This window comes from Taudactylus pleione, unplaced genomic scaffold (assembly GCF_031769625.1).
Source record: "Taudactylus pleione unplaced genomic scaffold, aTauple2 ptg000541l, whole genome shotgun sequence".
Lineage (NCBI taxonomy): Eukaryota > Metazoa > Chordata > Amphibia > Anura > Myobatrachidae > Taudactylus > Taudactylus pleione.
Window position 1 is genome coordinate 2,945,815 of NW_028284943.1, and position 60,221 is coordinate 3,006,035.

The window sequence follows — 60,221 nt, forward strand, 5'->3', positions numbered from 1 at the left end:
GTAATATGCTGCCAAGTTACAGCTGAAGAAAAACTTAAACAGGGGTCATTGTAAGTGGAAAAATAATTTTATGAATCAAAAATAAAGAGTTTTCCTCCCAACTGTCCCAAGGTCCGTGGATCAGGACTAGTGTCTTTATTCCATTTAGTAGTTATGTCCAAATAGCAGGTATTGAAGTTTTGTTTTTAAGGTGTTTTTAGGGTATGGGCTGGAGGCAGTCCAGCAATTTGGAAAGCAACCATTGTGGTGGTGCCATGGAAAAAGTGAATTTATGTCACCTATTCAGTATTCAAGACGCCCTTTAAATCTTTGGAGTCCAAGATGACCAGCTAGGTTTGCCTAGTGGCATAATCGACCTACCTCAAAGCTCAAACCAGTATTGCAAAATGATTGTACAGTACATTGATCAAGAATTAATCCTGCAAACTTTGCAAAAATGTCAAACAAATTAAATGAAATCATAAAATAAATAAAAATTTAAATATTGACCAGAATAGACAGATTTGAAGTTGCTTATTTACTGATCTGCAGAGACCTTTTAATTACTTCTAAATTATAGATACCTTAAAATGAAACAAAGTTTAAAATATAACATTTAAGTTATCTATATTTTTTTTTTATTCGGTAATTTTTATTATTATTTTTAAACATACAAGAAAAGAAAAAGAAAAATTGCAGATATAGAAAAATTGAATTGAGGCAGATATGGAAAACAAATGTAGCACATGTTGAGCATAGACATATTAGTGTATATAGAAGTATACTATGGCATAGAAATAACAGGATATATTGAGTACTGCCTAACATATATACAGTATTTATAGCAAAAAGGACTCGAAGGCACCATTCGAGCACATGAATCCGGCAATATGAGAAATACAATATACAGAATGAAGTGATACAGACATCCCACCGCAACCAGCTTAGATATAGAAATCACATATCAAAATACCAAAAAGTATCAATAATAAAATATCTGCATCTATCCAAATTATACATATACCCCTAAAATAATAAAAATAAAACAACTCCCCCTGATCCCCACCCTTTATAAACTAACCCCAACTCAGGCATACTTGGATCCCTAAAAGCCCCCCCCCAACCCACTATACTACACTAATCTAACATAAACACCCTCCCCCTCCCCCCATTGAAGGATATCAAAAGAAAAAACACATGACTAACCTAGGCAAGATACTAATGGCCCTAAGCTAGGTTAAACCAACTATCCCACCTTATAAACAGAAAATGGCATTCCTTTACCATACTTGGTATCAAACAATCATATGAGACAAACAGTACTTAGAGAAAGTGACCAAACATTAATATAGAGCGATGGATTTAAAAAATATTAAATATATTAGTCCGGCTAATGTATGGACAGTCCCATCCCGACACCCCAGAAAGTCAGAAAAGAATACACATAAGACATTAACAGTAAATCCTGAAAACTCCCGACCATTCAGTGACACACAATGTACAATGGAACAAATAATTTTGGAATTAATTCTGTAGCTTCAACCCAATTGGACTGATCTTCAGATAAGTCAGAACAGAGTCTTGGTACTCAGGAGCTGAGAGTGTATTTAGCTCAGGAGTAAGCTCAGCCATTGAACAGGATAGATCCAGAGAGTGTTCCTCAATTAAAGGTGTGGATACAGCTGCTGCAGAACACTGGGGTTTATCTATCACGCCATCAATCTTAATAAGAAGCCTCTGAGTAGAGGCATTAATAGACCGGAGAAGTTGTAACAGAGAGGCAGCCATGTTTACAAATTCCCAGCAGGAATAATAACAGGATTATAGGTGCAATGAATGGGGCGTGGCTTAAAAGCTACCAAATGTCAGCATATTGGAAGTCCAACACAATAAGGAGAATGATAGGTGTAAATAATGGAGCGTGATATAAAGGCTAACAACCTTCAAAATGCTGGGAGTCCAGTACAGCAGGGAAAATTAAATACCAGGTCAGAAGGTAACCAGCCGCAAAATGGTGGCAGCTAGCACACCACCAGAGCACATCACAGATAAACCGGAAGCAGCGTGCAGCAGCTATATAGAAACGCACCAGGCAGGATGACCACTGGATCAGGAAACAATGGAGCAGAACAGCCTCAGCATCAGCAATGACAATTAAGCAGAGAGAGTCAAACACGCTGGATCAGAAGCATAGAGCATCAGAAGGATCCGCGCACCAGCCGAGGAGAAGCACCGCAACAAGATGGTGGTGATCAGCAACCAGCACTCCCCGAACGCCACAACAGACGGATGAGATCCGAAGATGAAATGGACATCAGGGATCCACAACAGGATTACAATGGATGCGGCCGGGGAGCAGGACGGAGACTTCAGGTAAGTACCATACACGATGCAGCCTCCGGAGCCGGAATCAAGGACAGCACACGCTGCAGGCAGAGAGAATGGCCTCCGAATCCACCGGTGATATATCACCACAGGCACCCAGCAGGATTCCACCTCCGAGCCCCCGGAATGCAGGAGAAGGTAGCCCACCACTGCTGTCAGCTTGAAAAGGAATAAACCGTAAATAGCAGGTTTTTTAACAGGATATAGGCAGGGAGAGCCAGCCACACACATCCTTCTCCTATCTACTCCAGGCCACGCACCTAAGTTATCTATTTTTTAATACAATCTTGGCACATAAGCAAATTATTTTTCTGCCTGTGGTAAGCAGGACAAGTACCTGTAGACCTGATACAGTGTCCTAGAAATACAAGACATTTAGGGCTCTATTTATTAACATTATTTTAACTAAACTAAAGTGAAAAAGGGTGTTTTCACACCCATTTCACATTATTTTAGTATCACCTATAGTTATTACAGGGCAATTGGAGTAGAATTCGTAAAATTCTACTCCAACCCCTTAGTATCACTTATTTTTAGTAAAGCAGATCGCATTTCCCATAATTGTAATGGGAAATGTGATCTGGCCAAAGTTACTAAAAATAAATTGTAAAAAAATATCGCGGAAAGCCCTGTGATAATAACGCCACCTGGAGGTGGCGTTATTCAGGGTCTCCCCCGGTTACCGGACTCCTGCCCTGCTCTAACGGAGAGCAGAGCCGGGAGTCGGTCCCAGTAATCAGCTGTGTGGTGTAAACAGACCGCAAGCTGATTACTGTAAAAAAAAAAAAAATTGGTAAAAAAAAAAAATGTACTTACCAGACTCCAGGGACTGGTGATCGAGCCTCCGGTGATGACTCCCCTCCGGTCAAATGGTCTCCCATAGCGCACTGCTGCCCGGTCATCAGGTGATCGGGTCCCAGGGCAGTATGGGAGATCACCTGACCGGAGGCATGGAGAACATCACCGGAGGCCCGGATCATGCAGGTAAGTGTAATTAAGGGAGGGGGGTCACGGGGGGTCCGCAATCGCAGGGGCGCGGCTTAGTGCCATGGGGGGTAGCAGCGGCGGTCGGTCAGCGCATTTGCGCGGGCATTTAGTCACAGTATTTTTTGCAAAAATACTGTGATAAAGCTCCAAAGGGGATTCGCAGGAACAGAGCTTTATCGCAAGCTCTGTCCCTGCAAGGGATCCCTGTAATATTGCCTGAATTCGCAATGCGAATTCAGCCGTTAATATCACACTACAATCTGTATTCAATATGCGGATTGTAGTAAATAGAGCCCATAGACTTTTTTTTCTAATTTGACAGACAGCAATTTACAATTTTAACAAGCCTCTTTATATATCTTATGGCTACAGTTTTTAACTGAATTTGAATATTGAGCTGTAAATCTTGATCAAAAGCGACTCGATAAGGCTTTTTGTGCATTAGATGTAGCATCACAATTCCAGAATGGTGATCAATAGCGATTTTTAACTATGTAAATGTTCTAATGGGAATTCATATTTGTTTTGATTGCAATAATTAATTGTTGACTAGTCTGTCTTTTTTGGACGAATGACTGTGATGCCATTCAAAAGTTATTTTTGTATAGTGCTCTCCAAGCTTGTTCATCAAAACACACTAACAGTCTGGGTTTTAAACATATCCATGCTTGAGCATGTGCCTTGCTAATAAAGTTGGCGAATTTAATTGTTTTGTGGGCGCTTCAATTGTTCCACCTATAGGGCGCGAGTGCCACGTGTGTGCGGCCAGAAGCACCTTAAGTACTGCTTTGGGTGCCCCAGTGGCATATGCAGGATTTCTAGAGGGGGGTTTCCAACTGCTTGATTTTAGAGCGAGTGTGGCCAGTCCATGAAGAGGGCAGAATTGGTACTTATCCAGCTTTAATATGCATCATACAATCTGTATTGTGTGTCATAATTCTAGCATATAGAGGATCACAGTAAGTCATTTGATGTGGCAGTAGGGCCATTCTGCCGGAGCTGAATGTTTTTATTTTAGATGTGAGCACTATTCCAGAGCATTGGAGCAAGTCCGGGAGCCTGGAAGAGCAGCAGAAGAACCTAGCACTTCTCTGGACATATATGTACATATATGCTATAGAACACAGGACCCCAAACAGTGCATGTTTTCCAGGTCTCCTTACAGAATCACAAGTGAAATAATTAGCTCCACCAATGGATCTTTTAAAATGTGTCAGTGAGTAATGAATACACCTGTGCACCTGCTGGGTGACCTGCAAAATGTGAACTGTGTGGGGTCCTGAGGACCGAGTTTGAGAACCACTGCTATAGAAGCAGTGCATCCCTAACAGTGCATGTTTTCCAGATCTCCTAGTTGGTGCACAGGTTATTTATTACTGGCTGATACATGTTAAAAGATCCACAGGTGGTGCTAATTATTTCATTTGTGATACTGAGAAGAACATGTAGCACTAGTAAAATTTTATTATATTGCTATTTCTACTGTGGTCATGGTATGTGCTGAGGAGAGGAGTTTCAAGGCAGATGGAAACCCCCCCTGCGTTTGCCTATGCGCCCAAACTCCGGACATTTCTGCTCGCATTTCAGGAGGCTGCGAGCAGAAATGTTCGCGCTGATGACTGTTTGCGTCCAAATAGAGCAACAATTGAATTGCTCATTGCCCCATTAGTCAGACCAGCCGTGGAAAACAATTGAATCACCCCCAAAGTGTCAAACTGTGCTAGATAAATTTGCTCTTTAAATACCCAGTTAGCTAAACCTACTTTGAATTAAAGCATGTTATAATAGTTTAAAATTATTTATATATTTTTAATTTTTGGGGTCCAGTAAATATTGCAGAGATCCTTTACAATATTTCTTGTATCTATTGGGCTCGAGCCTTTTTGTACTATCTGAGCTCCTTCTTGCAGAAGGAAACCCACCTGCTCTTGATGAATGACAGATGCGAAATGAATATAACATAAAGGAAAATACAACCAAGTTTGAATAAAAGACTCTGTAACCTTGTTAACCCTATATTAATATATAATTACAGGTTGAGTCTCCCATAACTAATATTCCGTAAACGATTTTTTTTTTTACCATGACTGTGATAGTAAAACCTTTGCTTTTTTGATGGTTTAATGTACATAAACTTTGTTTAAAGCACAAAATTATTAAAAATATTGCATAAAATCACCCTCAGGCTGTGTGTATAAGGTGTATATGAAACATTAACAAATGTCATGTATGTGCACAAACTTTGTTTGAGACACAAAATTATTGAAAGTATTGTATAAAAGTACCTGCAGGCTGTGTGTATAAAGTGTACTGTATATAAAACATAAATACATTCTGTGTGTATATTTGGGTCCCATTCCCAATATATGTCATTATGATATGCAATTATTCCAAAATACGGAATATTCCGATATCCAAAATACCCCTGGTCCCAAGCATTTTGGATATGGGAGACTCAACCTGTACTTTCTTTTTGGTCAATGTAGTGCAAATTATAGACAGAAACAAACAAGACAGAAAAATCCACATAAAAAGTGACTTTCTATTAATGACTGCTGCAATGTTATAATTATTTTTCTTATGGTCATGGATTTGTAAAGCGTCACAGAGCGGAACAGCACTGAAGATAGAACATACATAAAACAGCAGTATACATAGTAGACAAAAAAAAGCTGTACATATCCATATAAAAGGCAGGAAGAGCCATGCTTGTGGGAGAGTTTATAATTTAATTGGGCACGATCAAACCTGGAATTCCCCAGGACTCTTCTTCAGCAGATTACAAAAGAATTTTGAACTACAATGAATTAAGAATGAAAAACTTTTTTTATTTTTCTATTTGTTTTTAATAAACTGATGAATAAGTTTTGTGAAGTTCTCTATTGTTTTATAATCTTGGGTTCTATATTTTATTTTACTCTTGTCATAATATACAGTATATGGACTAATATTTAGCAAAATGCATGAAAAATTGGAACTGCATAGGTAACTGTAGTTGTTGTGTCTGGAATTGCCAGGCTTTATTTTTTCTATATCTTTTTCTTTCTCTCCCCAGGTCTCCTGTTCCCGGCCTTCTTCTCTTATTCCACGGTGGGGTACTCTGGTTGCTGACAGTCAGGGCTATGGAGAGTACTACATGAGCATGCAGCCTTCATTTATAAATCTCTGCTATAAGAGAATGACAGCACTTCTAAATTAACAGCTTGGAAGAGAGGCTGTGGTGGAGTCAGGCAGCCAGTGAGAGCTGTAAGGGGGGGGCAGGCCATGCGTGCTGCTCTCTACAGATCCTGTGCTAGATTGACACCATAGTTTATATAATACATTATGCTTGGCTCCCTGGGATAGAAAACTAACTATGTCAATGGTCACAATCATGTCAATTTTCTAGTCCCACAGCCCATGTACAGAGTGGGTCTGGAAGCCTCTGAGTGAGCACTTTTTTTTTCCATGTTGTCCCTCCCCTTAGATGCACAAACCCTATGCGGATTAGCCCAGGGCAGACTTTCAGTGCTGGGGCTAGTTTAGGATTTAAGGAAGGGTATGATGTCCTTTCAAAGGGATGTTCCTAAACTATACAATAGGGAGGGCTACAAAGAAACAAATTAAGCCACATATGCTGCATCCCAGGAAGCCAATACCGCCCCAGGGATTCCTGGGATTGAACTGTACAAATATATCCTTCCTGCTTTTATATTCCCAGAAAACACAAATACTTATTGTGAACTCTATTAATATAAATCTGCATAACTCAGAGTGACAAAGCATTTAAGTCTAATGGAGGACTATTTTAAAAAAGCTAGGAACAGCAGTGCCTCCTCGCCCCCCTGGCATCCCTCTCCCTCCTCCCTTTTCACTTATCTTATGCTGCATAACTAGTTGATTGGTTGGAATGAAAATCTGGTAATGTATGGGAGTAACTGATGCTCAGCAATTTGCTCCTAAATGCCAGAAAACAGATGAAAATGGTCGTTCAGACAAGTTTGTTAAATGTTTGATCTAAAAAATTTGTTCAAACAACAGTTTTTGGCCATTTTCTGGCATTTGGGAGAAAATTGCTGATTGTCATTTGGTTTCATACCTTACCAGATTTTCATTCCAACCAATCAACTAGTTGGATTGTTGGACAGAAAATCTTGACATATGTACCCAGCCTTAGTCACACAGTGTGGTCAGAAGGTGCTTCTTTTGTCGGCAGGGATCCTCTCTCAGTATAAGAGCTAGAGTCATGTGATGAGGCTGCTCTTAGTCACTAATTGGCTGGGTGCGTGCTGCACACTGATGATGATGTCTCCCAGTGACTGAGAACCACTGCAACATTGGACTCCCTCTGCCCAATCCACAGTGTATTTTGAATCCTGAAATACCTTTGATTTAATGATTATAATCCCAGGTATTTACTTAACCAGGGGTGTTGGTTTATTTAGAGATAACAGGTACAGCTGTACTCACTGTTACATGTGCACTGGTAATGGAGCAAAGCTTGAGCGGAATGGGGTCCTATATAGCTCACCAGCTGGTGAGTGTATGCTACTTGCAGGTACTGGAAGATACTGAAGCAGCTAACTGCACTACTGAAGCAGCTATACACTGGGGTCTCTCACCATGTCTTTCTCACACAGTACTAAGATGGCTGCACACATGTGCAGGAGCACATCAGGTTGAAGTTTGGTCCTTACTGCAGACTCTGGTCCTAGTGCCCAGCATGTATGAATAGCTACATGCATCTCTATGTTACACAAGCATTTAACTTCAGCTTTTCTGTAGCAACCTGTAAAATAAATTGGCTTACACACATAAAAATACATCAACATATTACGTGACTTCAACTTGGCCTTCTTGGAAGATTCTTTAGTAAAAATAATTTCACTGATAGCATGGGCCTTAACAACAGTCTCTCAACTCACAATCTTGGGACTGCTGCAACTATCATGATTCTTGATGCTTTTTACATATTTGGTTTTTAAATCTTGCCGAGTCTCTTTTCCTATATTGGATTTTCAGCCACACCAATCAGACTTTGATTTTGTCTTCTGGATACCTTGAGGCTCACTGAAAGCAAGATTTGTAAATTCCTCATCATATCTCCTAGGTGGCTTGCTAATATTTGACCTGGCAGAAGATCCTCTCTCTAGTTGAAGTTCCACACTGATAGTCTCTGTCTCAGATATATCTTCAGCTACTGACATGTCCAGTGACACATACTTGTTCTGCATGTTTTGTTGCTTCTTTAATAATCTGTCTGGTATTTGGATTCCACAATCTGTAACCTTTGATCTCATGGTAGTAGCTTAGCATGATGCACTTTACTGACTTTGAATCCAGCTTTTGTCTTTTCTCCTTTGGTATATGCACATAGGCCAAACTTCCAAAAGTTCTTAGATGTCTTACACTTGGTTTTCTCTTTGACCATGCATCAAACAATGCTATGCCTTTATGGGCAACTGTAGGAGAACGGTTCTTTAGATAAACTGCTGTGGATACAGCTTCTGCTCAAAACTGCCTGTCTAAGCCTGCATCCTTTAGCATGCATCTTGCTTTCTCTACTAGTGTATTGTATGCTAGTTCACTCATTTTGTTCAGAACTATAGGCAATGGTCAATTCATGCTCTATTCCATATTTTCTTAAGAATTGCTCCACCCTTATTAAATCTCAGGATCTTGAGTCTGTGACCTCTCTGTTTCTCTACAAGTCTCTTATAATATGCAAACTTTTTCGACACTTCAGAATTTTCTCTGATGAAGTGCACGTGTCATCCTTGTGAAGACATCTATAAAAGTCACAAAGTATCTGTATCCATATCCACTCACAGACTTAACTTCAAATGGACCACCCACATCTGAATGTACTATTTCAAGTGGTTTTGTAGCTCGGCTTGTTGATTTTGGAAACAGTTAACGACTTTGTTTCCCTACAATACAGCTCTCACATACAGGTTTCTGTTAGTCACTAATATTTCTGTTACCATCTTGTTCTGTGGCTTCTGAACACTGTCATAACCACGGTGACCAAATCTATGCCAGAATTTCAGTGACTGTGACTAAGTTGTCATCATTGCGTAACAGTGCTGTGTATCAAGGATGCATATTTGCTGACACCTTGTGCCTGTAGCTAATGTGGTCCCACAATGCACTTCCTTTGGAGAAGGGAACTCGGTTGCCTCTCTGATATAGGACATTGATGGCAATAAGATTTGTTCCCGATTCTGGTACATAAAGCACATCTTGGATCTCTGTGTCATTTCTTCTTGTCCCAATATTTAACCAAGCTTTAATTGTCCCAACATTACATGCTGTAAGGACTTGACTGACAATTCCTTTGATAATAAAATCACATTTGGTGAATCATTCCTCATTGCAGCTGAAATGCATTGTTGCACCTGAATAGATATACCAACAATATTTTCTGAGGCCATCTGTAACACTCAGGGATAATTTATCTCTGCCATTGCATTTCTTGCTTTTTATAGGATTTACATTCTTTCATCTGCACTCAATTGCTTTGTGACCTATCTTGTGACAATTATAACATTTGAATTTACATTTTCAGAATTTTTCACTTTTTGCATGTAATGCTGATGTCTAAGTACTTAAATCACATGGCACATGTTATTGAAACTGTAATAACTTTGCTCTGATTGTGTATGCTGTTAACTTAGCTGTGTTTTCTTCTAATGCCACAACCAAGGAGTCAAACTCAGGCATCAAGCTCTGCAGGTTTGCTGTAGCAATCTCTTCATCATCCACTTGCACTCCAACAGACATTCGTCGCTGAGAGTCAGATATTATTTTGTCTATGTAATCACACATACTGCTGCATTCATTCGATTTGGTGTTATACAATGCACATCTTAAATGTATCCTACTCAAGAGACCTCCATCTTGATACACTGCTTCTAGTGCCGTCCACAAGTATTTTGTTGACTCTTTCCCAAGTATTATAGAGTACACATGTTGCTCTACACTTAAGCCTATGTTCCCCATGGCTCTCTCTATATCATCTGGGCTTGAATCAGCATATGGTTCTACAGTGAACTTCAACAGGCTTTCACTGTTTAATTGCATTTCCATAGCAAACTTCTAGGTTGTATAATTTTCTGCACCTTTTATCTTGATATCCCCATTATGGGTGTAGCTCCTGTATTTATGCTTCTTACAGAGATAACTGTGCAGCTTCTGTACTTTAATCAGTTTCACTGCTGCTATAAAGCTTTGGAAACACTCTATATTGTTCTCACTGTGTCCTTATGTAGTCTGCACTACACATGTGCCTAAGATGACATCTGTCTGCTGCTCTGGACATCTCTAATATTCTGTATGTTTGAGTCTGTGGGTGCCTGGGTACTTTACACCTGTGTGCCTTGGTCCATAACCTGTTGGAAATGTGTGTGTAGATGTTGATACTGCAGAGTTATATAGGCACACACCAGTGGATGTCTCAAACTATGGACAGCCCAGTTACTTAACCAGTGGTGTTGGTTTATTGACAGATAACAGGTACACCCATACTCACTGTGACATGTACACTAGTAATGGAGTGAAGCTTGAACAGAATGGGGTCCTTTACAATGCACCAGCCAGTGTATTCTGCTTGCAGTTAGTAGTGCAAGATGCTGGAACAGCTTTACGCAGATATACATTGTCACATGGATCAAAGCAGGAAACTGCTGCCTATGGATGGCCACTGACCATCAAGGATTCATAATCATCAATGGTTTATGGTCGATGTCGAATGCTTTTTTTTTTACCATCAGTGGGGTAGAACCAGATGGTTTCCCTCCATCGATGACACCGCAAAGCCCCACCCCCAGGTTCTGATTGTCCCTCGGGCCAAAGAAAAGGTATGACCATTGGTTGGTGAAACCACTGATGGTCATCCATTGCATAATTGGTAAACATCGATGACCACTTGCTATATTACCATCAATAGCCATCCCTACTGCTGTCTCCCACTATATTATTCTCACACATTTCTAAGATGGCTGCAGTCACATGTGCAGAAGCACATGAGGTTGAAGGTCAGACCTTCCTGCAGACTCTGGGTCCTAGAGCACAGCATTTATGCACAGCAGGGCTGCCATCAGAAATTGTGGGACCCGGTACTAACAAAATAGGCAGCCCCCCCCCCCTCCCCCACCGGGGGATGGGGCAGAGCTGGGTGGAGCTACATCCACCCACACCCCCAGAAGTACATAGAACATCAAAACAGCAGGATCCACTTAAAAAGTCAGAAGGAAGGGCACTAGGGGGGTGACAGGGAAGGCTGGGTGGCTGGACTGGCTGTAGGGTAGGGAAGGTTGGACTAAGAAGAGCAGGGAAGGCTGGCTGAACTTGTGGGGGAGACAGGGCAGGGAAGACTGGCTGGAAAAGGGGGGCAGTGCAGGGAAGGCTGGCTGGAACAGGGGAGATTGGCTGGAACAAGAGGTGAAAAGGACAGGGAAGGCTGGCTGGAACAGGGGGAGACGGGCTGGAACAAGAGGTGAAAAGGACAGGGAAGGCTGGCTGGAACAGGGGGAGATGGGCTGGAACAAGGGGTGAAAAGGGCAGGGAAGGCTGGCTGGAACAGGGGGGGGAGACTGGCTGGAACAAGGGGTGAAAAGGGCAGGGAAGGCTGGCTGGAACAGGGGGGGAAGGGCAGGAAGGCAGGGACTATGTAGTACCTCTTTTAGTTGTTTCTTCAGCCAGCCAGGTAGAAACAGCGCTGACAGATGCTAACAAGAGGAAGGATCTGTGACCGTTGCAGGTCACGAGGTTTCCTCTTGCCCAGTTCTTAACCATGCCAAATATGACACAGGCTGCAAGCCAATCACAGCTCACAGACCGGCAGCCAATCAGGAGCAGCCGCTCCTGATTGGCTGCTGTTCCACGAGCTCTAAATGGCTCACGGTCGGTGCCGTATGTGTGCAATGCCGCCGGCATTATATCAATAGCAACTTTTCACCCTGCGCTGCTGCTAGGGCCCCCTTCTCTCTCCACTTTCTCCGGGCTCGGGACTCGAGGCCCAGCAGTCCCCCCGATGGTGGCCCTGATGCACAGTGATAAGAGTGCAGGAGCACACTGCTTTCTAATACCACTTTCAGACAGAAAATGGCAAAAAACGCGGCTTTTACCCGGCATTTGCGTGCCAGGTTCTTTTGCCATCCCCTGCCTGTACCCCCTTCAGCCAGAAGAGCAAATTACCGGGTCATACATTTCTACCTGGTACTATGCTAATTAACACAGGTATTTCTTCTGTCTGAAAGGGTCAACCTGGGTCTTTGACCCTGGTAAATTCCTGGTTCGAAGTCCCGGGATTTTTGACCAGGGTTGACCCTTTCAGACAGTAGAGATACCCGTGTTGATAATCATATTACCGGGTTGAAATGAAAGACCCGGCAATTTGGTTTTCTGTCTGAAAGGGGTATAACACATCCAAGTGAGAATGAATAGAAAAGGTATGGATATATATCCATCCTGCTGCCTTGCAAAGTTCTGTGACCAAGCCCTGAGCGGTTTTTGAAGTCACCATATTAGTAATTTCTTGCACTTCATGTTCATATTTCTAATGTCTACATGTTTTTGCTCCATCTAGAAATGTCATGTTTGGAACGGGCCCAAGGTCCTGCTGGAATTAAAAATGTGTTCTTTATTTCTAAGACACTTTATCTTGTATCAAAACAAGAAACTGTACGTGAAATGGCGCTGGACAAAATAAAATATATGAACAACTATAAATAATGCAAATAACCAAACTAGACTGCGCTAATTAATAAATTAAAAAAAACACTACTAGACTGTGAAATGGCAGAAATGTAACCACAGTCAGGGCTCCTTATGAAAAATTAGTAATTTAATCACAGTCAATATGTTAGAACACATATCATATTCATTTAAAAAATAACAATGTTGCTAATACTTTCTGCTGTTATTGAATATTGAATAGCTAAATGTGGATACTTTGTAAGAGCCTTCTGGAACAAACACATGTGTTACTCCAATAAGATGGTATTAATCCAAACAGGAATGAGTCCAAAGACAAGAGGAAATCCGTATGAAATAGAATGCAAATATGAAACATACAGTATAGGGGCATATTCAATTGGGTGCGACAATAGCAAAAAACCCGCACCTGCAAGGTTTTTCCTGCAGGTGCGGGTTTTTTGCTATTCAATTAGGTGCGTGTTTTGGTTTTTTTTGCACGCCGGGAGGTTTTTATTCTCGCACCTCCAGAGCAAGCGTGATTTTTCCTAAAATCGTTCATTTTTGGAAAAATCAGCAGGACTTGCTCTGGCACCCCGGCGGCACCCCCTTTAGGAATAATTAAGCAAGTGGAAGTTTCCAATTAGCTTAATTAGTCCTTAAGTACTCACCTTTCCAAGTGCTGTCTTCTGCATCCAGCGTCGGGAGTCAGCTCTTCTGCAGCAGGGTATGTCAGTGTGTTTGAGTGACTGTGTGTGTGCATGAGTGTGTGTGTGACCCCTGGTGTATGTGTGCCCCCCCCCCCCGGAATGGGTGCTGGGTGAACTACATCTCCCAGCATCCCTTGTCCCTCCCAGGAGCCCCCGGGATTCCCAGCAGCCCACTCTCCAGTAAGAAGAGAGAGGGGAAGCCACCGGGAGCCACAGAGACCACCGGAGACCCTCGGCCAGGTAGGTGAAGATTTTTTAAAATTTTTATTTTTTTTACTCGGTGCGGGGTTTTCAGAGCTGAAAATCCTGTGACCACAATTTTTTTAATTGAATACCGCGGGTAGCAGGAGCATGCATACCCGCGGTATTTCTAAATTGGGCGCAACGTTTTTTCCTCGCTAAACCTTGCGCCCAATTGTATATGCCCAATAGTCTCTTATTGAAACAGGAAGAATGAGCTGGCAAAAGTCTTATCCTAAATCCTGCATATTTACCACTCTGGATCCATTTTTGTATTCCGGTTTTGTATAAGCGTCGTCCTGAGCCGGGGCATGCTGCACCAGCAGACTCTCTGTCTCCCGTACTGAATCAGCTTAGAGACATCTATTGGATCACATCAGACTTTAGTCTTCCCTCCAAGATCGCTCGAGGTGTGTGGACATATGGAAAGTAAAGAGGCAATCTCTTTTAGCTTCCAAAATGTATTCACATTCACAAATAGTACAGAATATAAAATCAAGACAGTATAAACTCCAATGGCATAATGTTAATCATCGGGGAACCCTCCAGGAGTAGATACTGATTAAAAAAAAGTTCACAAATCGTCCTCTCTACCAAATAGGACCTGGCTCAGCTACCAGGAATGTCTACGACAAAATGATCCTGTATAAACCCATAGTAATTACTCTCCAATATTCAGTGAATGCAGTCTCTTACAATAATCTAAGGCTGCGTACAAACCAGTCTGTGTGGTGTGAAGGAAAATCTGGTCCGTTTCAAGTGTTTGGAAGCAAATTTCTATTGTTATGTTTTCCCATACATTACACAATTTTCCTTCCCACCGGACAGATTGAACCTATATCTATAGGTATGTACGCAGCCTTAGAGTAGGGATATTAGGATAAATATTGTAAAGAACTGCTCAAAGAGCTTAATTTAAGCGAACAATATAAACGTAACATGTAGCATATCGAGAATAAGGGGTTTTGATCAGCAGGTTCGGATTTATTGGCTATACAAAACACGCGAGACCCTGAAAGAGAATATGATGCCATTTTTGAGATACAAACATAACTGAGTAAAACCGAACCGCTCATCTCTATCACAAATGATTCACAGATTCTGTGATTTGTTTCCCCTGATTTAAAGATGCCCCAATCCACCAATTCATACATCACACATTTTTTTTCAGTGATTTGCAGATCATTTTCAGGAAAAACAGATCTGCCAATCTTGAAAGTCTCATCATTTTACTAGTAACGGTGGGCAAATCATTACCATACACTAGCAATCTACAGCCTCGATTGGTCAATGAAATCCAACATGTTAAGACAACCGGATTTAACGTTTCCGATCACTTTTCTGTCTGAATCAGTGATTGGTGTACCCCATTTATTGCCAATTTTTTCCTAAATCATCTGTTAAATGGAGTATTGCCCCAACCCATCGCAGATGTATGCCGGCCTTTAGTTGTTGTGCAATTGGGTGATTGGATGATTAAGCAACAGGTTTGGACAAGGAGGTAGAGGCCATACGTCCTCTGAAGCATCTCCCAAGAGAGTGGGAACTACACAACTCATGGCCAAAATAAAAGGGGTGTGGTATAAAAGGATGATAGTAACTAGGTCGACATTCAGAAGATCAACCGGTTCTGAATGTCAACAGTAAATAGGTCAACATGGTCATTAGGTTGACCATCATTCTGTAGACCTGTATTTCAGCTGAGTTTTAAATAGTAGACACATTGAAAAGGTCGACATTTAACATGTCGACACACAGCTTTATTTTATTTTAGCATAACCATAAAAATCATGAAAAAAACATGTTTCGACATGTTAATTGAAGGGAGAGCGTTTGCTTCCTGCTCGATGAGACAAAGAGAGAAGAGTTATAGCAGCACGATATGTCCCTTGTATTATATTTGAGGGGATATGGGCTCCCCAGTCTGTAGCACTGGAATCTGTCATAAGTATTATCCATCTGACAGTGACATAAGATGTCCTCAATCCTGGGTCTTGCCACCAGATTAGTAATTTTATGGTAGTTCTTGACAAGCTGATGTTGTGATCCAGTGAAGCCTGTTTTTGATACCAGAGATTTAGTTATTCTATACGGAGACTATGCATATGCCATCTTGCCCATGGAACTATTTTTTTCCATATAAGAGAACATTCCCAACAATTGAAGCACTCTGCTCGTTTGTCCAGTGATGTTTGTTTACATCCCTGGACACATGCTGGTTTTCTAGACACATCCCCTCCAACAGTTATTGTATTCTGTACAGTATGTATTTGCAATATTTCTGGATGGCCAGAAAGGGCTACCTAGACGTAGAAGGAACATCCTGTCTGTTATATTGCCTTCCTGGTTTACAACATCTATTGTTTCTGAATTGCTGATGTGATAGGCAGGCTAAAAACAAAAAAAAAAACCTTGTTTCACTATTATACAGTAACATGGAATCCAGTCTCAAAATATGCAATTATCTTCTACTGGATTCAGTTAGGAATGTAGTCAAAAGGCTGGCATATACATCTTGCTGAAGATCAATGGAGTTCATAGAAAATAAAAAAAAAGAGCATTCAATGAGTCTGTACCCAACTAGATGGGTGAACAGACAGGATAAGAGTAACCTGTGGTAAAAATTAGGCAAGAGAGTAGAGTACAAACAAAAATGGCCCTGGGGGTGAGGATATAGGGGGATATTTAATACTGTACAGGCTGTGTTTGAAAAATGACAGTTAAAAGTTGATTGGTTGGTGCTGTATCTCTCACAATTTTAGCTTTATTAAATTTCCTCCTTAGTCTAAGAGGGAGGAGTGTAACAAGGAGGGTGGTTGGGTGGTTAGAAGTGGGAGTAGAGAACTATGAAGGCTTGTATGGAGTAGGGAGTCTAAAAGGGGGAATTTAAAGGTGTGGAGGCTGAAAGTGAGAGTTGCAGAGAAATGGGGCAGCACAGAAGAAATCTCAGATGCAGCAGTGAGATGATGGTAAAGGTCTTTGGACAAACTAGTAACTAGTTTACTTTAAACTATTTACTGTGATGGATCTAGGTAGATTAAGGCAATTTGTGTGGACACATGTACACTGACCAGCAAGAGAGGTAAATAAGCCAGGCAGTAGCATTTAGAACAGATTGCAGTGGCAAGATATGGGTGAAAGGAAGACCACAGAGGGCATTGCAGCAATCTAAAGTAGGGAATGACAAGTTCATGAATGAGAGTTTTAGTGGTATCCATGGTGAGGAAGGGTCTGGATAGATATATATATATATATATATCTCTTATAGAACACAAGTTCTCAAACTCGGTCCTCAGGACCCCAAACAGTGCATGTTTTACAGGTCTCCCCACAAAATCACAAGTGACATAATTATCTCCACCTGTGGATCTTTTAAAATGTGTCAGTGAGTAATGGCTACACCTGCTGGGTGACCTGCAAAATGTGAACTGTGTAGGGTCCCGAGGACAGAGTTTGAGAACCACTGTTATAGAAGATGGAAGTGGAGAGATTGTGAGATTGAGTTAATGTGGGGAGTGAAGAAGAGGAAGAAGCAGAGAATGACACCCAGGGATTGTACCTATGGTGCTGTCAACAAATAAAGTGTAGTGGAGATTGAGGAATATAATGAGTTAGATTTTAGACAGAACAAGAGATATGGTAAGAACTTACCTTTGTTATCTCTGTTTCTACGAAGTCCATATGGTCCACAGGGTTGACCTTGGGGTATAGGTTGGGAACCAAATCCGGGCACCACGCAGTTAAAGCTTTTAGCTCCCAGGATGCACTTGGGTCCACTCTCCCTATAACCCCTGCCCCCAGCCAGAGGCACCTCAGTTTGTAAGTAGCCAAAGGCCGGAGGAGGAGAGAAAACTGGAACACTCAAGAACCATTCTCACAGAAAATGAGACGGGAAACCGGTGACCAGTAACACAGCCCATATGAAGCCAGGTGCATCAGGGCGGGCGCCCTGTGGACCCTATGGAATTCGTAGAAACAGAGATAACAAAGGTAAGTTCTTACCATATCTCTTGTTTTCTACTTCAGGGTCCACAGGGTTGACCTTGGGGATGTCCCAAAGCAGTTCAACCAAGGGTGGGGACGCTCCTGTGCTGAGAGGAGAATCTGCCGCCAAAAAGGAAGCATCCTGAGAGGCAAAGGAAACCAATGCCTAGAACCTTAAAAAAAAAAAAAAGTGTGGACAGAAGACCACGTGACAACCTAGCAAGGCAAAACAGCCAAGGCGCCACAGCGAGCCGCCCACAAGGGTTACATGGCCCGAGAAAAAACAAGCATCAACAACAGAAAGGCCTACCCCTGTGTAGGCCCCTGAAGAAGACATATGAGGCCATCCAGCCAACATTTGGCCATAGGCCTTCCGTCTCTAATTAAACTTCCGAAGACCTCGAGGAAGAAGGGAGACCGGAGGACACAGGTACACAAAGTGGAAGGACCACTTCACTGACAAAGAGTCACTGAAGGTAGCTTCAGTACTCCTAGAGCTGGACTGTAACACCGGCAATGTGTGAGAGTCAGAAGGCCAAAAGGATTAATCACCTCAGGGAGGCCCCCTCTGCTCACCAGGAGTTGAAACCTGTCTTGGAGAAGAGACTAGTCCCCGGAATGCACGTCGTGACGGCTGGGGAAGCCCGATTCCCAACGGAGAGCTCCCGGAATGAACACTGCAGAGTTGGCCAGGAGAAGACCCTTGGACTATGTCAGAATGTATGACATTCCTGTCATTGCCACCCAACTACGTGTTGCCTAGATGGAAGCCACTGTTGTGACACTGCCGGACTGAACCTATTCAGGTTCACCGTGACATATGGGTTAGGCCAGAGTGAAGGCCCAAGACAGCCTAAAGTTCCAACAAGTTAAGTGGCAGGGCGGAAGCGACAGACGTCCAGCTGCCCCGAAACGAATGCGGACCAGACACCATCTGTAGCAAAGAATACCCTGGACGAGATGGCCATAGCCACCCGGACAGAGACCGACTCGCCTCCAGAGAGAGCATCATCGTGCGAACAGCGATCCGATGGAAAAAAACTCGATCCATCCGGAGAGGAGTCAATTATCGCAAAGGCCTGGAATGTAACTGAGCACATTCCACCCTACCAAAAGGTAGACACTCTGGTAGACCGCGCATCACCAAGAGTAATGACATATGTCGACTGCGTAGACATCCGCACACTCCAAGTTGAAGAGCTGAGATCTTGTCTTACGCCAGAAAAATTCTAAAATTCTGAGAATCCAGCAGTGCTCCCAGATGAAGAATACCCTGTGAGGGATGCAGGGAGGACTTTTTCTCCGTTGACTACTTATCTGTGCCGAGAAGAAGCCACGGGTAGCCTGACCTAGCGGTAAAGTACTTCGGTGATTCTGCTAAAAGCAGGAGGCCGCCCAGATAAAGGAGCATTCGGATACACTGAACAGGTGAACTGTCAGAAAATCCATAAAGCTTGTAAACCCCGGTGGAGTTGAGGACAGTCCCAACAGGCAGAGCCCGAAACTTGCAAATGTTGCTGTGGCACAGCAAACCTGAACCCATGCTGATGAGAGGGCTCTGTATGTACCCGTAGCTACGTATCCTGAATACTGAGATATACCATAAAATCCCCAGGTTCCAAATGTCAGATGATGGAGCATGAAGGATTCCACCTGAGTCCAGGCACCCTTGGAATCTGATTCAGGGATTTGAGACAGAGTATAGGGAAATGAGGACCAGTCGGTCACTGCCCCAGAAAGAAAGTAGAACAACCAGTCCCTCGCTGAGATAGTGAGGCTGGCCGAAATAGCTCTGCTTACCGCCAAGACTGTATAGCTTTCTGGGAATGTAAGGCCCTGATCGTCTGAAGAAGGGCCCGTGGAACAACGCCTGTGAGGAGGCCGCCTGAGCAATGAGAGGCCGTTGAGAATCAGTACCTCACTCTGGAATTCCCCAGATGTAGACCTGTCCCGTCAGGCTGAAGGTTTATCCTCAGACGTAGAAGCAGGGTCGTCCGTAAGTCCAGGACTGCTCGGTACTGGATATGGTGGCCCCCGTGGAGGCCAACAGCCTAGGAAAAAACAGGCCTTTAGGCTGACCCTGAGGACAAAAAGACTTAACAGAGTTAGTCCGAATGTAGTGGGAGTAGCTAAAGACAGTATCTCTCCATTAGTGATACTGCCAATGATGCAACAATCTTGTCAAGGTCAGGACCAAACAAGATCTTCCCCATGGAAGGAGTCTGCACCTCTGCTTTCCCATAACGTAGCCATAGGGTATTGCGGCGGATACAGTTGCAGCCGAAACCCTGAAAGTTAGAAGACCGGCATCCCATGTAGGTAATCCCACACGACCACTGCATATTTTATGTGAGCGGCAAAAGACATTTGAACCCCAGACGTGTGGGAGGGGAAAAACGTTACAAAAGCATCACCATGCGATGGCCATGGTAGGACGGGCAACAGGCCCTGAAAACGAGTACATTGATTTCAGGCAAAGCTACCACCTACGGATCCGTAAAATCCGTCCAGGCTGGGATGGGAGGCGTATTAATGCCTGTAATCCGATGATGAACATACAAATCCACCCCAGAAGGAGATTCCATTACTTGTGAGGTACCTCAGGGAATGGGAAACAGGAGGCCTTTGTGACTCCTCGTATCTGGCGACAGCCAGACTCCCGCCATGAGATCCACCCGCTGGGCAGAAACGGGAAATGTATGATACAGGTGCAGGATCGACATTCTCTATATCCAGAATGAACCTGGCTACCAGCCCCAAAGCAGGGATAACAATACTTGAAATCGGCTCCCCCCATGTGAGAGGGAAAGAGCCAAATACACCATCCAGTTCACGGCAGAGCCACTGGGAAGTAACCACAGGGCGTATATCATGCCATTTAGTATGTCGTAGAAAACGACATCCACCAGGGTGGCCATTGTGGTAATCCCTGCAAGGGGAATGACAGACCGATGTGGTATCGGAGGTAATTCATGTACTGTGAAAAACCCCGGCAGGGAGCGATAGTCTGTGACACAGGGGTAAACTGCAAGAAATTGCGAGATACCCAGAGTTGAAAAGGGCAGTATGGTGAAGTAACTCCAAGCAAGTGACGACAATGGGGCCCGCCCGGCGATCCTCAAAGGAGAGGATCCTGAGAAATAAACCGCCCTTTAAGGGGGTCGTGCAAGGGGCCCGGCACCAGATGGCGCCGCATACATAAACCTTTCTGAGTTAAAATCCTCCGCACTAATTCCTGCAGGCTATGGCTTGCAGGATAGCAATAATGGGTGCAGTATCGTGTGCAATCTCCTGGTCAGATATATTTGACTATCTTGACGGAAATATTAAGCAGCGCCATACCGGTCCTGACTAACGCTAAGAGTAGCTGCAGGGACCCATTATCAGCGTATGCAACACACAGTTCCATCTAAAATATGGCAACGTGCAGCACGCAACAGTATGTGACAAACCTCACAAATATTAACAAGTATATATATGTGAGGTCTCAGAACCACCCCAGGTACACCTGTATTAGGGCAGATAAAGAAAAGGGATAGCTATACACTGACAGGTGAGAGAAAAAGCAGACAGTCAGCACTAGCATAAGTCACATACAATGCAGACATATATACTGTACATACATAAGCATGACATATAATATACTGCACAATGTCGCTACATTCAACTGCCCAGATTCAGTGTCTGGGAAGGCTATAGCACTGTGTACACTCACTCAAAATGGCCAGGTACGCAGGGGGACTGGGCTCACTGTCATCCTAGGAGTTCTGCAGCACCACCGAGAGATAATGGCCGCTGGAGACCTCAGAAGAAGCATGGCCCGCGGAGGAAGCAGCTCAGCGACGCCAGACTGTAGTATTGAAAGGCGCGCTGAGCTGAGGGGAGGAGCCGCTAGACAGGGAAGGCTTCCTCCCCTGGCTAGCAATTAACCCCCCGGGATGCCGGCTCCCGCTGCCGCTATAATCCCTGGTGGGCTGTGGACACGCGGGGTATGCCTCCATGGAGGAGGAGCCCGCCGCCACCGCTAGCGCCTCCGGTCTGTCCCCAGAGACCGGAGGCATAAGGCTGCATGTACACGCGGGTCACCGCAAGCGGTGACCACGCGACTTACCTGTCCCCGTCGATCCGGCAGCAGCCCAGGGAGTCCTCTAGAGCCCGGCTAGTACAGACTCTGGGGTCCCGCTGCGAACCCCAGATCTGTACTGGCGTTGCAGCGGCGACGGGGTGTAGGAGCGGCAGCTTAGACGTCCATTTGACAGTCTGATGCTGCCGCTCTGAAGAGTAGTAAAAAATAATAAAATAACACTCTTTAAAATAAATTATAAGCTTAGGGGCTGCTAAGCAGCCCCCCTGCAGTAACGGTGACCCGACTCCGGCCGGGCACCAACTTAAAACTGAGGTGCCTCTGGCTGGGGGGAGGGGTTATAGGGAGAGTGGACCCAAGTGCATCCTGGGAGCTAAAAGCTTTAACTGCGTGGTGCCCGGATTTGGTTCCCAACCTATACCCCAAGGTCAACCCTGTGGACCCCCTATGGACCCTGAAGTAGAAACTAAGTTTAACATCCAGAAGATACAGTTATGAGACACGAGAGAGAGCTAGAGGGGGAGATAGTTCACGGGAGATGTAAATTTTAGTATCAGCATTTAAGTGATACTGGAGGCTGAAGGACCTGATATGATCTCCAAATGAGCTGTAAAAGTAGAAGAGAAGGGGCAGGAATAGAGTCTTGGGCTACACTGACAGGAAGAAGAGGGGAGGTAGAGTCAAAGAAGGAGCAGTTAGTGAGGTAGGAGAACAACCAGGAAATAATGAGTTGATACCCAAGGATTGTAGAGAGAACTGACACATAAGGGGTATATTTATTAATGTGCAGGTTTTTAGAAGTGGAGATGTTTCCCATAGCAACCTATCAAATTCTGCTCATCATTTCTCTAGCACCTTCTAAAAGATAATAGCTAAAATCTGATTGGTTGCTATGGGTATGCATGTCAGCACGCATGAGCAACCTTGTGGCATACAGATATAATCAGACCATACACCGAACCATTTAGACAAACCTTGTATATATAAACACATTTTGATATTGTGTACTTATTTTGGCTCCCCCCGAGTGCCGCACCTGGAAGGGATATACACACATACATACTTTTACATTTTTAGTGTATAACACTGTGCTGGCAGTTTAGGAACCTGTCATACACTGCTGCTTCGTGCTTTTCCAAGGAATGTCAGTGCCTACATGTATGCATCCTCATTTATCTTCCATAACTCCATCAGATTCCCCATGTTTTCTACCATGAATGCATGAGATCTGTTGGAATTATACTGTATATATCCTATAGACCCTAAGGCAGTGTTGTGAGGTGTCTTTTCTTTTAATCTGAGTGTCATTTGACTTCTTATTTCCTCAACATATATTGTCGCTGTCTTTCACATCTCTCATATTGTCAGACTGCTCTGGCATTTAGAGACTCTTTATTTTACCAATAGGGCTACCTGCCCAGGGGTACTGAGATTTCTGTCAATATCTTAATTGTTGTTACTCAGTGAGATAACCCACTAGGACTTAGTCTTCTCTTCTCCAGGTTTGTTTATTATAGTGTACTGTAGCTCAAAATATCTACTTAATAAAACTGAATGCTGACCCTTGTAATATGCTGTGATGTCGTGTGTGCCACACTTTATAAGCAGTTGTCTCACCTATTTGTGTTTCTGTGTATGTATCAGTTTAGCTTCTTGGAGCCACCCACCTGTTTATATAGTTTTTGGTATCCATGTGGTAGACAGAATACCATTTACAAGTGCTAGGACCACACATCCTCCTGTACATAAACAGTTTTAGATCATATTGACATAAGGATTGTCAACATGCTTACGGTCAACCTTTACAGGCCTTGCTAATGGTAATATTAATGTAAATGGCTAGGCTGGTGTTGCACTCAAACCATTAACTTCAAAAAATGTCAGTATTATTTGTCATGTCCCATGTCGGTGTGATTAACCACTGAATATATCTAAATTCACAGTACATTGAATGGTTCAATCTAACATCAGATTGCCTATACTGAACAATGCCAGTGGAACAAAGTTCCTGTAAGACAAAAACTGTTTTAGAATGAAAATGATACATTATTGCCAGTCATTCATAAAGTAACAAATTGATATGTGTGGCCTATGTTACAGCCAAATTATATAACTATTGTATCAAAGCTGTGACTTTAAAAGTCCTATAATGTGTGACTACAAACATACAGAGACATACAGAAATGCACTGGTGGGAGAAGTGTACTTTTAGCAAGTTGTTAATACCTACAAAATGTACATGAGAACAGCAAGGATTAGAGCAGAGCTAATATATGTTCAATAGAAGATGAAGGCAGTGTAAATAGAATTTAGTGCCAGGTATACTCAGAATTATATTCATAATAAAAGCACCAAAGTATAATTTCCTATGGTAGTTATCGTGCATTGTAAAGCATTACAGGTTGAGTCTCCCATATCCAAATATTCCGAAATACGGAATATTTTCAGCATGACTGAGATAATTAAACCATCAAAAATCAAAGGTTTCATGTACATAAACTTTGTCTAAGGCACACATTATTAAAAAGATTGTATAAAATAACCTTCAGACTGTGTGCATAAGGTGTATATGAAACATAAATAAATTTCATGAATGTACACAAACTTTTTTTGATGCACAAAATTATAAAAAATATTGTCTAAAATGACCTGCAGGCTGTGTGTATAAGGTGTATATAACACATAAATGCATTCTGTGTGTATATCTGGGTCCCATTTCCAAGACATTTCATTATAATATGCAATTATTCCAAAATACGGAATATTCCGATATCCAAAATACCCCTGGTCCCAAGCATTTTGGATATGGGAGACTCAACCTGTATATACATGATCATTCTTCTAAAGGAAAGAGCTACTACAAACAAGGTAAACCAAGCAGGTTCCAGCTAAATCAGCTTCTCTATTGCCCGTTTTCTTGGGATCTTACCCTACAGAGAGATGTCGTCCATGTGGGAAAGGAAGAGCTTGGACGGTGCTTTTTGTGAACAGGAAACTGGCAAAATATTGGTGTCTGTATTTATATGCTATCTAAATATCTTATACTCTCCAAAGAACATCCGAATAGAATGGAGTCAACTGATTTATTCCAATAATTTACCAATGAACACAATTTCGAAGAGCTAGATTAATAAATGCCTATTCAATGCAAGCCTGCCCAGTAGAATTTCATAACACATTTCTGATTTTAGCACTCCTTTCAAGTTGACTTCACTCAGGAGAATTTGTGTGTTCACCTTAGACTGATACACAAACTAGTTGCTAGACTAGAATTACCCCTTCATGTGTACTTGAAGAATGGCCTTTAGCGATATTAGCAACTCGGATATCACATTATTGTGTCTGCTAGTAAGCACTGTAGAAATGGGGTCAGACGAACTATATTTGCCAGCATGGGTCCCAATCCTATCATGGATGTATTTTCTGATATGTGATTATATGACAGCTCTGGAAGCTGGAGACACAAGAGCTGAGGCCTGCATAAAAGGGAAAGGGATGGGTACGGGACGCCGGTACTCGGGATTCCGGTGGTCAAAATCCTGACGCCAACATCCCCACAGGGTTAGGATACAGACATCTGTCGGAAGGTATCCTAACCCACCCCGGTGCCTAAACCTAAGCTCCCTGCATCCTAAACCTAACCCTCCACCCAACCCTGTTACTTACCTTTGGGGGGGCGGCAGTTGGGATGCCAGCAACAGGATTCAAACAAGGGTCGCGATTCCAGCACCGGTATTCTAAGTGCCAGGATACTGAACGTATCCCAAAGGGAAGGGTAAGCTGGCAATGGTTACCAGCCTGAGAAGAAAATAGTGAAGACTGCAATGAACATGTCAACAAAGCTTTCAATGTACTTTTACATAGCTACATTGCAGTGGACACGTAATCACATACAGCAATTTAATATGTAGAAATTAAAAATGAAACATTTAACATAGGGTTCTCAATACAGAATATCACATACATATAGGTTTAATTAATAGTTTGTAAAAATATAAATAAGGGAATGTAAATTCTACCTACAAATAAAGTGTATGATCCTCTACAAAGTAGTCAAATGTTAACTAGTGTCGGAGAATATTGAGGAATATGGGTAACTATTTTCAAAGCATATTCAAAAAGGGCTTAAGCTGGGTATACACTGGAGCGATGTCGGACAGATCTAACGTTTCGTAACGACAAATCGCCTACATCGCTCAGTGTGTACCGGCGATTGCACGCTCCTGTGGTCGCTAGCAATGGTTGCTAGGACTGATGTGCTGCATATCGCTAGATACCTGTAGTAAGTTAATGAAGGATGGAACAGTGATTGTTCCGTTGTTCATTCATTTTTTGCAGTGTGTACGGGCAATACCCGTTGAAGGGCAATAGTTCCGTTGTCGGAATGAATACCCATCGCTCCAGTGTGTACCCAGCTTTACTCTGATACCAACACGTGAGATAAGAAAAAGGAACTAAAAGCCTGCTAAGTATTTATTTAATTCAAGTAGATATATATCTTTCTGCAGTTCACACCAGTCCAGGCTGCAGTTACAATGTATTAAAGAGAATGAACTAGTAGGGTTCTCATAACACTGCTGGGAAGGCACAAACCAGATGCAGGATTCAAAACCATGTGATCATACAGGAGTTCACAGATGGTCCCCAAGCATTTACCACTTCCACCCCCTTTAAAAAAATACATATTGCCAGTCATTTTGTGGGCTAACTCAATATTCATTTAAAGGTAGACCATTTTGCTAGGAACCAGTAACAAAAGTACCTCAGTGATGCCAACTGCATTCACATGAATACTGGTTCAACTCACTACATGGTTGTCTTTACCATGGTTAAGTGACAGGTTCACTCGTGTTATAGGAGGCAGATAATGCTATAAGGCACTCAGGAGCTTGTACTAGAGGAGAACAGTGTTACAAGTCTGACAAGGTAGCTTAGCTCCTGATAAACATCTGACCATGTGACACTTAAAAGCCACATTCAACAAATATTAAAGTGATTGCTGAGAAGCCTGTAATAGGGCAGAACAAATTACTGCTTCAGCACCGTCACCACTATCCACTGCCTTTTAGCCATTTTACGTATTTATTCCTTTTTTTTAATACTTAAATACCACTATAATTTTTCATCAAACAAGAAAAACAAAATAGATGTACAATTCCTTTTGCTCCTCTTCCCCCCCCTGCAAAACGGTTTATGCTCACCGCATTTAACTCTGTGTTCTAGAATCTGCAAGTCCATTTTAAATCAACCCAAAACAAATGTAAAGAACCTTATAAAGCAGAGAAAGGTCTTCGCAAGATGGCAGGTATGTGTTTTACATACGAACCCCGCAAAAAGCAGCATAAGGTTGAGCTCATGGAGTTTAAACTCGGCCTTCACACAGCCATTAGAATCACAGCTTTCTCTGCATGAACAAGCATGTGTAAGATGAGGGGGAGAGAAACTGTTCTACTAAACCATGTGTAACAACTTGACTTCAGCGTGAATGGCTGCTTCCCTGACTTCACTCTCCACACAATCAATGGGAACTGTGGAGGAAGGATTCTGTGATTGTCCTAAAAGTCCTGGCTCACAGATGGAATCCCTCCATAGGGGCTTCGGTTTGTTGGAAAATGTACTGTTGCTGAGAATCATCCACAGATGGGACAAGTTGAGGGTCATCTTCTTCCACTCCAAAATAATGTTCCATCAACTCAAAAGCTTTCTGGTAAATTTCCTGATTCCCATGGCTCTGTAGGAACTCTATTTTATTCAGACCTTTAGGGAAAAGGAAGAGAAGAAAAAAAAACCTAATTAACCAGCATCATCATGTATTCCTTGCTCTGCTTTTCCTTTTCAACAGGGCCCTCTCTACAGATTGTGGGCATGATACACAGCTAGAAGCAAATTAAAAAAAAAAAAAAAAAAGGAACAAATGGAACAATTTCCTCCTGGAACAGACCAGGTTGTATTGCATGGGGTGCAAATGCATTTATATTGTGGTTGCATGCTGCTGCTTTTGCAAGTGTCTAACAAATACTGTGTGGCTTTGTGTTTACATAAAAATGTAGAATTAAGCTAGGATACACCCCTTCCTAAATCTAAAGCTCTGCCTATTTTAAATATGCCCCAACTGCAGTGCAACATAGTTTTGCCAAAATGAAAATTGCTCCTGAATCAAACCCTGTATATATACGGCCCATATGACTCACATCTTCATTACTCCTGTTCTATCCCTCTGACCTCCCAACTACTTGCTTTCCCAGTACACTCTCCTGGTTACACCCATCTCTTTAGACTAAGCCTTCATGGACAGGGCTCTCTTCCCTCATGCTCTATTCCTAGCACTATCCCTGCCACCAATGTGCCTCAGTACCCCCCCAGCGATTCTCCCGATCTTGGGATCATTGATTGCCAATTTACTTCCTACTCCTCTACACAAGAGAATATGCATTGCTTTTACTAGCCTTAATGAATCGCTCTACCCTTCCCCCACTCATTACACCCTACTTTGGTGGTATCATTTTATTATAGTTATCCTGTTTCAATGTAAAACTGTATTGTTCATCCCTGTACTGTGGGCACCATATAATATAAGACCTGTACACATTTTATTAAGAGCACATGGTATTATAATTATAGTAATTGTAGATCATTAAATAGATTTCAATATTTTTTGATTTGATTTAAATGGTTTGTCTCATGTCTGTTAATCTGTTTGGCTTATATTCTCTACCAAATGTGGTGCCGTAGGATAACTACCATTAGCCTTCACCTAAACTAAACACATCTCTCTCACACTTTCTATAATCCCAAACTAAAAAATGTCCAGTCTCACCATATGCTTCTTCAATCAGCCCACGGTATGGGTTGATGCCATTGCCCCCCAGCTTTGCCTCTTGCTCCCCAAGCCGTAGGATATTTTCCAGTCCATTTAGAGCTACTTGCACTATTTTAGAATCCATGACTGTTAGGAGGTCACAAAGTGGCTTAATGCAACCCAAGTTCACCAGGTACCTAAAGCAAAGTAAGCATTTTAACATAGGTACAGAAATAAAAACTACAAGTTTCTCAGATGTCTACATAAAATAGTATCTGGCTGCTCATTTTACCCAATCTGTTCTGGCGTGCCCCCAGATGTGGCATTTGTTATTGCCCATGCTGCTTCTTTTCGGGTTCGAAATTCAGCTTTTTGTAAAATCTCAATCAACACTGGAAAAATATTGGCATCGGCAACAGCCTGTGGAAAAAAGACCAGTGACTCACTTAGGACTACCCAGTAGTTATATCAGTTGTAATAAGTAGCCCATGTCATAGTGAAAACACAAGCATCCTTTCAAACTTTACTTAACATATGAAATCTCCCCTTTGTATTCCCAAGCAATGTGCCTCTCACACTACCTGAATTTGGGCTCTATTCCCAGCAGTGATGTTGGAAATGGTCCAGCAGGCCTCTTTGCGGATAGACTCCTTCGGGCTGCTTAGAAGATGTAACAAACAAGGGAGAGCGGAGCAGTTCAAGATGACCTGGATAGAAAATGATCAGGTTAGTGTAACTTGTATTGTAGCACAATCTTGACTAGTATTATAAAAAGAAAAAAAAAAAAAGGTAGCAATTAAATATATTCAGTGTTTATGAATATTTTCTTTCAAACGCTTTCTTCACTTACAAAGATAAATGTTAGCCAGGAAAATTTAATTATAAAATAATAGGAATGTGATAACATACAACTTACTATGTGAAAGTATTACAACCCCATGGTAAGAGTTACTTAGTGTTTATTCCAGCACCCTGCACCTGTCACAACCCGTGTAGTTCCTGCCTGGGGTGTCGCTCTCTGCTCTGGTGCTTCTAGCACACTTTGGTCTATAGATCAGTAGTTTCTTGCATCAGCAGTGTGCTAGAAGCACCAGACAAGAGAGCGACACCGCAGGCAGAAAAGATGAACTACACGGGTTGTGACAGGTGCAGGGTGCTAGAATGAACACTAATTACTATGATCAGTGTTCATATACTACCACAAACTGTTGCAGAGCAAGAAAGAAGAGAGCAAGAAAGAAGAGAACAAATAAGGATTTAATAGATCATAATAGTTTCTCAAAAGAATAATTGTAGTATGCTTTGTAACACATTGTATTTTTCGTACCTTCTGAATCCCGCCAGCTAGGTTGGTACGATTTGCTGACCTGTGCATCCAGCGTTCAGAATGTAGTAGACTGCTGGCTGCCATAACTGTTGGGACTCAGCAGGTAGGATAAACGGCATAACAACTTGTAGCATTAAAGTGGAACTAAAGTCAGAAATCAAAATAAACTATGTTAATAGTAGCACCTCAATAGGAGTCATTTAGCTTCCAGCAAAATGTTAATCCTCGTATATTGTTCACAATATTTCCTATTCAATTTTGGCCATCCCTAAAATGTTAGTTAGTTTTCAATTTGGTTTGTGCAGTGTATGTTTCCTTTTACAGAATGTTGCAATGAATAAAAATCCCACTAAAAGTAAAACAGGTACACTTTGTGTTCCTTTTTATGTATGACTTTAACCTGTGCTATTTGTACTTCAGTAAAAAAAAAAAAAAAAACAACAACACTTATTCTTATAACTCAGGAACAAAATCAAAACAGTCCAGATTTGTCATGGAAATTATAAAAAAAATAATAAAAAAACCACATTGTACATAGCAGCACTGCAATTATTTTACGTGCTTCATGCAGTTTTTATCATAGGTTAGCTTTGCTAACTTACAATGCTGTGGTCACGGCAAGGGTTGTGGAGTCGCTATGCCAAACCTTAGTCTCAGACTCCCCTCTTTTACTACTATCAGACTTCAACTACAACTCCTTCATAAACGGCAAACGTATATTTTACATGCACTCTATCTAGACTACAATATGAACCTTAGGGAAATTAAGTCTGTGCAATAGATTATTTCATTAAGGTTCCAACAGTAGTTTAGGTCATGAGATCGTAGAAGAATACATGTTAACTATGACAGCAGAATGGGTTAACTATATCGCAGTGTAATGTGCGACGGCTACATGTAGTAACTGGCTATTATCGCAGTGTAGTGAGTGACCACTTCTGCCAACAAGTAACTGATTAGTTACATACTAGTTACTGTAGAGTATATGACAGTAGGGCAAAGGTTCCCAAACTCCGCCATTGCAGTCCAAGGATATCCATGCTCAAGTCCAGATGGTTAAATTAAATTGACTGAGGTACTAATTAAGTCATCTGTTCTCAAGCATTGATATACTTAATATGTGGACCGTAATGGAGGAGTTTGGGAACCTCTACAGTAGGGTATTTAAATAAAAGCAGTGTATTATTTTTAACGGTCATGTATTCTCCAGTAACTAATGCACAATGCAGGTAATCCGCACCCCTGCTTGTACTGTACTGCTTCCAACATTATTCATCATCATCGTGTGTTACAGATTTGCACTCACAGATCAGTCTGGACAAATACACCTCAACTTCACTACGCAGCTAGTTATTTTCCCCTATTGAACAAATTGTTATTGTTTTCAAAATAAACTCTGCTGTGTTGGTCTCTTTTATTTTTTTTTTTGTTCTTGGTCAACACCATTTTAATGGCTTTCTTCTGGCATTTTAACATTTTTCTGCTAGATAATGATCAGGCTCAGATGCATGAAATTGATCTGGAACAGTTCCTGGAAAACGGTGAATAAGGAGTCGTAGACACCAGTACATGCGGTAATGTGATCACTGATATTTATAGAATATTAAAAGTTTTATTTTGAAACTGGAGTCAGTACATTTCTAAGAACTCCTACAACACCCAATAAGTGTGGAGGTTGTATGTTCTCCCTGTATTTGCATGGTATTCCTATGAGTGTTCTCCAGTTTCTATAATTCATATGTTTCATAAGTACATAGCCTGTTTGGTAACCATAAGCAATCCCACTTTTTCTCTTAGCAGATTGGTGTATATGTCAGCAATATATATGGTGTGACTATGATCAACCCACAGAAAGGTCAGGAGGAGATCTGGCAAGGACTGTGAAAAAAAAAAAAAACCTATACACATTTTCGGGAAAATCAATAAGGTGGGCCTAATGTAATAATGTAATGTGTGCAGGATACTGAAACTGGAGAGACTTTGGTGAGATAGAAGTCAAATGTAAAGTGGCAATATTAAAAAGTTGAAAAAAGGTAGGTTAAAAGTGTATGTTAACGCACCGAAATCTCAGCAGTTTCAGAACCCTGCATCCTAATAAATTTGGCCCAGTAGCTCGCACATGAGGAACTATATCAATCATCACTCATTGATAACCCACATAACGTTCTAAAATAAGGCGACAGCATTCACAATACAAGCATTCTGTTAATTTCTGAAAATTTTTCAAAAACGACTTTAGTTCCACTTTAAACAAAGCCTATGAAATGCCCTTCAGTGTGGAAAATGTTGTCATTATAGCTTGGGTAATTATCCATTTTAATATGACCATGGTGGAGTCATCTGTTTCTCACCTGGGTCTGTATATCATCTCCTGTGACAATGTTTCCAACAGCTCTCAATGCAGGTGAGGCCACCTTGTAATCATTGTGCCTGAGAAAGGTGAAGGTAAAAAAATAAAAATAACCTAAATATTGGAGTTGATGGAAGGCAAAAAAAGATGTAATAATTCAAATACTGATCACAGGTTTTATTTAAAATGCAACCCGATAGTTTCCGTTTAAACATATTATCCAGTCGCAAAATTTTACTAGGTAATTTTTCTGCTATGCTTCACTGTTTGCAGCCTATCTTTTTTGAATTTTGTGACATCAGGTACCAAGCTACCTGGTGCTATTATATAACCTAAACATCTTATGGAAGAATCCAACTGAGAGGTCAAAGACCATACATGTTCAGATCAGAAGCTTACATTAATTCCACTAATAAATACATCAATGGGCCAGGCAAGATAAACTAAGGGCGCGAGGATGTCTCAGATATTTTAGGTAAGCTCCTGTCTATATAGCTTCCATAATTAATATTACAACCATCACAAAATGCTGGAACTAGGCCATCAGTTCCCAAAGTGGGTAGTAATGCCTCTTGGAGTTTTGGGTATACCTAGGGGAGGAGGCCAATTGGAATGTGATGTAAAATATGTTACAGATTTGTGTTCTCTTCCTCAATGGAGGTGCAGGGGATGAGTTTATGGAACCAAGCGGGAAGTGGACTGAAAAAATATTAAAACCACTAGTTTAGGCTATTAAAGCGGCTTTTTTTCAGCTATATGTTGCACCAAGCATATCCAAGTTTGCTATAAGACAAGTCAATAACTGACTATTTTTAGGGGAAAATATTTTGAACATATGCTTGTTTATTAGGGACCATAAAGAAAAAGGGAAACCTCGCTAAGCAGTCAAATGGAAGTTACATTGTCACATGTAGAAACAGGAATATTAATGCATAAAACCATTAACCATTTGCCTGGTGTGGATACATGAGATGCGACCACAACAAGCTGATGCGACAGTGTCAGTGGAGCCAGCTGGTAGCTGCTGGAAACCAACGGTCCAAGCCTCGAAGTCTGGGGTCCATAGTCATGACTAACCCAGCATGTAACTAGCAGGTAACCCCTACTAACAGCCACCAAGATCTGGCGAGACATGTTCCATTTCGAAAATAGTTCAACCTGGAGCGTCCTTGAATGAAAGGAAGGACTTGGGAGCTGGTCACCTTGCTGCTCAAGCCAGTTTATTTTGTTGCAGCCCTCTGTGAAATCAGACTCCTTGCTTTTCCATTGGGATGAAACAAGCAAAACCTAGAAACCTTCAGTGTAAGGCCTTGACAGGGAGACCTTCAATGGTCATGTCCTCTTGGACTCAGCATCCGCCTCTCACCACTCTGATTGACCTAAACTAAAGCTAGACTGGGTCTAAGTGTTGCCACGATATAAATCTTAAGGGATGCATCAATTCTATTCATGCTAAACCATAAGGTGGCATTGTTAGGAATTGCACTGATGGTGGTCTCAAAAAGACGAGATATGAGATCATAGGTCTTAGGTGGAGATTCTAATTTCACTGTAATCTTACTAGGGCAGGATAGAGGGACTGAAATTGGCAAATCAGACACAGTCCACCCTTTAACAGGTCAAACAATTGAGCAGAAGGGGAGAAAGAAACTATCGGTTTCTTTTTTCTTTTAAACAGTGAAGTGTTCGAAATATCCTGATCTCAAATTCCTGCCTTACAGCACTCACTAGATTATCCACTCCCAGCTTTGTGATTGAATCCTCATCAGGACAATAGGAAACCTCAAAGTCAGAATCACACTCCTTTCCTCTAGAGCCTGGGCAACACCAGAAACCAGTCACTGCAGTGGTCTATAAGAGGTGTCTGTAGTTATAATCCTCTCCAAGAAAGAGGACACCTTAAGCACACCCTGCAGTAACTGTGCCAAGCTCTACCTTCTCTTTGCAGAACCTGTATAGGATACTAAATCATTACTTTAAAGCCAGGAGGAGGAGAGCCCCCTTACTGGACTGTCATGGGTTGAAAGGGATCTTGACCATGACCAGGTTCCCCCACTGGAGGAAACCGCACGACAGAAGCTGTGGCTAAGGGATGCCATCGAAAAGGTAAAGCAAAGGCAACAAAATAAGGCATAAATAAATGCCCAAGCTCCTGTTACGGCAATTTATACCCCATTGCAGAGGATCCCTAGCGTGTTCCTCAAGGCTCCCCAACAGTTCATGTTTTAGAGAGATCCATGGTTGAGCACAGGTGATTAATTAGTACCTCAGTCAATATGATTTAACCACCTGTGCTCAAACATGGATATTTCTAAACCTGAACTGTTGGGGAGCCTTGAGGACTGCGTTTGGGAACCTCTGCACCATTGTACTCAGTACCCCCCTTTGAATGCTACATAAATGCAATTTAGCACAATTCTACGTCTCGGAAACATACCAAATATATACAGAACAATGCCACAAGCTCACTTTGATATCAATTGGTATAGCATCTTCCAATGAATTTACAAAAGTAGTTTTAGTCTATTTAATGGCTAAACATTGCTTAAACCTCCCACATCAATCTGTAACAATCTGTACTGAAATAATTAACAATACAGCAGCTGATGTAGTAAGGCACAATCAACTTATCCCATGCAATTACTCAAACAGTTGCCATCTTTCTGATCATTTCACACTAACATTAAGAGTTCCACCAGCCTGCGGCAGACCCCCGAGTCAATAACTGCCTGGATCTTCTCATTGGGACCATCAGAAAGATATGACAATGCCCAGCACGCATCTGCTAACAGGTCAGAGTCACTGCTGAACAGGAGTCGTGATAGCACAGGAAGACACTGAGACACCTAGAAAGAACGGCATGAGAATCAAGTAATTACATCCCTGGGAATGGTCAGAAATCACCAAACATAAATGGGCTTATCATGAAAGTGTAAATGAGGAAATAGACCTTGTCAAAGTCTGGAGGTGGATTCTTCCCTCGGCACAAGTTAGACAAGGCCCAGACAGCATTCCTGGTCATGGTGAGACGGGTTGACTTGGTGAGCAGACTGCAACAGAAACCAATGCAATATATACATAAAACACACACATATATATATATATTTTTTTTTTATTCTTCATCACTATATAATTTCTCATCACTGTAGTAACATTATACTGTACAGATAAAAGTGCCAAGCAAGTTTATCAAACCATTTTTACTTTATTTGAAGGTAGCCAAAGATAAGCATGTACTACCACTCTACTGACAAGCCTTCAATTTCACCCTTGCCTTGGTTGTACAATGTACTTACGTAAGTAGAGGAGGAAGGATATCGCAGCTTAGCACATAGTCCCGGCACACGGAACTATCACCTGCAATATTCCCCAAGGCCCACACAGCCTGAAGAAGAGAAAATGTAACCATTAAGAATGGGTCAAAAACAGCATACACAGAATGGGGGCTTAAAGAAATATGCAGTGGACAAAACATTTGAAAGAGTGGCACAGGCAGGATGCTATGCAGACCTGCTCCTGCACATCTTCATAGTCCGAGTTTAGCAGCTGGATGAAGATTGGCACAGCTCCTGCTTCTATCACTATCTTTGTTTGTTGTGAAGTACCAGAAGCAATGTTTGTTAATGCCCATGCAGCTTCAAACTGTAACGAAAGATAGTCAGTCAACATTGTGCCTTTTCCAAATTTTTCCATATGATGCTAATTGCCGCAAAGTAATGCACACACCTGTAGTGTATAGTTTTCACTCTTCTTGAGGAAATCCACAAAGCGCTCTACCACACCAGGAGCATTGATCACTTCGTCTATTGGGGGATTTGGCTCTGAAAAGGGATTAATCACTAGATAGATGTGCAACACTCTCAATGATGGTGGATATGGCTTTATCCAGATTCACAGAAGCTTGTAAATGTTTATCACCTTTGTAAGCAATATAGAAGGAAGACATGATCCCATAAATAAGACACCGTAAATAAAATAAAAAAATCATACCTTTAGATAACAGCTTTCTGAATTTTTGTGTAGTGGCCAATTGCAGGTCAGGGTCATCAGACAGCAATAATCCAACCATCTCACGGGAAATGACTCCATCCTGGGTAAGTGAATAAGATTAGGCAAACATACAACATATATTGATACATATATTTTACGGTTCCTTATCCTCTGCACTTAACATACCCCAACAGTGGTGGAGCTGACATAGGAATCCATCAAAGGCCCATCATACATGGATGTGTCTTCAGAAACAAGTTCTACATTGCGGCGTTTGAAAAGCTGCAGTCAAGGGACAGAGGTTTCAGATAGATAAATAGATTTATCTCAAATAAAAGCCAACTTTGTTTAGCTAAACAATTGCCTAAAGCATATAAAATGTTTAAAAATAAGAGGTCAAGGCTATGAAGTAGGAAAGGGCAAGCCAGATGGCAGTCAGAGGTGATCCTCAAAGGCTTAAGGGGCACATCCACTAGGCGATATTAATGAGCGATTAAACAATATAGCTCAATATAGTTCAATCGCTCATTAATCGTGCACTATAATGTTGGAAAAGACAAGCGATGCACGCTCCCCCGCTGGTCGTTTCCGATATCAATCATCGTCCGAACATGCCAGTCAATCTGCCGATCACAGATTGGCCATGTTTGGGTGCCTACACTGAACGACATTGTTCAGTGTAGGCACTGCACAGTACAATGAACGACTGAAAGACAACGTTCAGTCTTTTCATTGTCAACTAGTGCATGTATAAGACAAAATGCTACAACCACTATTGTAAATCATTAGGAGAGAGCTGTACTTTGCACATGACAGGGTGCATGGTATGAGTGAGGGTAGGGGGGTGTTGTCTAGCAACCAATAAGAATAGCTACTGGGCAGAGATATAACATCAGTTTTCCAATTAGTTTCAATTGAACTACATCAACGTTTTTTTTTTTAAGCAATTTGTTGGATATGGGAAGCTTTCGATTTGAAAAGACAATATTTTTAATATTTAAATATAAAAGATCCACATTTTCTCTTACTACTAACCTATCTATAATCAATAGTTATATACACTCTACTGTAAAGTGCATATAACATTAGCTGAATTTAACACAAAAAAACCCAAAAAACACTTATTTGCTGCTTAACTGGTGTGATCGCATTGTATGCGACCACAGCCAGCTGTGCTTTTACGGAATGCCACAGTGTTCACTGCTCTGCCCTCCAGTGTGACTCCCCAGGATAATCTCATTCACCTCCATCCCCACGACAGCAATGTAGCGGTCTGTGGTTAGACATCACTGCCAAATTTGCACAACAGAATGCTGTACGAATGACATTCTGGAGTGCATGCACTGGAATGTACAGAAAAAGATCCTATGCAAAGAGGGGGGGGTTACCCTGAGAACTATTGCTGATGGCTGCACCCCCAAGTGCCGAGACCCGCAGGAGGACATCTAATCAACGACCCAATCTGCAGCGCTCTGCATAAGGGAGACAAAAGGGTGATGGTGGGGTTCTGCCGACTCAGAATTTACTGCCATTGGGGAGGGATTATTCTTCAACAGGGACCTATGGACACATATGTATGGCGGCTATGCCTTGGCTTGAGCTACCACTGGGGTGGGGTAATGCCAATGCGAATGTAGGAGGTAATATAATGAGGACATGGGTGGGGTGCTAGGAGTATTAATTTCACTAAAATCTGTCTCTCTCTGTCTCTACACTCGCATCTTTAAATATCCACATGTTGCTGGGGTGACAACTTAAGTGAGCACAGCGGCTCCAAGTGCATAAACGATAAATGGGGACACTCACCAGACTCATCTATCTATATATTTTATTATATTTATTTATTTTTTTTCCTATATAAAAAAAAAACATTTATTTTTGGTCACTTTTGAAAGAAGTGGTTAAGTAATAATGTTTATAACCTGCATGCAAGAACCATTACCACGAATGGTCTTTGCTTGTATCGGTAAATGAATTGTACAAAGAGGAGTAATGTTAACATGTATAAATTCCTGTGTATAATGTATGTAGATTTTGCAAACTCACTTCAGTGTTCATTAGGAAAGTGTGGGTATTAAAAGAAATATAGTAGCCATAATAATTTACTATAGGGGTCCTTTAAGTCACATGTGAATCAATGGGCGGTATCCAATTAGCCCCGCAGTCCGTCCTGACACCGGCACTTATCGAGGATTTTGTTCGGGACCTGATGAATCCCAAAAAATACCATTTCATCACTAGCGCAATGGTCGAAAACACATAGGATCTGTGATAAGTTCATGGACCTAAGTGTTTTCGGGAGAATTATCCTATTTGTTTCCAAGAAACAAATAGGATATGGTGAAAAAAAAAAAGGGCAAAACAATAAGAGTCATGGTAAAACTTACCTTTGTTAACTCTTTCTTCGAAGTCCATAGGGTCCACAGGGATACCTTGGGGTTTAGGTGGAGGTTAGTGTCTGGTCATAGACAGTTAAAGCTGTTTACTCCCAGAATGCACTGGTCCTTCCCCCTATACCCCACCCCTAAGCCAGAAGTCCTTCAGTTAGTTAGCAAGCCAATGGCAGAAGGAGGACAGGAGAAAAGGAAGACTGGTACACAGAAGAAACACACACTCACACAAGGGAGACTGAGACCGGTGACCAGGGAAACCAACCCAGAGAAGCCAGGAGCGTCAGGGCGAGTGCCCTGTGGACCCTATGGACTTCGAAGAAAGAGTTAACAAAAATGTAAGTTTTACCATAATTCTAATTTTCTTCCTCAGGGTCTACAGGGATACCTTGGAGACGTCCGAAAGCAGAATTCAAGGGTGGGGACGCTCCTGAGCTGACAGGAGAATCCAGTGCCCAAAGGAAGCATCCTGAGAGGCAAATGTGTTAAACGCATAGAAGCGCAGAAAGGTGTTCAGACAAGGCGCCCATGGCGAGCTGCCCACAAAGGTCACACAGAGCGAGTGGAATGAGCAGTGATGGTAGCTGGCACAGGGAGACCCGAGTGCAAGTAGACCTGAGAGATAGCCATACGAATCCATCTGGCCAGGATCTGTTTGTTAGCAGGCCAGCACGTCTTATGGAATCCATAGAGGACAAATAGAGAGTCTGTTTTCCTAAAGGAACTGGTATAGTCCACATTGATCCTGAGGGCACGGACCACATCCAAGGAAGCCTCCCCAGCCGATACTTTGGTTAAACAGAAGACAGAGACTACAATTTGCTAATTGATATGGAATTTAGAGACCACCTTGGGAAGAAAACCAGGGAGAGTACGAAAAACCGCCTTGTATGGATGAAAAATCAAAGGGGGGGGGGGGGGCAAAAAGGCATTGCCCCCGAGTCGGACACCCTTTGGGAAGAGGCAAAAGCCAGAAGAAAGATAGTCTTTGCAGTCAACCATTTGAGATCCACTGATTTCAGGGGTTCAAACGGAGGACACTGCAGAGCCTAACGAACCACAGACAAAACCTTAAGAGCCATCGGAGGGACAAAGGGAGGTTGAATGCGGAGAACACCCTGTACAAAGTTGTGAACATCCGGTAATGTAGCAATCTTGTGTTGGAACCAAATAGACAAAGCAGAGAGATGAACTTTAAGTGAGGCAAGGCGAAGACCAAGTTCCAGTCCAATCTAAAGGAAGGCAAGGATTCTAGAGACCCGAAAAACTTGCGGGTCTTAACGTCTGGCACTACACCACTGAAAGTAAGCATGCCACACTCTGTGATAGATCTGGGCAGAAGCTGGTTTATGCGCCCTGAGCATAGTCTGTACTACAGCAGGAGAGAATCCCTTAGATCTTAAAAGGGATGTCTCAAGAGCCACGCCGCCAAAGCTAGACGACCCATGTCCGGGTGTAGGCAAGGACCCTGAGAGAAGAGATCCGCGGCGTCCCTTGTCCTTGATCCGTACATCACCAGTTTGTGATTGTGTCGAGAGGCCATGAGGTCTACCTCTGGGAGACCCTACCTCTCCACAAGAAGTTGAAACACTTCCGGGTGGAGAGACCATTCTCTTGCCTGCACATCGTGACGGCTGAGGAAGTCCGCTTCCCAATTCAGAACTCCGGGAATAAACACGGCTGAGATTGCCGGAATGTGTTTTTTGGCTCACATGAGAATGTGAGCCACTTCTGACATGGCTGCCCGACTGCGAGTGCCTCCTTTGTGATTGAGGTAGGCTACTTCCATGGCATTGTTGGACTGTACATGCACAGGCCGTCCTTGAAGAAAATGCTGTGCCATAGTGACGGCTTTGTATACTGCTCGAAGTTCCAACACGTTGATCGGTAGGGTTGTCTCAACCATTGAACAACGGCCCTGGAAAGAATGTGGGCCGGTCACCGCGCCCCAACCCTGGAGACTGGCATCAGTCGTTAGGATCACCCAGTCCAGGACCCAGAAGGGGCGACCTCTGGTTAGGCGAGACATCTGTAACCACCATGAGGACAGACGAACCTATGGAGAGAGAATCATCGTCTGAGACTTTAGACGATGAGGCAATCCGTTACACCTGGAGAGGATTAAGAGCTATCGGGGTCTTGAGTGTAATTGGGGTTATTCCACCATGTCAAAAGGTGGAGACCATGGATCCCAGGACCTGCATCGCTGAGCGAATGAACACATGGCGAGTGTGGAGTAGTCTGCGCACACATTGTTGCAGTGTGGAAATTTTGTCCGCTGTCAGGAAGATTCTTTGAACCTGAGCATCTAGAAGAGCCCCCAGATGGACCATTCTGTGGGAAGGGACCAGTGAGGATTTTTTCCAATTGATTAACCAGCCTTGATCTAGCAGAAAGGCAATGGTAACCTGAAGGTGTTGCTGAAGAACCTCTGGGGAGCGTGCCAATAGCAAGAGGTCGTCCAGGTATGGTAGCAGTCTGACTCCCTGGCAACAGAGATGAGCTGCCATAATTTTGGTAAAGACCCGTGGGGCTGTAGAAAGCCCAAGGGGCAGAGCCTGGAACTGAAAATTTTGTAATTGAACAGCAAACCTGAGAAATTTTTGGTGAGAAGGCGCTATAGGTATATGAAGGTAAGCGTCCTGAATGTTCAATGACACCATTTAGTCTCTCGGTTCCATAGCTAGCACTATAGAGCGCAGGGTTTCCATCCGAAACCTGGGCACCCTAATAAATTTGTTCAGGGCTTTTTGATTGAGAATAGGATGACTTAGAGGAAGCCTGCTGTCGAGGAAAGGACTGGCCCCTAGGTTTACCTTGGGGGCGAAACCCTCTAAAGGACGTTGTCCGTTTATTAGCAGCTGGAGCAGAAGGCAGAAAAGCAGTCTTAGAGGCCACCAAAAAAGTGACAATCTTGTCCAAGTCAGGGCCAAAAAGAATGTCCCCATTGTAAGGGAGTTATTCCAAGGCATTTTTAGAGTCTGCATCCGCCTTCCAGGATTGTAGCCACAGAGAGCGACCGACAGACACTGACATGGACGATATTCTTGAGGTTAAAAGACTTACGGTCAGCGTAGCATCGCCTATGTAGGAGGCTGAGACCCTAATGTGAGCCACAGGGGAAATCATGTCCTGAGAGGCATCCTCGGGGAGGAGCTCCTCGAAGGCATCTGTCCAGCCTTCAATTGCCTTGGCTCCCGAAGCAATAGCCATGGATAAGCGAGCAGAGGCTCCTGAAAGGGAATATATACATTTCAGACCAGCTTCTACCTTTTTATCTGTGGGATCCTTCAGTGAGGAAGCAGACTGAATAGGCAAGGTAGAACTTTTGATCAACTCCGTGATATGAGAGTCCACAGCTGGGGGAGTCTGCCACTTCCTACAATGATCAGTTGGAAAGGGATAACAACAGGTCAGTCTTTTCTGCGGCTGAAACCTATTACCAGGCGTCTGCCAGGCAGTCATCACATGTTGAACTAGATGATCAGAGATAGGAAACTCTGCAGAGTTTATTTTTTGTTTCTTAAACAGAGGGTGTTTAGACTTTGGAGCGGGTTCATCATCATCTATGTGAAGTGTATATCTCTAACCACTCGAACTAGGACAGGGATATTAATCGTTGCCTGTAGTTCCTCTTCCCCTGAGGGAGATTCAGAATTAGACAAATCCGCCTCACCAGCCTCGTCAGAGGAAGCCTCAGAATCTGAAAGGAGTGTGGACTGAGAGGAAACCAGAGGACGTCTATTTTTACTGGGTAGTGATTTCTCACTCTAATATATTTTTAACAGCCGTGGATACCATAATTTCTAGGGTAGCGGGCAGAGGAGGTACTGTTATAGTCTGTTCCTGTTGTGGCAACCCCATAAGGGGAATTACAGCCTGTATATGCTGTGGCAACCCCAATGAAAGAACTACTACCGGGACAGATAGGCCGTACACAAGTGAATTTAGCACATGAGTAAAGTAAGCCCAAGGGGGCTCCTGGACAGGGGCTGGGGGAGCAAATGGGTCAGGTGTGTTGTAACAGACAGCACAGGGCCCCTCTTGGATTAAATCTTCTTCAGTCCTGCTGCACATGACTTACATGAGAGTAATATGGGTGCAGCAGCTACTCTGTTACCCTTGCATATGTTAGACATATTGCAGAGTAAAATAGCACAACAGTATGCGGCAGAATATCACCACTGTGTTGATAACACAAGGGGGGGGGGGGGGGGGGAAGTAAGGGAAATAGCTAGTTCAAGCCTGTATAAAGCTGTAGAACTTTAGCACATATATTGCACTATGTGTAGTGCAACTGCCCCATAATGTGACAACTTTGCAACTCCGGTGAGAAATGGAGTATACATTGTCCCTGAATACACCGGTATTGTAAGAGACCCAGTGAGAAAGAAAGTGAGTTTGGCAGTATAGGAAATATTAGACAGACAGACAGCGCTAGCAGATCGCATACAATGCAGAAAAATAACTGCACAACTGGCACTAAATATAACTACTCAGACTGTAATGTCTGGTAGGCAATAGCATTACATAACCTGGCTCCAGGAAGAGGTATGTAGAGGGACCCGGACCCTGCGTTCCCGGAGAGAGCTGTGGCTGGGCTGAGAAGATGGCCGCTAGAGATCTGAGGGGGTGTGGCCGGACAGGAAATGCTGCTCAGAGCAGTGTAGACCTCTGCAGAATGGCGCCCCCTGAGGTGGGGGAGGGGCCGCTTAAACGGTGAAGGCTTTCCTCCCCTGGCAGATTATTGACCCCAGGGACACTGGTTTCCCGCACCATGTGTACCCTTGGTGGTCTTAGTGGAGCACGCAGACTTCCACCGGTGTACACACTCAGCATCCTCCGGTCTGTCCCGAGACCGGAGGAAAGACTGCCCGCGGGTTACCTTACCTGTTCCCTGTGTCCAAGTTGCAGTCAATGGTCTTCCGGGGCCAGCTAGCAAGGTTCCCAGGGAGCCCGTCGAGAGTACCAGACGGAACTGGAGTAGTGACACCCGGAGGGGTGATAGAGTGTCAGCACAGACATGTCAGACAGTCTGATGCTGAACACTCATCTTATAGAATAATAATTAAATCAAAGAGATAAAAATGCTTATGGGCAGCCATCTGTCTAAAACGGTGGTCTGACTCCTGCAGACACCAGAACTAACTGGAGGGCCTCTGGTTTAAGGGTGGGGGTATGAGGGGAAGGATCAGTGCATTCTGGGAGTTAACAGCTTTAACTGCCTGGTCCTAATCTCTACCTAAACCCCAAGGTATCTCTGTGGACCCTATGGACCCTGAAGAAGAAACAGGGATTATCAGCGAAAAATCTGGTCTCGTGTGTAAATTTTATCGATTGGTGCCCAGACTCTCCCCTCTCCAGGCTATACCCAGAGTAATCCCTGTGCCCCCTAATGCAGGAAGAAGAAATATCGGTATCTTAATTCCATGAATCTGGCATGTGAAATTGTAAAAATACATATGTATTTATGATTGGCATTGCATTATAAATGGTGTTAAATTTTTTAGTGCACTAATATTTAGAATGTGCTAGTGCTCAGATGGAATAGAGGTTTCACTAACCTGCTGTTCACGTTTCTGCTTGCGTAGCTGAATTCCCTCCTCCTCGCGCCGCCTGCGCATCTCTTCAGTATTTAGAGCTTTGTTCTTGTAGCACTTCATGCGACTGTTGTCCTTCCCGGGGCTCACTATAGAGGAGTCTTGAGGGGAAAAAAAACAAATCAGTATTTTATTTATAGCCATGTCGGTTACATGGAATTTATAATTCAAGGTAAATTATCACCATAGAGAAAATTTGTAATACATAAAACACAAAATCACATTGTATCCCATGATTCATCAATACTGATGTTTTAGCATTTCCCTTTCTATACACACACACACACACCTTTCCCTTATAAGCTGTACATTTAAAATGTCATAAATTTTCTATTCTTACTTATATTTACAATATTATTTTATACTTCTAACTACAACCTTCTATAAATGGTAACTACATTTATATTACCTTTTGCAGTTGAAGAGTAGATATATATCACACACACACACACACACACATCATATTGGCATAACAGAGCTCAAAACAGAGCATAAATACTGAGTTCTGATGTCACGACTGCAGCATTCATTAGAAAAGTCTATTATACAAAGCAGCATGCCTACATATGTAGAAAGTTAGAAGTCTGAGACCATCTTTGTGGGTCAATATCTAATATGCTTACAAAGTAGGATTATAGCCCTCCACAAATACATCAACACCCTTCCCATGCCAACTAGATTAAAAGAGAAAATAAGGTTTAATCAAAACATTTTTGCCGACACTTACACAAAGGGATGGATTCAATTAAGCTTGATAGTTGCAGCTTGAGGAAAAGGACTTGGGGGTCTACTCATGAAGCAGAGAAGAGCCCCGTTTAGCTGAAATCAGGGCTCTTCTCTGCTTCGTGCAATTCATGGAGCAAGTTACCGTAGAGAAGTGTATTACGTCTCCAGCGGCACCCCTGCTCCATGCCTGTATTGCATCACCATACTTTTGTATGGAGAGTGTGATTCATAAAAGAATAGAATCCCCTGCGGTACATATTCGCCATCTCAGGATGGCGTAATCTGTACTGCGAGCCGAACAGAGCATGGAAGTTGAATACTGCCCTGCTGTCTGCCCGGCACTGGCACCACCCCCTTTTCCCAGTGTCCTTTGCAGCAGGTCTGACTTGATCTGCTGCTCTGGGACGCTGGTGCATGCGCAGTGAGAACACAGACATATCGGGCTCCTGATATCTTTGTATTCTCATTGCTTTTCAAGATCACGGAGGAGCCAGACACTGCCCAAAGATGTCAGACAGGTAAGTCTACATAAATGGCTACTAAACATCACTATATATCGCAAAGGTGTGAGGCGATATATAGTGATATTTTTCAGTATAGAGACTGAGACAGCCTTGTCTCAGTCTCTGCACTTGTCGCAGGCCACTCGCAAGCGCGACTGACAGCCGCTCCTCAGACACAGGATAAACAGAGACCAAGGGAGCTGAGCTCCGCATAGATGACCTCTGTGGCAAGCTTCCTCCTCAAGCGGGGGCCCGGGACTGGAGCCCTCGGTTTTGTAAGTGTGTGTGTCATCCGTAGGGAGGGGGCGGGGCTAAATTACATGAAATTGCGTAATTTGGCTCAGACCCCACCGCACAGACCTGCAAAGTTTTCCCTCGAAGCAGGGAGCAGTAGGCTACTCCCGGAAAGGACTACAAAAAAGTAGGTATGGTGTGTGTTCTATGTGCTGGGAGTGTATATATATATATATGCATGCTGTGTGTAAGATGTAGAGATAGAGATATATATATATATATATATATATATACATATATACATACACACACACACACATATATATACATACATATATATATATATATATATATACGCGCACACATGCGCGCGTGTGTGTGCGCACAGGGCTTGACAAAGGTTTCTAAAACCCCTCTGTACAGTGCCCCAGTAGCACCCTCCCCCCCATAAAGTGTCCCCAGTAGCGGTCACGCATCCCTTTGCAGAGCCCCCTGTAGCGGTCACCCATCCTATGCGGTGCCCCTTACACAAAAAATAAAAATAACAACTTACCCGAATCCCTGCTCCTGACACAACCGCTGCTTCTCCTGCACTATGGGAGAGACGTCATGACGTCTCTCCAATCACATGCTGCGGGGGGAGCCAGAAGGCGGAGCTCCAGCCGACTCACTCCGTGGACGCAGCAGCCAATGAGAGTCTGCCTGACTCATTGCCTGCTATAACAAACAATGATGGCAGATGTGTTCGCTACTGTGTGGACCGCGCTTGCGGTCTGCACTACACTAGCGGCGAGTTCAGCGGTAGCAGGGGTACTTGCAAATCTGGTTAACCTTCAGATTCCGGGATAAGTGCCCGGAGAACTCACAATAAGGGCAGAAAGTCCTACTTACCAAGGATTTCTGTTCGGGCCTCAGGAGGAGGCGAACAGAAATCTGCGTTAAGTAAAGCCTGCGTGCTGCAATTGAATAGCCCCAGGCATTGCTTCGAGACTAATTGAAGCTTCAAGGGTACTTGAATCCAGGCCAAAGACAAAACATGAGAATTAAATTAATACACAATCAAGGAGGACATTACATTTTTGTGATCCCAGGTGAGCATATTTTAAAATTTAATAACTTTAACCATATGACTTATGGTTTATGTGCCACTCATGATTAATAAAGATTACCATGACACATCAAAACTCTTTTCTGGAAGTAAAGTCTATCAAAACAACATTGATTAAATGTATAATAGAAATCCTTAACATTAGAGAAAATATTAACTTTTCTGAAAACAAGAAACACTTTATACTGTAACAGATTTGTTTCTGAGTGACACACCTACATATAGGAATTTATAAAACCAAATTCATTAACATTCGACCACCCTAATAAATATGGTTCACATCTAAATTATAATTTATTTGTATAGCGCCGATCATAGTACGTAGTGATAAGTAATCATTCACATCAACCCCTCTCTATTGTATCTTACAATCTAAATTCAAAGTTAATTTGTTATCTTGACATTCAGTTGTAATGCTGGTAAAAACTTTAGCATTACCTAACAAAATCCATTAGACTGCAAAGCTTCTCCCCCATCTTTGGTACAGTGTACTCATGGGATTTCATACATGACAGAGTTAAGAATTGTCAGTTCAGTTACCGTGACATCACTATCCCTTTTATGAATCCACAGTATGTACAGTACTTCTGTCTAGCTATGAAAGATATCAACTCAGCTCACTTATGCAGTCCATACATATAATCAGTTTTCCCCGTACTACAGACGAACGCCGATTTCTCAGGGTGCTGCAAACTACATATTAATAATCCCCGACTCGCCGATTCCGATCACTTTTGGGTCAGAATCTGCAAATCGAGATAGTCCAACACGTTGGATTTTGTAGATCCCCAGACCCAGGCATCAGCAGAACGGGAAATTGCCTGATAGATGCCTGATGTACGGGCCCCATAAGTTAGAAAAGTCCCCCCCTGTTAACATGGCCACAAGAGCAATATGGACATATTTAGTCAAGCATATTATTCAGCTCAATAATACACAGCCTTCAAAATATTAATTTTAACCCCTTCACTGTTATGGGCAAATTGGACTGCAGGGCTTCACATGGGGGTAAAAACTTTATAGTTGCGGTCACTTGGACCCGGAAGGTGGTGGGGCTTGATCATATTATGCTGGGGAGACTATTATGCAATCAGGCCCGATGCCTTCCAGGCAGATATTTAATAAAATCTAGTAATAAGGGAGAATGCATTAAAATTGTTCTATTTTAACCAGACTAAAGGGCCCCCTCTTTCAAATGATGTAATCTTTGAGAAATCATTCCTTGGTTATCATATGTGATCATTCATTAAGTCCAGGGATGGGGAAGGCAATAACTCCCCCTTCTTGGCTTCAATAAACTCAGAGGTACACCTTTCAAATCATGTGGCTCATGTGTATAAGTGGTTATTATCTGGACAAAATAAACCTTAACTGCAGAAATACTAGTAGAGTTAGGGGACAGGGGAGATCATTTTATCATGCACAATATCTCTCATGCTGGCATTTACACACTCAGGGCTATCCTCATTGAAAGAGGGGAGTCTTCTTTTTTAAATAATGTGCCACCTTAGTAGTTATTGTCTGGTGATCACCAGACTTTAACACCTATACTACAGAAAGTGTTGAGATTACTAGAGATGAAGGGGGTTCTAATGACAAGAATATCCTGCATCTTTACAACAAATTTTTAAAGTAAAATAGTAAAAAAATAAAAACCAATACCTATTATATATACTATGTAGACAAAAGAAATTGGACACTGACAGCAAATAGATCAACTAGATTTTAATGACGTCAGTACTTTGCAATAATCACTACACGTGGTGGATCTACAGACACCATTCTTAGCAAACAGCCCACAAGTTCCTGGACAACAGTAGGCGGTATGTTTTGCCATTCCGCCTTAAGTACAGTGACCAACTATAGAACGTCGAGTCGGCCTAGAACGCACACATCGCACCAATTCATGCCAGAGGTTCTCAATGGGGTTAAGATCTGGACTCTGAGCTGGCCAGTCCATCCCGGTTGCCAAATTTTCTGTATACCAGTCCAGCATCGCCCTGGAAACATGACAGGTGGCATTGGTGTCCTGATAAAAACATTTGCTATTTCCGTAGAACTGCAAGTGCATGGGCCACCCTACAAAGTGTTCTTGTTGAAACCGCCATTTGGAACTCGTGTCCAATGGTATGCATTTCGCTGGCGCAGGGGTGTCCAAAAAGTTTTGTCTACATAGTGTAGTTGAGGACACTCCAAATCTATTACTTTTTAATGCAAGTAGAGTCGCCAAGCTTGCTGTGCAATTAAAGTACATCAAATATGAAATATATCTTCTAATTCTACATGACCTGCACAACTAACACAGACAGGCAAGTAAGACACAAAAAGCAGTCACCAGACATTAAGGGTAATATTTCTGCATCTCTTTCAAAGGCTTCATTATCAAATAATATTTGCAGGATATCCCCAGAAAACATTTAGCAAATATTAAGTACTACCCCAATGTACCATGGAGGACCCAGCAGATAGCTCTATATCTGCCGCAGTCCCTTCATTTCTGACAGCAGTTGCAGCCCCCATAGGGTTTTATGGGGGCTGCAAAGCTGTCAGATTTGCCAAGCACCGGAAGGATTCGCTTGGCTCTGGCAGCTAATGCCATTTTTAGCCTATGGCGTTAGCGCAGTGTCTTTCGGGAGAGGGATACGGTGTATCCCTTCCCTCTGCTACAGGCATACGTGTAGATGGCCATAATAGTGAGTAAAATTACTTTGGATGTGATCACTTTACTTATGCTGATCACCGGAACATGCTCCTATAGCAGCGTCCAGGCGACTCAGTAATAATACATTTGGGCGAATAAGGATTCCTTATTCGCCCAAATGTATTATAAGGATTCCTTATTGCAGCGAATTACGTCAAAAAGGAATCCATATCATCAGGGGCTGGCCGACTGGATTAATGAATATGACCCTCAGTGATAGTTTAATAAAATGACATTACTTCTGGCATTTAAAAAAAAAATCACACACAATCATCTCTGTTGTATTAGACATTGTTTTTCTTCCATAGAAAAAGCCCAAGACCCAACAAAAATGAAACCTACTCCCTTGGCATACCACCTTCTGCTAATATAACACACTAGCCATACACATGCCATCTATAAGACGTTTGCTGCCCTTCCAAACAGAGTAGAAAGCATCAGCTGTGAGTATATACACATACATAAACCATCACATATAATACGACTATAAACCATAATGTAATAATAAGGGAGCTTTCTTTAAAGTAGAGTAAACATTATTCATTTTCACTCACTCCCAAACCAGGGAGTGTTAGCTGGCTATGCAGCACGGCACGCCAGCATATGCGGGTACAGACGGGGAAAGGGAGAGCTCAGCACGGAATATACCAGAGGAACTAACGACTGCTCCGTACAGGACAAGACCGGTGCCCCCTCCTGCTGCTGCGGCCGTTACCACCCAGGGTGGGGTTGCTGTGTCCAGTGCCCCTGTCCAGTTAACGGCCATGCTGACCGGGCACTGCCACGCTGCTCCGCACCATCTCTATGTCATTATACCACGAAACTCCCCTCTGCGCCTAGCCCCATCCTCACCCATGCTGCCCCCGGTCTGTCAGGGCCTCTCCCGGCTCCTCTCTGGGACAATATGTCTACTAACGGAAGCCTCCGGGTGACACTAAGGAAGGCGCGGAGCAAATGTGTCTACGTGACGTCAGGAAGCCTATGCGTCGTGCGTGTCACCGGCTGCTGTTGTGCGTGTCACCGGCTCAAAGCGGACGAACAGAGCATAGCAGCCAGACATCAGAGTGGTCCAGTCCACCTGGATCTAGGTTTGCCGTCTGCCAAGCTGTGAGCAGTATAGAGCAGACTATATAGCGGCAGGGCAGAGCAGTGTATAACGAGAGGTGTATTACCAGCATATAGCAGTATATAGTAGCATATGGTAGTGTCTGTCGACAGAAAGCAATCCTCAGCAGTGTGAAGCAACGTACACGAATGATGTCAGTGGAGAGATTCCGGCTCTGTTAGAGCCGAAATCTCTCTGGGGCTTGCGGCCACGAGACCCTACCACAAGGGTCTCGTTGCAAGCCCGATGGTCGCGATGATCTTGACCATCGCAACCATCATCATGGCCGCTCGCAATAGCTGTGAGTGGTCACACACAGCTATGTGAGCGGCCAAGAGGCCGATCCAAGAGAAAAAAAAGGCCGGCCCTGATTCAGAGCGAGCGGCTCTGAATCATGCCCAAAGTACAGTACTCACATGAACCCGGATTGGATACTGATGTATCACACGTATTTGGTATGAAATACCGACGGAGAAGATGCCGGCTGTCATTACAGTGACGGCAGCATCCCGATGATTGGAGTCCCTATGGAACGGTGAGTACTGTTCCCGTCCTATTTACTGCCTCAACCTCCTTTTTTGTACCCTAATACTAACCCTCCCGGTAAGTGTCTAACCCTAACCCTCCCCCTTAGTGCCTAACCCTAATTCTCCCTCCCAAGTGCCTAACCTCCTCCAGCCTAACCCTAAATTCTCCTGGGATGCCTAAACCTAACCCCTGCAGCTGATACTTACCTTGCCCCGGTCTCCTTACGATCGGGATGCCAGCTGCCGGGATTCTGACGTCGACATCCCCAGTAATTTCGTGATTCTGACGCCGGTATTCTGTCGATGATCGGGAATCCTGCTGCTGGGATTTCGCCAGTTTCATCCCGATCATAGGGATTTTAACCGCATCCCGTATCTCACACGTAAAAGAGGATATTGCATTAGTGTATAGATCATTGTCAAAGTAGAGATCTGAGGGGCCTATTTATCAAGCATATGTCTATAGACCCCTTAAATCAGGGGTCTTCAACCTTTGGCCCCCCCAGATGCTACAGATCCCAGGATGCCCTGCCAGTTTTAGCATGCTGCTATAGCAAAACGGTGGCAGGGCATGCTGGGAAGTGTAGTTCCACAGCAGCTGGAGGGCCAAAGGTTGAAGACCCCTGCCTTAAATCATGTGTAAGGTGTTCGACTGCCATGTGATAGGTTTGGGTCCCGATTATGACAGTATTTTGAAATGTGTCTGTAAATAAAAGAGGATGTGCCTGAAGGTGCTTGGGGAGGTGGCCAGATGGAGTGGGAGTCAGCCATGGTGGAGATAGGGGTGGCCAGGAGATCCTTGGCATAAAAGAAGAGGAAGCTACCTACAAGTGAGAATGATTATAAACCGAGAATTGACAGCCCCGAACAGCGTCCCCCTGCACTGCGGTGCCCTGTGCCATAGCACACGTCGCACCACCTTGGTTAAGACCTTGCATACAGAATCAGCAGTTTCTACATGATGTTAGTATCCCTGCAATTCACCAAAGCTGAATGTAGGAGATATTGGCACACTTTTACAGGTCTAGAACCCTGTCTATCCTGAGAGTTACCAGTAATTCACATTAATTACCACATGCAAATGGGGTGTATCCAGAGCTGTATTAAGGCTTTGGGGGGCCCTGGGCACTTAAGACGGGGATCCCTAAAGTCTAAAATTTTAATTATAGATATAGAGACAGATACACATTCAAAGCAATAGGACCTGGTGGCTTTTATACAATATACTCACAGATAAAGTGGCACAATGGGACACCTTATATTTAATTTTCATTTATAACAATAACAGTTCACTACTGCCTGCCCCCCAATGTTTGGACTTACTTATTACTTACTGAAGAGATAATCCCCAGGCCGATCTCCCTATGGTGCTGGCACTGGTAGAAGAGAAGAACCTGCTGCAGGCACTTTCTTCTCAGGCTCACATAATTATGACTCAATGTGCCCGTACCCTCCTTCCCTGCAGCCTGCGCGGCCAGTGTTTAAGTATACTGAGAGCCTGCTCAGGCTCCCACTATATGTCCTACTGGACAGCCGCTGGAAGCACAGCACTGCTTAGTGAGCTAAGCTGAGCCAGTGGCAGTGTGGTGCCATCAGTATGATGGCTGTCAGCTACTGCCAGTACTGCACTGTGGATTGGTGATATAGATCCAAATGTGGCTGGGGTTCCTCTCAGAGATAGGCACCCAGGCCACACCTTAATCCAGTCCCGGGCGTATCATTTAAAAGAGTGTACCCTCTTTCAAATGGTCTTAAGTGTGCCTTTTTCCCTTCTCTGGAAAACAGGGTGATATTGTCTAGTGATCACAGGTACTTACAAGACAATAACTAGTAAGGGGCCACATAGTTTCAAAGAGGGGGCTTCCTCTTCCTTAGTTTTCCTAAGTGTAAATGGGTATTATCTGGCGAACACACTGAACACCAGACAACTACTATGGGGGTACGTAGTTTGAATGAGAGGACCTGCATGTTTATATAAGGGTGTCCTTATGTTTCTAGGTGTCCCATACCCTGCACTATAATTCCTTTGATTGCATTTTGTGTCATCATCATACAAACATGATGACCCTAATCCCCAACTCTGCTGCTTGGGTGTCATCCTTGACTCCACTCTTCGTTCCCCCCACATTCAATCTCTGGCTTCATCCTGTCAGTTCCAGCTATGCAACATCGCTCTCGTCAGGCCCTTCCTGTCGCAAAATGCTACCAAACTGGTTTTCAAAATCACTAATAATTTCTTGCCTCAACTACTGCTACCTTCTCCTCACTGGCCTGCCACATTCCCATCTCGCTCCCCTTCAATCTGTTCTTAACGCTGCAGCTAGACTTATCTTCTTCCGGTGTTCCACATCCACCACTCCCCTTTGCTAAAACCTGCGCTTGCTCCCATTCCCCTACAGAATCCTCTTCAAAGTTCTCACCCTCACATACAAGGCCCTCTCTAACTACACTGCTCTCCACATCTCCAACCTCATCTCCTTACATACTCCCTCTAGCCCTCTCTGGGCAGCCAATGACCATTGCCTCTCCTCTACCCTGGTTACTGCATCTCACGCTCATATCCAAGATATTGCCTATGCGGCCCCCCCTTCACTGGAATGAGCTTCCTCGCTCTGTCAGGCTCTTCCCATCCTTGCATAGCTTCAAACATGCACTGGAAACCCACCTGTTCATGAAAGCATACTCTTCCACCAAATAACCTTGTCACCACATCGTTTACCTCACCTTCCTACCTCAATCATCTCTACCTCGCCAACTTCCTGCCCTCAGGTCCCCATCCACATGCTCCCACTTCATGTCATCTGTCTGTTACCCCTAGATTGTAAGCTCCTAGGAGCAGGGTCCTCCTCCCTCGTGTTCTCACAGCCCTCTTCTCTAGCTGTTCAGTGACAACCTTCACCTACTCAGTAGCCATTTAGCCCAGAATTCCTCTCGCTCATTGTAGTTTGTCACTTCCAGTGGCTCTACTCCTGCTAGTTGTGCCATCACTTTCGGAGGCAGGCTCCACCTTTCGCAGAGTACTCCTTCCCAGCTGTATTGTGTACTGAGAGTTGTGGTGCTAATTGTTACTTGTGCTCTGTTTATGTTTTGGTTACTGTAATGTAATGTTATGTTCTGTGTACCCTGTACTGTCCTACTGTTGCTGTATGTATGGCACTGTATACCACTTGTGGCGCCCTATAAATAAAATGTAATAATAATAAAATACATCATTTGTGTGAGGCCTCCTCATAGGCCCACCACTAGTACTGATTGCAGGTGGGTCTGGGTGAGTACAGTTTACCTACAGGCGAGAGGGACTCTTCTTCAGCATTTTTAATGTAAATGATGAAGACAGGTGACTCTTCCCCAAGGAGTTAATGACACAACACACGGGACGGTTCTAAACCAAGTGGAGCCCAGGGCAAAAAAATTCCATTTGTACTTCCCCCCTCCCCCGCAAAAAAAAGAAAGGATGACCATTGCCTCATATGCTTGGCACCTTTAAAACTGCAGTATAGCTAGGAATCAGTTAATGAAGTTATTTGGACTGTGTACACTTGATCCCGTCTCACCCCCCAAAAAGCTGCTATGCTCTTATGTCCCAGTCTTCTACCCTTGGGCCATTTCAGCCGGCTCAATTGTACCACTCCCACGGTGGTGATGTGATCTTGGTAGGCGACTCTAAGTCATGCTCCCCACCTATCAGTGCACCGGTACTGCTCCCCTGCCAACATCACACTCACCACACTATCTGGGTTCGATGATGAAGTTGGATTAAAAACCTTTGGGGTTATAGAGTCGAGACTCCATGTTACTGTATTCTTTGTGGAAAAACTCAGCAATATACAAAAAAAGTTCAATGCACTCATTCATTTTTTTTTACTTCTGGTTTTGAAACGTATCTAAAGTGTGATAATGAAAGACACCTCTTCATGTTGCTTTCATAAACCTTTCTTTAGACTGGCTTTCAACATCTAAGCTCTCCTTTCCATATCATAGATCAGATGTCTTTGTTATGGGATTGCGTGGGCAGACATTTAACTGCATTCTTCTGCTACTGTCACTTCAACTAAAGAATATGTGCAGGTTTATGGTTCAGTGTCAAAACTTGTGAGTGCAAAAATATGCCCAAGTTCATAATATGCCACATATGCAGTGGGTGACAGAGCAAAGGCAGTTGGTGACAGGGAAATGCAGAGTGTGATAGGGACAGATAGAGGGAGGCACTGGGTGACAGGGAGAGGTAAAGGATGACAGATAGAAGGTGACAGGGAGAGGCAGTGAATGACAGGCAGAGGCAGTGGGTGACAGCAAAAGGTAGAGGGTGACAGGGAGAGGTAAAGAGAAATAGGGAAACAGTGGATGCCAGGAAGAGGTAGAGGGTGGGAGGCAGTGGGTGATGGTCTGTGGGTGACAGGGACAGATAGAGGGAGGCAGTGGGTGACAGGAAGAGCGGTAGAGGGAGAGGTAGAGGATGACGGAGAGGAAGACAGGGAGAAGCAGTGGGTGACAGGAAAAGGTAGAGGATGACTGAGGCAGAGGGTGACAGAGAGGTAAAGAGTGATGGGGAGATAGTGGGTGGCAGGGAGAGGTTGAGGCTGTGAGGGAGAGGTAGAGTGTGACCGGGAGAGGCTGTGGGTGACAGGGGAAGGTAGATGATGTGAAGGGTACAAACACACAGACCTGCACACCCTTTTGATAGTATAGATTTTAGCTCATTCACCAACAGCAAGACCATACCAGCAGACACATGTAAGTACACACATATGCAAGTCTGCTGAGAATACAATGAGCTGATAAGCTGAAGGTTGCAGGAAATAAACCTGTAGCACATAGAACATCAAGGGGCCTTTCATCAACCGATCATAGCTGATGAAAGGCAGAAGACCAGATACTAAACAAATTTGATCCATAAACTACAGGTACCACAGACCCAGAAAGACACTGAAGCTCCCTGCTTCATCGCGCTCCAGTCCTCACGAATACTGGACGACGGACGTAATGGTGTCACGTAGTGTAATGTAAACACACCCGACATTCTGGGAGAAAAGAGGAGGAGTCTTTAATAGACTTCTATCCCGGAGGCAGCAGGCGTGACCTTAGAAGTCAATCATATGTTACAGTACTTTTTATTACTAATACTGTAACATATTTATTCATAAAGCTGTACTCAACAAAATATTGCCACCACAGCGGAAACAACAACAATCCTTTAATGTAGAAGAAGTATCTGAATGATTGACTGGTTGATTCTGGTGTGTGTTATCAGGGGTGGCTCAAGGGTCGTGCTGGCAGGGCTATTGCCCAGGTCGGTGTGGCCCAGGGGGCACAGCCACCCTTACTGCACTGTCTAGTCTGGCAGGCTGACTGTGCCCCTAGAAACACACCCACACAAAGATTGTTGAGTTTTAAAGTAAGAAATGTGAACACACAAATATCTTATAGCCACAATGTAAATTTATTACGCACAATCAGCTAGATAGGGCAATCTGCAAGATATTCAGAAGTTGGCAAATGAGGAGTAGCTAGCTAATTCTACTGATCATCATCTGTACTTATTTTCCAGCAGCCAGACATAAGTAGTGAGTTTATAGACTTTTTTTATTTCCCAGAAAAGTTTATTAAAATATAAGAGTACTAAGGGCGTTGCCTGACAATGATGGCTCTGAACGCATACCAGAGGAGTTCCCTCATGTCCTTGGTTAATTGAGCACTAACAGCTACATCAGTTTAATTAAAATATCTTACACCTGGAACGACCCAGAGTTCACTAGAGTGATGTCTTTCTTCCAAACTTAAAAAGCCCCTGTATAGCCCAGGGAGACGGGATTACTTGAAGAGTTTCCTCTGCTGTTGTGATAAGAGTGATGCAATGGAAGATGAAAGCACTGGGTCTGTTATGTACAAAAAGAAGGTTTTACTGATTCTTAGCAGCTCAGGAATACTTAGGCTGGGTACACACTTGGTCGACTCACCAACCTATCTACGATTGGTAAGTGTATACACACTTACCAATCGTCTGCCCGCTCAGTTGAGTTGTCAATCACCACCAGTTCTATGCAGCATATGTACGGGCGGTGTTCTGTATGGCTCTTATGGCTGGGAGTCTCTGGGAGAACCACTCAGTGTCCCAGAACGTTGAGGAGAAAAGATGCGCCAATAGGGTACCTATGTGTGGTAGCGCATGTTGGAGGTCAGGCCGCCTGATCAGCTGCAGCAAATCATACAGATTGTTGGCTCTATTGCTATATAAATATGAGGCAGCACAGAGCACTCCTCATCCAACACACCCCCTTGCACAAGACTGCCACCCATCACCATACATTTACAGTGAGCATTACACAATAATGTAATGAGAGACAAAAAAAGGGTTAGGCAACATGGCTCAGTGAGAAAACAGCACCTCAAAAATGTTCCATTCGTCATTCCTGCAAGAAAACACTTAGGACATGAGAAATCAAACTTTTTATCAACATGTCCGCAACACTGTTTTCACTGGACATATACAACACACTTAAGCATGTTTGGTAGCAATGATAATGGTTTTCTCAAAGTTGTAGATAAGGCAACTGCAAGTTTTTCTTCTTCTGCTTCTCAAACTGCAGTTGGACACAAGTTTTGATGCTTTAATGTTGCTTGGACACATGATACTATCTTTAGTACTTATAGCAGATTTTCACTCTTGCCAGTCACAGTTTGGTTTTGAATCATGAAGTCTCTGAGGTATACAGCAAACAAGTCAAGCAAGCGCCTCACTACACTTTCTTGGATGTTTCCCCTTGATACCCCTCATGGAACTCATGTTCCTTCATTGCTTAGTTATACCTAATGTCTCACTCTCTGACACGCTTTCTGCAGAAGTCATGTCTCTGTGGCTGGACAATACTCGGTTTGTCTTTAGCTGAAGTAGTCTCGTGAAACAACATAACCCTTTATAGTATAAGCTTTTTGTCACTTATGTTTCATAAATGATAGCCTTTGCTTTGTTCACAGTATCCTAACATGATGCATTTGATGGATTTGTGTCTTCTCTCCATGAATGTAAGCGCTACTTCCCAAATACATGTAAATGACTAATGTTTGGTCTTTTGTCAGTCCATGCCTGCAATGGTGTCTTGTCCTTGACTGCCACTGTAGGCCATAGATTTTTTAGGTAAACAGCTGTTTGTACTGCTTTGGCCCAAAATCTTTTGTCAAGATTTGTAACATTCTGCATAGCTCTAGTTCTTTCAACCATTGTCCTATTTGCTCTTTCACTCATGCCATTTTGTTCTGGTATATAGGCAATAGTTAGCTGATGCGGTTTGATATATTTTTTTTTTAAATAGTTGGCTAGATCTTTGTTCTCATATTCTCCACCATTGCCAGATCTTAGTATCTTTAGTTTCAGACCTGTTTGGTATTCTACGAGGCTCTTGTACTCCTTTTTTGTTTTCTTATATTGTTTTTACTGATCAAAAGGATAAACACGTTATACAACCACAATTGACATGGAAAAATGTATAGAATATTAGCACAAGACAAAATTGGTTTACAATATATATAGAATTTTTTAACAATTCAAAATTGTATAGTGTATCATAGCAGGAGTCAATTAGAATACCAAAAGAAGCAATATATTCAACATAGCATAATAATAACACATTAATAGTATGAAAAATTACATTAGCATCCGTTCATTACTGGAGAATATAAAATCACTAAACTGAGGCGATCCCCTTGATAGTAAATTGTACCAAGTGATAAGGCTAACTCCTTTCCTGAGAAATTCTCTAGTGGGTGAAGGCAACCGACATATATTTTATATAAGGAAGCCAAATGCATGTGGTGGATGTTCGATATCGAACGTCCAGCAACATGCACCAACCCCCAAACGATGTAACGACCGTAACAACGATCGTGCATCCCTATAGTAAACAGGCTAACCTGGTCGATATCGAACAGGTTGGCCTGCATGCATGGACGATTATCGATATCGAGCATCCGTGCCTGCGCATCTACCATCGTTTGGTAGATGCGCAGGCACAACGAGGGGGTTAAAAAAAGGACAATATAAACTATCAAACGATATCGTTATCATTTATATCGTCCTTTTTATCTGACCGTGTGTATGCACCAATAGAGAGGAGGGCACTGTGTTTTGGGGTTTCCGGCGTACAGGACAATCTAAGGAGCTGGACAAGTCAGTGGCTGGAAGCTGAGCAAATAGCTGGTTCATATGACTTCGAACTTGGAAATAAGCAAAAAGAGGGCTATCCAAATGAGTTTATTTCTCTTTTAGCTGAGATAAATTAAGAATTACCGAACAATCCGTATTCAAAAATTGATATCCAGATTGAATACCCTAGAGGTGCCAAGAACCTCACCATTTTGAAAATCAATATTAGAGACCAGCGGGAGGAATTAGGGAATGAGAAGAACGTAAACCCATTTTCTCAAGGAGAGGGTTAGTAATCAAATTAGAGGGTGTGCGGCCAGAAGAAAAGTTCAATAAACTCACCATATCAATCTGTGGACAGAACGGTTGATCTATTGCCTTATAAACAAAATTATCGCCTCCACCTATCCAGTCCAAAGCGTATCTATAATTCGCTGCCAGGGCGTATTCCTGGTTACAAGGTAAATTAATACATGCCAATAGCAGCGGTTGTTATAGTATAAATAGAGATATATGAGGGCGCTTATCGGCCCATATGAATTTAGTTAACGCCATGTTAATAACAACATAACATGTTTAGACAACACAAAGGGAAGCATTTTGATAGGGTAGAGGAGGCAGGGAAAGGATACCATTTTAAAAAGAGGTCAACATCCTACGTAGCAAATAGGGAGGTG

The 60,221-nt window shown here is 43.0% G+C and overlaps 1 protein-coding gene across 2 annotated transcripts; it reads right to left on the reverse strand.

Moving 5' to 3' along the window:
• Positions 1-25,146: 25,146 nt before the first annotated feature.
• On the reverse strand, positions 25,147-50,821 carry KPNA6 (karyopherin subunit alpha 6). Of its 2 annotated transcripts, none has more exons than XM_088451227.1 (14): positions 50,625-50,821; positions 44,465-44,601; positions 36,697-36,792; positions 36,511-36,610; positions 36,247-36,341; positions 36,031-36,162; positions 35,817-35,905; positions 35,471-35,570; positions 35,203-35,366; positions 32,522-32,600; positions 29,425-29,550; positions 29,136-29,263; positions 28,862-29,040; positions 25,147-27,801 (listed from the first exon to the last, which is right to left on the reverse strand). In XM_088451227.1, exons 1-14 carry the CDS (start codon positions 50,626-50,628, stop codon positions 27,614-27,616), a joined length of 1,617 nt encoding a protein of 538 aa, XP_088307353.1. In that variant the 5' UTR covers positions 50,629-50,821; the 3' UTR covers positions 25,147-27,613. The 2 variants fall into 2 exon arrangements, with proteins under 2 accessions (XP_088307353.1, XP_088307352.1); XM_088451226.1 differs by lacking the exon at positions 50,625-50,821 and adding an exon at positions 50,421-50,599.
• Positions 50,822-60,221: the final 9,400 nt, after the last annotated feature.

Bases quoted from the DNA above. Each gene is read 5' to 3' on its own strand.
- KPNA6 (XM_088451226.1), bottom strand. From the start codon at position 50,538: ATGGCCGTTAACTGGACAGGGGCACTGGACACAGCAACCCCACCCTGG. The intron at 44,602-50,420 runs GTATATTCCGTG...TTTCCCCTCAAG, and splicing joins AGCAGTCGTTAGTTCCTCTG to ACTCCTCTATAGTGAGCCCC. The intron at 29,041-29,135 runs GTAAAATGAGCA...ACTTTGCTTTAG, and splicing joins GGCACGCCAGAACAGATTGG to GTACCTGGTGAACTTGGGTT.